The sequence below is a fragment of the Anopheles bellator genome, chromosome 1, assembly GCF_943735745.2.
Source record: "Anopheles bellator chromosome 1, idAnoBellAS_SP24_06.2, whole genome shotgun sequence".
NCBI lineage: Eukaryota > Metazoa > Arthropoda > Insecta > Diptera > Culicidae > Anopheles > Anopheles bellator.
In genome coordinates, this window is record NC_071285.1 from 49,940,689 (window position 1) to 49,998,537 (window position 57,849).

At 51.3% G+C, this 57,849-nt stretch overlaps 1 protein-coding gene across 1 annotated transcript; it reads right to left on the reverse strand.

Moving 5' to 3' along the window:
• Positions 1-14,669: 14,669 nt before the first annotated feature.
• On the reverse strand, positions 14,670-32,697 carry LOC131215785 (T-box transcription factor TBX6-like). The gene is made up of 5 exons (XM_058210182.1): positions 32,616-32,697; positions 28,047-28,209; positions 16,931-17,198; positions 16,701-16,838; positions 14,670-15,530 (listed from the first exon to the last, which is right to left on the reverse strand). The coding sequence occupies exons 1-5, from the start codon at positions 32,695-32,697 to the stop codon at positions 14,670-14,672; spliced, it is 1,512 nt and encodes a 503-aa protein (XP_058066165.1).
• Positions 32,698-57,849: the final 25,152 nt, after the last annotated feature.

The following is a 57,849-nucleotide window of genomic DNA, read 5'->3' on the forward strand; positions in this document are numbered from 1 at the left end:
CACCGACCGATTTCGGTCGAGGACGGAAAAATACGGTGGCAATATTTACCGAGCGATAACCTTGGCCCAACTTTCCAGCCCGCAAAAGTAGGTTATTCGGGAACCGCTTGCGCTAGATAACGGAAGGATGGAAATTTTCCCGCTGTCAATAGCAACGATATCTTCCACCGAAGAAGGCGATCGCTTTGCGCGTCATTAGCGAGACGTGACGAAATCATTCCACTGCCCACGGTACCGGTGCCTGCTCGAATGATGCCTCAGTTCTGGGGAATTGCAGTTCTTCCCAGGAAAACACATACGACGGGGGCACGCCCCAAGGGTACCAGAAATGTAAACAATTCGACAACGAAACAAATTGCACAAATTCAGTGAATGCTCACTCGGAAAGTGAAACCTCTTTCACGAGCACAGAATTTTAATCGCCTCACCGATCGCCATGTTGTCGCTGCCTCACAAATCCTCGCACGTACCGGAGCAGTACCGGAGAAAAACGTGAAAAATTCCGTCTACTCTGCAGAACCGTTGACGTTGGGACGGGTTTCGAGCCACCTGAAGGTGCGCTGAATTCGATTTTACGCGAATCATTAATGCGAACCACGCCCGCCGGTTCGCGTTGGGGAAAAATTTCTCAGGAAATTCGTCTGGGGAATTCAACGTGGACCGCTTAATTGTGAGTCCGGTTCCCGGTCTGTGTCTCTGTGCGTTCTGCGAACTTTGCGAACACAAAACCCGAGGCTTCCGAGCAAGGATTCCGTTCACCGATCCGTGATCGACCAGGTACGCGCCAGGCTGCTGGTCAGAGCGGACTACTTGACAGGGCAGGCTCTTGACGTGGCCGCCCCTCTCGAGCGTACGCGCCGGTTTTCATCACTGCGGTTTGAAGCTGCCAACAACTCCAAACCCGGGCCAAACAGTGGAAGGTTTTGTTTTGGGGCGCGTGCAGTGTTTGTTGGTCCGCGATGGCCTCTTCAACGCTTCAAATCCATCATTAATCAATCCTCGACGCTTCAAAACTCAGCAACTACGTTACGCACTCAGCAGTCCGCTGAAGTGCCGGTTGCCCTGCCCGTCGGCAGCTCTTCCGCTCAGCACCGTTCGCTCTTGGCGCGCTCCGGTTGAAGAGCAAAACTTTCCTCTTCACACCACGAGGGGGTTGCGTGAACATACCTGGGCATGGAAAAAATGTAAAATAATAAATCCAAACACATACAAAAGCAAACCGGTGGCCCCCGGGGTGGCTTGCTTGGGCCGCGGAACGAATGCTTCCAAACGGATTGGTTCGATCCTGGGGCCGCGGACTAGTCAAACAGGAAGGTTAAATTTACCAATCGCCACACTGTTTGTCTATCGTATCCACGTCGGCAGGCAGGCAGGAACCCGACCAGATCATGAGCGATCTGTGTAGTGTGTTGACTTTAACAATAAACTTCACCACTCCACAAGCGACGCTAGGAAGGGCGGGTGAGCGGTGATAAAACCTTCCACCGGCACCGAACAAGAACTCCTGCTCGGCCAGAACTCCTTCGCAGGTCCGTCCCTCACCGGTCGGTGCGCTGTCTTTCGACATTCTCAAACAGTTCCTCCAATTTTGACACTCACCTTCGACTTCCTCGAGCCATGGCCGAACACCGAGGCTACCAGTTACCGGGGCCGGGAAAGGTGTCAAATTTCGTGCTTTTACTCCATTTCTCGGGGTACGAGGGGAGAGAAACTAAAGCGGGAGAACTGGAGGATCCATGTTGGAAGTCCCTTCGAAGGGCGCACGCATTCGGCCGCAGAACTTTGTGATGCTTTTTTCGGGCACTTAAATTTAGAGAATGATACAATTCGGTTGAAGTGAGTTAAGCACAGGAAAATTTTGTGGACTTCCTTCAGCAAATCCTAGAGTAGTTTCGCACTTTCCGGGAACGAAGAGAGGAACTTTCCCTCGAAGCTGGAATGCCACTTCGAAGCAACCGGTTGAATGGCCAAAGTTAAACAGAAACCCATTAGTTTCTATCGAGATGGCAAACAGTAGTGCGCCAAGGCAATTGTCCGCCCGGTCAATGCTGCGTAACGAGCCCCCGGTTGGTGGATAATTTTACACGTTACACACAGCAGTAACCCTTTCCCAGAACCGAACCGATTGGAGTCCGCTGCCCGGCGCCGGCTGACAATGTGTCGACCAACATGGTGATCCTTTTTCTTGGCTCAACCATCGACCCAAATGGACCGAAGCATCTCTCCAAATTGGTCGGCTCGCGTGTAAATGATACGATCTCTGCGCTCTGGTCGTTGGGCGCCACCAGGCACAAGGCTATACCCCGGGCAAAATGGTAACGAGTTCCCGTGCCTTAGCACACGCGACACCAGCATGGCCTTTCAACTTTGTTGCGGTCAAACCGGTGTGCCAGGCGATGGCAGCTGGTGGCCGCTCGGCGCAATTTCGGGCGCACAACAGTTGGAGCACGGCACCCCGGCGGCCACTCTAATACCGCGGCGAAGGATGAATCGATGGGACGCCGAGGGATCCTCCACCACAAAAGGGACACGCACACGCGTACGCACCGAAGGACCCGTTGGGTCCGTTGTGTTTGTTTTAGAAATTGGTCGATCGCCGATGGATGAGATGTGTTATTATTGTTGCGTTTGTCGATGGGCGCCGCCCTGGTGGCAGCAGGTGTCCGCAATCCCCTAATGGACGCCGATCCTTTTCCGCCAGGCCATTGGAACGGCGAGGTTCAGTGAAAATGGCGACTCATTTTCTTTTCCTTCATCGTGCGCGCGTTATCGATCGAGATCGATCGTCAGCGTGAGAACGATCGTGCTTGTTGGGATGGTGTGGCCCTGGAGAAGGATTATCCTGGGAGCGAGACTATTGAACGAAACATTCCATATTTTTTATGGAGCTAATTAGAGAGCTGTTCCGTCATTGGTAAAGAAATTTCTTCTGGCGAATTTATTATTCATTAGTCAAAGCATGAGTCCAAATAGTGACAATTATGTTACAAAAATCTTCGCAACGAATAATGAATGCGTTTGAGCCAAAAATAACTCCCTTCATAACTTAATTCTCGCTCTTGCTTCGATTCCAGCACCGGAGCTTCAGCATGTAGTGCTATTCACCGGATCCCAAGCCTCGCGTACAGCCCCTGCGGTGGTCCTGCGGCAGTGTCCGAAATGTGGTCATAAAATTCCTCGAGTGATCGAGTAATGAATATTAAATTGCAACGTGCATTTTATGCGGGCCAACCATTTGTCTCGCCGAGCTTGAGAAGTTGTGTTTTCCGTTTTTATTTCGTGTCCTTTTTTATCCTGCAAACTGCCCTTGGTTTTCGTTTCTTCGTTCGCTGATTCGGACCCTTGCGAACGGACCCTTCCGCGTGTCGGAGTCGCCATCGATTTCGGTCCATTTTGTCGGTGCTGGGTCGAACGGAGCGTGTGTGGCTCGAAGATAGCCAAACCGGACGCGATTTGTCCTTTAGGAGATTTAATTAACATTTCATTATAGACAGGGATGTCGAACCAACAAAAACAAAGCACAAATTGACAGAATAAAATAGGATTCATGTCTAAAGGGATTGGGTTTCGTCAAAACGTTCAGTACATAGTGCGATCGGTTAAGAACATTGTCTTAATATTGGCAATATCTGTTTCGAGTTATTTTATAATTCCCTGCCCAACGGCTCGTAATTTACACCGCGGTTCCCGGTAATGGCACCTTTCGTTCACTTGCCAGCGGCCTGCGCCAAATTAATGCACCGCACTGCGCGGCATGGGAACCTGTTACGAATTAATCAATTACACTGATCGATCGAACCCCCGTCGATCGATTTCGCTTTTCCCGGCTGCGATCCCACGGGCCGGTCCGCCATGGGACCGTCTCCGGTGCCAAATGATGATACGGCCACGGCCGATCGTGTCCGACATTGCTGCCGCGATAAGGATACTCAAAGGCAGCGAAAAAAAAACGCGAAACACACAAAGTAAAAAGTACTGGGACCGAGAGCGCCGCATCGGTACCTGCCGCATGGTGTCGTGGACCGGACACTTGCGGTGAAAGCCACGGGGAATTAAGCGTCGCGTTGGAACTCCGAAAGGTCCCACCGTTAAAATCAATTGACTCTGGATCTGGATCGACCTGGCGCTGCAGCCAGCGGAGACAAGTCGGACAACTGATGAGTGCCACCCGGTCCCAACTGGCGCAGAATGCAGGAGCAACGTGCGCGCGAAGAGTCCGCAACTCCCCAGAGAGACGCACGGGATCGCCGGTGGCTCGTAAACTATGCTGACCACCGTCTCTCGGGCGGTTCTCAAGTGCCTTTTATGACCTGCTCGTAAAAGTCTAAATACCGAAGCGTAAACAAATCTTCCTCCCCTCCTCCGAGGTGCCCTCCACGGCCCTGCGGGTGCACCGTGTCCTTGTTGGTGATAATGATAGGCGCAAGTGCTCCGCGGGCCCCGGTCGAACGGGTTTCGGTTTGTTTTTCGGCCCAGTTACCCTCAGGGGCCTCCGGTCACGATAGAGGACCTTTGGTTGGCCGGCAACAATTGATTGGTCCGGTTTGCCCCGGGACGAGCCTGGTGGGCTCGTCCTCCGGAACGCATGCGACCGGGACCTCCACCTAATCGTCTTAAATAATTTCATTAACCGGGCCGAGGAGGACCGAGGTCTTTCGGGAACCGGGACAGCTCCGGGAGTCCTGGCGGGTCCGCCAGGAGCCTGAAAGATGTCCTGTCGCTGGCGGCACCGGACAGGGCGGCGATAATCGGCGATGGCGGCAGACATATTATGCTAATTATTATATTACACTCTCCGGCTCCTGCCCTGGAAAGACGCTGCAGACGGTGAAGAGTGGAAACGCATCGGTCCGTCGGGCGACGTCTGCCAGCCTGCGCGAGAATTGGCAAACGACCGCCGGGAGGATCGAATCGGATTTGCTGGCGAATGTTTACCGAACCGATCGTCTTAGGACGCCGTGAGCGTGAGGGAATGAAGGCGGTGCCAGGCTAACGGATTACCGGAGCGGTCGTGTGGACGGGTGGAACCGCTTCTCGGCACCAACCAAGCACCAACTCGAAGGTCACCCAAAACAAGGGATCCCAACCCTTTCGACACCGAACATGTTTTCGCGTATGATTTATGGTCGGTGAGGCCATTTAAGTGTCGATTTTTTCGGACAACACAAGGCCCCGGACGGGATGTCCCGATGATTGTAAAAGTGTCCATCTCGTGCAGAAAGGGTTAACCATCGCCATCGAGTGGTAATAAAATTTGTGGCTGATGTGTGGTTTGTCGGGCGTTTCTACGGTTAATGATCGTCTGTGCCAATTTTCAATTAACAAAACCATGCGTCGCTGACAGTGAAAAGGGTTTCGCCGAAAACCTTTTGTTGCGAATGCGTCGCATTGGAACCAGTTCCGAATCTCAAGGCTCTTTGAAGTATATTGCCATTTCATTCGACGCGGATTAAACTATATAATAGCAACACGACTCATAACCGAAGCGGCTGTGGCTTTCTTTTATTCACTCTTATTAAGCATAGCGGGCAGCAGTAAACAAAAACCAAGTCCAAACACAGCGGACTCCAGGACAACAGCAGTTCTTTCCATTTAATGTATTCGCCCGTGAATCGTTTTAATTGATTATGATGTTGCCCGGGGCCCCATTCAGCCACGAGCCGGACAATTTGAACCAACGAAAAGAAAAAAAAATGAAAGCGAAACCCAAATCAGCCAACGGCCTTTTATTAAATGCCATCAGGTCCCCGGCCAGCCAACGTGCCTTAATGTGCCTCGTGACACCTGCGGGCCCGGCCATCGACGCGGACGACCGCGGCACATCGCGGCGATGATGTTGATAATGTTCAGGGTGAGTGTTAAAATTTTAGCACACAATAAAATCAGTTTAACTCGCTGCGTCGTCGTCGTCGGCGGGGCTGTTCATCGTTTTTGCAGTTGGCGAAGACAGCGCCAGCGAGAGTGATGATCTAACGCGTCAGCGCGGTCTGCGCGTACCACGCAAACGTCATAATCATCCCGTCGCAATCACACCCAGCCGGCGAGATTAAATGTTGGCCGGGGTGGAGATGAGCAAAAAAGTGCCCCATCATCATGCGCGCAGCTTCAAGTGGTTCACGCTGATCGGGACGACGGAAAACAGAACGGAAAACTGTAATGTGGCCATTAGGGCTTTTTCGAAGTATGAAGTTTTGCTCTAATTTATAAAAATAATCAGGTATCAACAGGTTATTCAAAACACTGCCAATCTCCTTTGCAGCATAACATTATGTATCACGATCGATCACTGAGAGAGTGTGCCTTCTACTGCTGATCGAAAGACAAAAGTTTGGTTTCTTCGCTTGCCTCCGAATGTTCTGTCTGATTAATTTTATCTTGCTGCTAATTAACGAGCTCAAAAATGGAAGAAATTGTTCGTTGTCAATCGCTGTAAATACCATACCGCAACCTGCCAGCGTGCAACCGGCCCAAACACGGACGTATGGCAATTTATTTCGCCAAACGAGAGACGCCAGCGAGAGACGTGCGATCGTCACGCCATCGCAGCGCAATGTAATTATCATTTACGAGCGCGGCCAGTGGACCGCGGGTCCTTTTACGATCGACCCTCGGGGCCCCCCAAATCTGGCGCACCATCGCACAATACCGCTAATATGGGCGCGATGATCGATTTTATGGGCCGCACCGCGCGCGCAGATAATTTACAATTCATTTATTGCCGACCCGAGGCCGTCGTGTTGTTCCGGGCCCCGGCATGCTTTCTATCGCCTCGGCCCGCGGGCAGGGTTTTTGTTATCCTTTTTTGCAAAAAAAGAAAAACGAAAACCCAACTGGCGTCGCCATAATTTGATTCAGGGTTGAGGAGAGTGTAAAAAACCGGGGGTTCGTCGCTTGCTCCAGCGAGCAACGTCTCCGAATCGAGCCGACGAACGTGCGGATCGTGGGAAAAATTTGTCACCGAACCCCGAGGCAAACCCGACCGTTTGCGCTAGCTTTTCCCGCTGCTTAGCAATTAGACAAACTTGGGCAAACTATCTGCGACGAGTTTGCGAGCCACCCAACGTGACGCGACGAGATTAGCGATTCCGCTAATTGGTGGCCATATTACTATCGCTTCCTCGTAGCTCGGCTTGCGCGGCACGGCAAACCGCGCGAGCGTGCCATGCGTTGCCTAGCAACATTGCCGATCGGTGAAAATTGCAACAAAGCGCATCCGTTGCCAAGGTAGTGGTGTCGAGCGGATCGATCGATCCCGATCTTGCGGACGTAGGCCGATTGATGCTGGCAGGCGGAAATTTCGGTCGATAAACGATCGCCCGGCGACGGATTAACGAGACGACGGGGCGGCCGACTTCAAAGGCGGCGAGTGCGGCGTGTTAAATTATTCAATCACCTTTTTATATCTTCACCTATAGCGGGGGCCGCCGAAGATCGGCGAGAAGAACAAGCAACGGGGACGCCTTGGTGAGTGTGTCTTTGTCAAGTTTTTCTACTTCACTCACGGTCCTCTCGGTCCTCGGCAACGGTGGTGTTTTATCTCTCTTTGGGACGCGCTTTTTTCCCTCAACATCCCAACCATCCCGTTGGCTGGCTCTGAAGGACTCGGCGGATTGCCGGCACTGGCATCCAGCCTAGGCCGCCAGAGTGTGCTGTGGCATTGTGATACTTTTATTTACATGCTGCAAGACGCTTTCATATAGTTCAATTAAGGAACTGAATACTTTCAGAAATTAAACAAATATTATGATAACAAATCTCACAAATAAAATCAATTTATTGTGTAGAGCTTAAAGCTACATACATTCGAGTACCCGACACCGATGAAACAGTCGACAGTTTCACTTGAAAACCCGCTTTTCATTAACATAATCTGGAGTGAAAAAAGAAAAAAAACTTTGTTAAATACTTTCGGAGACTGGATTCCCCACGTTCCGCCGAAGATGGATCGTTGTTACCGATTCCTTCGAATATTCGTCAATTCCTTCACCCTCGAATCGTTGATGCGTGAAAAAGCCCTTCACGGACCGGCAGAGGTGACCGGTATCGACACAACGCGGCCAAACAGATGATCCGGAATGCCGCACCCGCGGGCCCGACAGAAGCCCGTAGCGCTCGGAAGGCGAACCCTCGACGGACAGCCCGCCGAGTGGCACGGTGACTTCGAGACACGGCACGCTCGGTAGCTTCAAACCGTTTTTGCCGCAATATCAAACGAATTTCCGCGGCCGCCAGAGAGAAAAGCCGGACCGCCACCGAGTGGAACGATCCGTACTGGCCGGGGGTGGTGGCAGTGGCCACCACCTTGCCCCGGCTTCTCGCCACTCGAGCGTAAGTGAAAACGGGCGGCAGATTACCGACGCCCGGCGGCTCTTATGTGAGGTGAGATACTTCAGCCGAAAGCCGGACCGTTTGTCGGTCCGCCTGGGACACTCACGGACGGTCGTCGTCCCTCGGGGGGTACGGTTTGCGGATTATCCTCGTCACGGGGATATGCGCGAAGCACGATCGGAAACCGTTCGAGATCGGTTCGAGACCAGTTCGCGGCGCTGGCCGCAGCTGTTTTTTTTCGGTTGGCTTCAGCCAAACGAGTCACCACTATCGTTTCGCTTTCTCTGTGATAAAGGAATCTATGATTGTTAGTGCACGACTTGCTATCAACCTTTTTATTGCTACGCTACTATTGGTCAGTAAATTCACGGTGCTCTTTTCGGGTGAATCGAACGTAAAATGTTTTTAGGATACTGACCCATTATAGAGGCCATGATGAGGTCGACTTTGTAGGCTTTGTAGTCGACAGTCTGACTGTTACTCAAGGATGCTTAAAAATGTTGGAAAATGAAATCATATGATCGAAAAATACTCAATGCTACTCAACAGTCATTGTTGTGAGAGATCTAGCATAATTGTTAACCATTTAATATAAATCTTGTCATAAGGTTTTAGTCGATGGTTTGAAAATACGATGCCCCGCTTCTAGTTGGGTTAGTCTGGCTTCACCAAAACTACCTTTTCGATGTAGCTTTTGACCAAAAATTCATTTAACTGTTATCTTTTTCCCAAATTTAAGTTGCCATTTAGGGATCACGTTTCTTGTCGATTGATGACATAAAAAGAAAAACCGCCAGAGGCGCTTTAATCGATTCCGACCTCTGGCTATGGAAATTGCGTAGATGATTTAGTTCATCATTAATATATTATGTCCGAAGAAATTTACTTTAGAAGAAACAAAATACATTTTGATGACTCCAACTTGTGGGTTGTTTGGTTTGTGATTCCGTATACCCCTATAAAATAATGTACTTCTAGTACATTAAGTTACGTAGCAGCGTATAGTTTTTAAACATTTTTTAAAAATTGCTAGACTGACGGCCAACTTTACTATATCAATAATGAATCGTTTATTATAGGTTTTAGGCACGAGCACAAAATTAATGCAACACAAATCCACACGGCCTGTCCGCCCATTTTTCGGCTCGATAGGCTCATTTTGATCCGATCTGGGCACAGGGTGGTGTAAGGCTTCCTGCGGCCAGCCATTGGCAGGATCGTCGAAAACTCAAGCCGCGCAGAAAACATAACAACGACAGCGGCGACAATGAGGTCCAAATCCGCCATTCCGCTAGCGAGCGGCCGCACCCCCCAGTCGCTACCCCCCGCGAGATTAGCTTATTTATTTATGTATGCCCCCGTACGAGATCATAAAATCGACCCCACGTTGGGTGCCGGCGTCGCCCGGGCCCGGACCAATCGAAACTGGTCCAGTCCTTCGGCGAAGCTCTCGCGCGGCCCCGCAATGTCGCCGCCGCCAGCGAGAGGCCGCGGGTTCGCGGTCCCCGGGTTGGGACGCCGGAGCAATAAAATCGTCATCCGGGCGCGCGTGCTTTCGCGCGCCGGCGCCGCCGCCAGGAGGATCGGGTGGGCTGGCCGTCTCATTTCCGGCCGCCGGCTACGATCTACTACGCCACACTACGCCGTTCGCGGTGTTCAATTAAAGCAACCAACATCACATTCCGGCGGGGCCGATCGATCGTGTAGGACCCTTGGCGGATGGAGGTTTCGGTTCGGGAAAGGGATAATGGGGGACCGGGACGAGCGGAACAGTTTCGGCTTTTTTACCGGTCAAACTCGTTACGGAACGATGATTAGCCGAAAAAACACGAATCCCGAAGCCACGGCCCGCCTGAACCGCTATTCATTTATTATCAGCATAAATGATGAGCGCGCACGGTGTTGATGGACCACCGTGATGTCTTCCTGGCCGATGGCCGATGGCGAGTCACCGTATTGTTTTGGGGCAGGTTTTCCAAAGGAACTGCTTCATCCGTCTTGCTGTTCCTCTGCCGTTTTTATGATCATAGTATTTTTTTTAGGGTACTGAAAGAATAGGCATCAAAGGGCTCATTAATAGAACTGTCTAAGAAGTAGATCCGTATTTACATAATACGAGTCAGTTTTAAAACAATAATTTATAAACAGCTTATGGTGGCTTTAATCTACGAAAATCATTTTATTCAACGTTGTTCTCCTCAGTTTTGAAATGCACCAGTCTTCAGAAAAGTATTCCTCGCTAATCTAATCTATTCGTAGTTCAAACGATTCTCATAATATTTTTATTTGTTTTTCGACTACTTTTTGATTCGGGGATTGATTCCTTGTTTAGTGTCTTCTCTTTACAGTTTTATTATGTTCGGTTTTCTTCAGCTTTTGTTTCGCTGTTTGTTTTTGTTTTGTAGCGAAATGAACTCACCTGCTGCAAGTGGAGTAAACAGTTCCGTTATCTATTTGAAACTAATATCTTTTTTGTTAGCTTTCATCATTTATACTTTTTACTACACCTTTTTACTAGTTCAAAAATACGCCATTGCCGTACGTGTGAACCAAACGATTAAATGAACAAAATGACATAGAAGGAACAATTTTCAACGGACTTTTTAACATTTTCTAGTTATGTTTTCAAGGCCTCGAATGATAACAATTTTAAACGGTCGACTTGTAGTTCAGATAGCTGTACAGTTCTTATCGCATCTCTTCAATTTTAAAGTTTCAAATTATTTCCCCTGGCCCGGGGGAAAAATCACATGTTCTTGCGGTCAAATGATGATTTGCCTAAAAATGCTGCGAGCCGAACAAGAACCAACAAAGTGCCAGCCTTCCGGCTGCTGCTGTACAATCTAAGCTCGGATCTCCGTTTACCGTAATCTTCCTCATCTCGGATCCTAGCCACACTACAAACTGCGTACAAATCGGCGATCGGATCGGAATGGGTCGAAGCATTTTCCTAGATTCCGCTTCACGCCCTCACGCGGTACATTCCGGGCGCAGGAAACAATTACCAGCACTCAAGCGGCGGCGGGCGCGATAGAGCGCCCGACGCCGCCGATAGAGCCATTCTCGCCTTCAAATCGGTCCGAAATGCAAACTAGCGACGGGGCGACTAGGTTGGCCGGGGCCGGGGCCGCGGCGCAAGGGTCGTTTTTCCGCCTCGTTGCCTTTCAACGAAAACTGTTACGTGGCCGCGAGTCGCTAATGTTGGGGCCGCCCGCGAGACTTAGTAATTTCATCGCGCGCCATAGGGTCGGCTCGCCCTCCTTCTCCTAGAATGAGGTGGCCCGGCCAGAAATGGGGCCGCCGATGCGCGGCCGTAATTGTAGTACTTTGCGAGGTTCTCGAGCAGTGCGAAGATAGTGATCATAGCATAAGCCACACCTATTAGTGCGATGCGAACAAAACCAAAAAAAGCACAAGAACGCAAGCGTTTTTGTTGGTCGCGACCGAAGCGTGCCCGCACAGGCTTGCTTGGGTCCCTTCGGCCGCGGGTGGTGCTGGGGCACAAATTGACCACTTCCGCTGTTCGCCGATCGCCAGTTAACGAGCTTTCAATCGTCTCTCTGTCTCTCGATCGATCCGCGAAACAAGTGTCCGCACGCGAATCTTCGAAAGCCGACCGACCGGTGATGAGTTTCTGAAGCTACGATGAGGTGGGGGGCACGGACGCTGGGCCCTGTCTGTGTTTGTTGGGCCCTCATTTGGACCGGAAATGGCAAATGACAAAACTCGGCGCCCATTCCGATCCCACCGGCATCGTCCCCGATAACGTGATAAACTAATTATGATGCGAATGAAGCCCGAAACGTCGATGCGCTGATGCCGGGGAACAGATTGGTGGCCTTGCTGGGAGGGACATCATCACCGTCCCGGGCCCCCACCGGGCCCGGGGGGTGGTGACCGGTTTCGGACTCATCCGTAATTTCCGGCCCCCCTGGTAAAGTCGTTTTCGTTTCGGTGCCGGTGCTCAAATTTACGTTGACTCATCACTAATCGTTCGCGGCGCTCGACACGGTCCCGGAATATGAATATTAATTACAGTTGTATGTGTGTTTCGTGGTGAGCCATTTATTTTATATCATTTTTTCCCCCATTCTCCATTTTTATATCCGTCTCTCTCTTGTTCAAGTAGAAATAACGAATCTGATTTTTTGTATCCCAGCGCAAGCCTTTGGAGGTCCAAAAACCGGCTAATCGCGTCCATTTGACGAGGCCTTTTTAAGTCGCAATGGGGACCCCGGGGAAGGGGGGGGAGAGCACTCCAGAACCCCCGGGGCCGGGGACGCGAATCGGTTGTAAAGTAAAGAATCAAATCAAATCCGCTCGAAAATGGACCACTCTGGGTCTGTCGCCAGATCGGTTTCTATCGATTAGCGGGTCCGATCTATCGGGCTGGCGGGCATTCACGGACAGCGGACACGGACACCGGACCGAAGGGAGTCACACTCCGGCACCGCGCACCTTAATCGCCTATCGCCCCGCTGCTCAATAAAAATCAGTGAATAATGTGTGAAGGTGCCTTTTGACACCTCGTTTCCTCGGACGGGACGCCGCGATCCGGGCGATCCCTGGGGCCGGTTCGCCGGATAGTGTTTCCTTTTTTTCCCACGAACCGGCTGGCCGACAAAACGAAGGGGCGGCGCGACGAGTTCGGGGATATTTGAGACCCCTTCGCTCGCTCGCTCGCTCGCGGGAACCCTCCAGTCGCTACCGTTAATGCCGGTGACACGATTGCGCGCGCGGCTTGTCCGTGTTTTTGTCGTTTTATTTATTTCACCGACCGTCCGGTGTACTTGGCGGCGCGGTTCTGAAACCGATACCGATCTGACGGGCCGGATGACGATAAAACGGTGTGTTACGGTGTGCGGCGCGAAGGCGTGAAGTTCGGAATCGAATTCGTTCAGGTTCACTCGCGCCGCAGGACGACCGGGAACTTTCAGGAACAGCTGGGAAGGGAGTCGATAAAAAGGTGTTGATGGTGACGAAACAGACAGTAAAATGTGGCATGTCCAGCAGAAGGTCCCGAATGATAAAAGATCGAAGAGAGGATTTTATGAACCGGCAGCGGCACATCACAAACCAGTCCCGAAGGCGAGGCTAGTTTCTTTTAAATCAAAACGATTCATACTGACCACCTGTATGTCCTCTTTGAGAAAAGCATCTTTGGCCGTCTCTTGATATAGTGATTTTGTGTTTATTTTTTAAATCTCATTTTCTCCGTGCGCCCTCAGGACACACAGTAGCAAAAACGTCGTCCAGAAAACAAAACGTTCCTTGGCAGCGTGGCACTTAAGACCTGCATCGTCTTAGGCCGAGCATTATGGGCCGTGATCCGTGGCATGGTGCCCGAGCCAGAGAGACAGAAAGCTGCCCGAAGAATGGACCACAATCAAAAGGGTAGCACGGTGGCCCTTTCACAACACAAACGCCGCCGAAAGTAAAGCCCACCGAAGCCAGGCCCTAGTCTGCATTAAACAGGATTAAGGTTTCGAATTAACATAATAATGGTATCTGGCTCCGGTTTCGAGTGGATTTCATTATTTCGAAACAAAACGGGGCCGCATACGCACTTGAACTCGTGGCAGGATCGTGGCAGGATCAACCGTGGCCCCGGGTGCCCCCGGGTTTGCTAATCGGCTCCGTCGGCTGGCGGTGCCTGGGCCCGGTGCCACACGCAAGCCGATTAAGCTGACCGGTCCCGGGAGATGACAATTAGACGACAAATTCTAAGTCCCATTAGGCCTAAGTGGCCTACCGGGATCTGGTCATCGGCACTGGCACAGGGTCCATAGAGCATAGTGTCCTCAAGTGGTCGCGCTTTGTCGTGCGGGGCAAATATTTGTCCCGGCCTCTTCGTTTGGCCTCCGTCTTGCGTCTTTCTTTCGGTGATTTGGCGAAGAAAAGCGCTACCGTTGCTCGAGGGCGCAGGATTCGGGTGAGCCCCGAAAGAAAAGACTCACCTGGGCCACCGTGCGCCACGCCGCCCGAAGAAGAAAGGTTCTCGAGTGCCCGGCATTATGCTTGCGGTGCCTAAAAGGATACTCACCGAAGAGGGCTCATCGTTCGGCTGATTCGGATCGTTTGCGGCCAAAGCCAAAGACAAAGCAAAGCGGACGGCATGGGCTCATCCCATCTGGAGTGTTCCGGGGTATTGATCGTTCTACAGGTTTATTTAGTTATTTCGATAGCTTTCGCGTGCCGTCTGCAGGACCTCTGTCTCATGGGGCTGTCCTTGCAGCTGCAGCACGCACTACCTAAGGCACAGGCTATTTCTCTCGTACCGCTCCGACTCCCGGAGACTCCTAGACTAGACTAGAGGCGGGCGCCCGCCCGCCCCCCTTTCGCTAGAGCAACAGAATGGAGGCGATACTGAAGTTGATCTTCCGATCCGCGTCACCGGTCCCATCGGCGGCCGCTTCCACTTCGCCCGGTTCCACGGCCGGACCCGGCAAGGAACCGGGGCTCGCTTCCAGCGGCGAGGCCGGTGGCCTGATGGCCGCCGGTCGGTGTATGGTGGGCCGCGGAGATCCGGCAGGACTCGTCGGAGGCCGTTCACCCGTGGCCGACTCCTGATCGCTGCCCGGCCCGGCCGGCCCGGCACTGAACGCTGATGATCGCCCGTCCACCGATTCCGGATTGGAGTGGGCCGGTGACACCACGGGAGGGATGGCGGTCGGGTGGCTGCCCGGATGGTGGCCAAACGGATGAAACGGTGACCCGGCCATCCCGGGCGGATGCTGATGGTGGTGCGGATGTTGGTGATGGTGCGAATGATGGTGATGACTCTGCGGCGGGTGCTGCGGGTGGCCGTGTGGCAGGTAGGGCGGTTGGCGGGCAAAGTACGGCAGCATGAGGTCCATCCAGCCCGGGTTGAACATCTGGTTGTAGTGGCGCATGAGCAGCATCTCCGGGCCGGTCGGTGGCAGGTGTCGCATCGGTTGCTGCCGTAAAGGATCCGGCGATCCACCGTCGGATCGGGGCCGCTTGCCGAGCTGCTCGTGCTCGTGGCGATCCTCATCGTCCGTCAGCTGTCCACCACCGTCGGCACCACCGCCACCACCGGTGCCGTCTCCGCCGCCCGACGAGGACGAGGATGACGTTGATGCATTGCAGCCCATCTTGCGCTTGCAGCGCGACTGGCCCGTCTCGCGGAATCCCTTGGCGAACGGGTTGTTATCGATCTTCAGCTTCGTGATGCGATCGTTCTGAGGGCCACGAGAGGGAAAGAGAGTGAGAGAGAGAGAGCGAGAGGGAGAACAGAAAAGATGTCAGAAAATGTCCATTGGGGCCATTGGGGACTCCCGTCCGGCGCAATGGCCGCGTCGATAAGCCGAAATGGGATTATGCATCAAAGCGAAGGTGCGTTGGTCACGAGGGGGTTTGGGGGAAAGGTGCCGGCGCGGCACGGACGTCTCATAATTAAGATCTTTAGTGAGCATTAGCGGCGGGCGTACAGCATGCCCACCGCTAAGCCCACCGATAGCCACCAATCAGTCATCGCGGTGAGCCGCCCGAAGATCGATGTCAATCCTGTTTTCTGGCTCCGCGCGACACCAGGACCCCGCGACATGACGGATCACGGCGGCCAATATCATGTTTTTCGATCCACGACGCATTCCCCCCACCTTGGGCTTTCCGGTTTGTCAACCCGACGCCGCCGGCGAGATCGATCAAAGGAAGCGGAGTGGCACGGGGTGGTTTCGATGGTCAAAAGACGGTGCCGCCATCACCGGATCGGGTGGGACCGGGAACGGAGTTAGGTGAAAGGCTGGGGACAGGATTGGGGGCTGAGCTATGTTTTGGTCTGGAGTTTCGGGCAACGAAATGGCGGCCGCTGAACCGATTTACGACTACATTCGGCCAGCCCACCGATGGTTTTACAATTACTACGGTGGCCAAAGGAGTTTGGTAATTCGCGCGAATTACTTTGAAAATTCATTTTTAATTCTTCTAAATCTATGTCGTTTCTTTTAAAGTAAGTTTATGCAATAAATCTCTTTTTTGGGTTGGTTCCAATTTTCGAAACGGTCAGAAAAGTTCTGTTGATAAGTAGCCTTGAACACATTCTTCGTTTCGGCTACTACCTTAACTGAAAAAGGTGTCCACGGAGCGGTATAGCCTTTTGAGTTTAGCGAATAGCCAGAAGTCACATGGGTCAGAAGTCAGGCGATGGTCGAAATGGGTGGAGTTTGCGGCGAAATGATCACGAAATGTTCACAAAAATATCACGAGGAAGTTGAACCAAGATTAAGCAATTCTGGTCCTTTTAAAAGGGTTCGTGATTTACCACACGATAACGTTTCAAATTAATTATCTGTTCAATCTGTGATAATACCCCCACAAGTCTTCGAACCACCCACCCCCAAACAACTAACCTGATAGGCCGTTACGGCGACGAACTCGGTTTCCGGAAAGACGAACGCTTGCTGGGCGGCCCAGGGAATCTGCGATGGGTCCGAGGTGCGGATGATGTGGATCCGTGGCTGGTACTTGTGCATGCTGGTGAGTACGACCTGTGTAAATCGAAACCGAAACCGTGGACGTCATTTAAAACCCGATTGGTTGGCCCCAGGGCTCCATGGGAATGTCCTTTCGTATCACTTACGTGGCCATTATTGTCGAGCGTGTTGTTCGTGAGCTTCACCTTGTTGAAGACGATCGGCTGGGAGGCCCAGTGGGTACCGAGGGCCGGACTGTCCGGGTGCAGGCAGAAGCGCTGGGGGCTCTGGGGTTCGGCCCCGCCCGCCGGTACCCACTGCGAGCCACTGAACTTGAACCGACAGTCGCTAATGGGCATCATCTCGAGCAGCACGCAGTAATTTGTGTCCGCATCCAGCCCGTCCACCGTTAGGCGCATCGACGGAAACATTCGGCTACAGAGAGAGAAAGAGAGTGAGAGGGAGAGGGAGAGAATGAGAGAGAGTTGGAATAAAGATGTTTGAGAAATTTTCCTTCACGCCCAAAGCGCCCTTCGCGGGCGGAAGTCGGAAGCGTATGTGGGTATGGCGTAATCGACGGTGATCTTCGAGCTATCATTATGCCCAGGAGCATTGATGTCGTGATTCGGGCGGTCAATGTTTGGAACCCGCAAGTGTGGTAGTCACTAAGAGGGAGGGATGAATCTTGTATCGATTCATTGCCCAATATTGAAATGGATTCAGCCGACCATCAATTCTTCCTAGGCGATATTGTTCGGTTGGGGAAACAGAAATTTAAGATGTTTCCGATGATCCGATTTGCGTCAAATATGCACCGTTTCGATGTAAAATGTGTTGCCATTTTAAAGCTATCTTCATAATACCTGCCTCATAGCAGTTTTGGTCTTTACTGGCGAAAAACTCTAGTGATCTCCTTGATCCCAATTTCTTATCATTCAGGAAATTTCGCAATACAAAAATGCATTTTCAGGTCCGGAATATATGCTGGACGCATTCAAACTTCTCATACAAGCTCTAGGAGTTTCAGGCAAGTCATTACATATCTCTTCATTTGCCCCTAGTATTTAAGTCCTTAGTACGTAAGCTGAATTTGTTAAGCCATTGGCGAACATTTTTAATAATTAAATAATTAAATAATAATTAAATATCTTCCGTTGTCCTGACGGAACACCTTTTTGTATGGCCAATTATGGCCGTTTCTGATCAATCGCTTTCTTCAAGCGGTCGACTTGCTAACAGTAGAGACTTGAATTTAGTGTTTGGCCATACGGCAGGGACTAATAATAAATGAGTCCTTTGAATCCCCATCAAATAAAGAGTAGAATCTCCCTGGCCGTGAGCCCTGCTTTGACCCCAGTTTGAGCTGCTTCGCCACGCTGTGATATGAACTATTTCTCATTCCGTTTGATCAAAGCCTCGCAGATGGAAATTCGATCCATCATAGTTTTTGGTAGTAGTTGGTGTGGCTCCTAAACATCGAGCTTCTGTTTGAAACAAACCCTGCGTAAATCGTTTAAAACTGTTTTGTGGTCGATTTTTAGCTCCTGGGCGTTATTACGACTACTATCATGCCAATCAACTTCATTTATACTAAGCCGAAACTAAGCTATGTTGTGTATGGTTAGTACTTCAATGGGAATTGCTTGTTATTGTCAGACTCTGGCCACGTTACGTCGACGCACACTCATCTCGGCCTACGGTGTGTAACATCGATTACGATTCCCGTTTCCCAGCCGGACCCGGGCAAAACGACCGAAAAAACAGAAAATCCAAAACAAACCTCGTTCTGTCCCGACGTCGACATCAAGACGTCAACAGGTGATCTTTTAAATTTACGCCACCGCGGGCCCCGCGGAGTGTCGTTGCGAGATTTACGGCCCCTCGCGGCCGTACCCCCTAAAAACCGGCAGCGGCCTGGCGGTGGCCTGGTCGCGAGGCACGAGGGCACGATAATGCTTCGCCCCGAGGGCCACCGGGCGGGCTCCAATTTTAGCCACCCAAACAAAAGGAGAGAGAAAAACGGAACCATGAGCCTGCGTGTGGTGTGGCCAATGCTGCTGGAAAGAAAAAAACAGAAACGAAGAAGCAAAAACCACACAACGTGCGTCATCTCGACGTCGAGGATGCCGTCGAGAAAAACCAACAGCAACAAAAACCCGCGGCTGGAAAGGCATAATGCTAACGAGGGCTTATTGGTGGCGAGCTGTGAGGCCGTTTTTCTCGCTCCTCGTGCATGTGTGCGTTTGCGGTGTCCTCTCTCGCGCCCAGCTCATTGTCTTTCGCGCGAGACGCGCCCCATCCTTGTGCGAGGAGCCCTGGGTTTTGGGGAGCCCTCGCTAGCCGTATAATTTCAGGCTCTCTGCTAAATTATTATTTCATCGCTACAAATCAATTTTAATGATACGTTTTCACAAATTTTCCCCCAGCACGGCCGGCCGCGACGGGGCTAACCAGAAGCCCTTCGACGGGCCTCTCGTCTGGTCTCGCACGGTGACCGGACCAAGACGATACCGGTCCCGCGGATCGACGCTGCGGCCCACCAGCTGGTCGCGGATCAACCACAAGGGAAGCCTTGACGGTGCGCGCCCGCGCGAAAGGAAGACATTCCGCCAAATTGGCCGGCACTGGGCCGGCGAAGGGCGCGCGGCGCATTTGGAGGCAACGTTTTGTTTACCTTTGCGCTGCCCAAAGCGGTTGCATTTACATACAGCCGACTGCGCGGATGGCGCGATACTCGGTAGCCGGACGCAGCGGAACGATGCACCAATCGGGGAGCCTCCGAGGGCCCGCATCGCCCCCCCGCCGAGACGAAATTTCTCCGTGGCGCCAAGACGGGCGCCGGACGGCAAAATGGAAAACGCGGCCGGCCCGGAGCTGCGCGATGGCATAAATCAAACCGCAGAACGAGGCTCGAGGCTTGCGGTGGGTTGTAACGAACCGATTCGAGCCAAGTCCCGGGGGATCATATAATACAGCGTAACAAATAGGTTTGTTAGTTTTATGTCGGTCCGTCGCCTGCGCCCACCGGTTTGGGCCTCCCACAGAGGGGTGTAGTTTTTCACCGGCTCCCGTGCCAGTCGGTTTGCATGTAAAAAATTAAATTTACTTAAAGGGGTGTTGTTGAATGAAATTAAATCAATCCTCCGAATAAACTTCCTTCTAGTTAAATGTATAGAGTGGTTCAGATCTAATTTTTGGATTCCGAAGATGGAGCGCAAACTATTGATTGTGGCTGTCGCTGTGTCGCTGTGTAGTGTCCTCCTGTTGAAACCAAATGTCGTCCAAGTTTTCAGCTTCAATTCCGCCAAAGAACATATTCTTCGGTTCACATCATATCTGCTTATTAACATAATCACCGAGGAGGAAATTAACTTAAATGAGACGAGGTTTTACAATTTCGTAAGGTTTGAGTTGAAGACTAACGACTTTGGAAAAAGTCCTAAATATTTCCCAACGTTCTGTAACTTCGTTTTTGTCAAAGTTTTTGCTAAAAGCTTACAATTTCCAGAAAAAAAGTTTGACACTTTAAAAGTAAAGCAATTGGTAGTTTAAAATCCAAACACTAGGTGGATCACCCTGTAGGATAAAATTTTTAATAACTCACACAAAGGACGCACCTCGGAAGCACCGCTTCAGGTGGAACTAACAAAGTTGCGTCAACGGTCTTTAGCCGCAGCGACATTCGATACCCGGCAACGGGAGCGACTCGTCCCAGGTCCCCGATGCTGATAAGCGTAATTTTAAGTTGTTTAAAACGTAACGCGATCCACACTCGCTAACCACACACCCGGCACGGCACCGACGGAGCGTGACGCGATCGTTTGGTAGCGCATGTAGCGCCTTCCGTTGGAGCGCTTCCGAGGGCGCTTTGTCACGACCGTTGAGGGACACGGAATGGGATCCAAGTAATCGGTGGCTGATCGGTCTCGATGGGCGAACGATCGTGCAAAAAAGGCAGCCGCAGCGCATGCTCGTTCAGCATCCCTCTGGAGAAGGTGTCTGGTGACCAATGCCACTCGCGCGGCCCCATGTTTCATTTATGAATGGCTGGGTAGTGGAAAAACGGACCACAGAGTGGGCCATCAAAGAACCGCTGGCTGACTGGCGGACAAGGTGTCAAGAAAGTGTCGCATCAAGTGAGACGAGCTCGTTTGCCTCGGCGAGCACAGAGAGATTCACGAAAATCCACAAACCGTACGATTTGCTGGCTGTGAAATTAATGTTTCGATCCAACATCGAGCCAAAGTCTCCTCTCAATAAGAGAACGGTTCGGTACGAGTAACGCGGCTGCCCGAGTGCGCCAAGTGGCAAGTTAATATGTCAGCCAAGTGATGGCTCGTCGCCAGCTTGCCTGGCGCGCGCCCATGAATAATGCATTTTTCGGGGTGTATGTACTGCAAATTGGCTCGATCGCGATATCAAACCAATCAGTAGATGGTGGTTTGCTGTTTATTTTTTTGCAACGATCGGGTGAGTTCGGGTCCGAAGCAGACGCCATGTCAGCGCCTTTTAAAGCGAGCCCCAACTGGCAGGCCCAGGAATGTGTATGTACTAATTGGGAGCGACCGCTTCAGCGGTGGCAGATGTGCGAGACCACGTGACAGATGAACCGTTGGACGCCCCGAACGGATGCCTTCAGGTGGCCGCCCATCAGCTGGGTGGCCAGCACTTGTTTGTTTTACAATAAATATGCAATAATTTTCCTATCAATCATGCAACGTGATCCCGATCATGTTCCTCCGATCATCTGCTGCTCGGGGTGAGCGATGGTCCCCCCGAATTGTTCCTAGGCTAGACGATCGCCAAAACGCTGTTCGATGCCAGCCGGGACGGGCCAGTCCACGCCAAGCAATCGGCAGAGCTCAACAAACAATCATTCGACAACGGGCAAATGAGCACCTTTTCAAGTGTCCATTTATTTTATGATTACTTTTTTCGACCAAGCGCCGGGCAAACGATTTCCCGCGCGGCCCATCGCCCGCGAGAGTTCCCCCGGGAGGGACCCCGGGAACTCGGGTGGTTATTGTTTTGCTTTTTTTTTCGGTTCGTTTCCCCATTATTTCGACGCAATAATTGCTTCCCAATTAGCGAAGTGTGGAAAATTACATACAATCAACACATTCGAATTACAATTACCGGGGATGATTTGGTTAGAAGTAAATAATTGTCTGTTTACATTTTGGGGCTCCCGCACCCGCGCACCCAGACACACCCGCGGAACCACGCGCTTTTCCGGTCGCGCTCCGTTCCCGTGGTGTCCGGGACAGGCCACCGGTTGCCACGGTTCTGCACACCGTTCTTTGGGCCCACCTTTTTGAGGTGTTGATTTGTGTTCGGTTCGGTTGCACTGGTGAGATCCCAGACATCAATCGCGCAGGATTTGAGGTCCAGCCTTGGCCTGCCTTGGCCGGAAAAATTGTCCGTCCCCGCTGGTACGGCTGCACAAGAACAATCAATTCAATCAACCGAAACTCGCGAGGCCCGAGCCCGCCGAGGTGGGTATTAAGTGTAACGACGTGGCGTCGAGTTGATTGAGCAGTTGTGTGAGAAGAATGGAGCATCTTCTCACCTTCGCCACCCACCCCGCCGTTACCATCCAGTGGTCCAGCCACCCACAACGCAACGCAACGCGAAAGTGAAGAGCAAAAACCCCGAGCTCGAGCGGAACCCGAAAATCACCCTTTAACAACCCATGATCGAGGCAAATCAGGCGAAATTATTGGATATTTTGTTTGTTTGTTTGTTATTTCTTGTTTCTGCCTTCGGGTTCCGTTTCTTCTTCTTCTTCGTCTGCCAAGGTGTGACGGCGTAGGAAATTTTCTCGATCACTAACAAGCTCGGTTGCCGGTTCGGTTCGGAGGCCCCACATTGGAGGTTCCACAGTTTTCCACCGTGATTAGCGTGTGAGGGGCTCATCACCCACCACGCATGGGGCTGATGTCGCGGCCTTCAACCACCCGCGCATCACCCGCTCCTCACTCGCCTATTGACAATCAACTATTATTTTTGGGGCGGATAATTATCTGCGCGCCTCGCGGCTCGTTCTCGGGCCACGGGTTCTCGGCTTGATTGGCGGCGCTGCCTGTGTCTGTGTGCTGGTGGCTCCAGACACCGCGCGCGGCCACCACCTCACACCGCCCGCGCCAGCGCCAGCGGCCGGAGCGCGAAAGGCCACGAAACGAAACGAAAGACTCGAGCGCCGAAACAAGCGACGAACGGCCACGAAGCAGGTAATTCTGAAAATTGAAAAATTAAAAACACATTCCACCAGTGCTCCGGGCAAACTCCGGTCTCTGGCGGGGGAAGGGGATTCCTTCACGGGGGGGCGGGGACACGGCGGCGGCGGTGAAGCGCCACGCGGTGCGTCCCGGGAGGCTCGCCCGGGAGGCGCCAACATGGTAATAACATTTTATTTCCCCTTTTTCGTTTCGTTCACTCTCCATTGATATTTATCGTGGATCTCCCTTGGCCGCCCCGTCCGGCACCACGGCGACGCCCGGTTCATTCACGAGCTCCGTGGCTCCAACGTGGAGACCCCCAATCCGGGCGGGCCGCCGTTATGGGGTGCAACAGGTTATGTTTTATGCTCCGTACGGCGGGCGGGCCCGCCTGACGCGCGCCTGTGTTTGTGTGTGTTTTCCCCGCACGTTTGCCACCAGCTCATTAGTAGCCACCGGCCTCCAGTCCCGGTCAGGTGGGGTCCACTCCCCGATGGCCATGGCTCCCCAGAGAGGGCGCTTTCGGTGAGCGCCCGAAATGGATACACATAAATCAAATCTAGTCGCGGTCCGACCAGCGGCCGGTATTCCAATTCTGTCCACTGCCGGAGCACCGTGCTGGGGCTGGGAACCGATCCGATCCGAACTGAGAACCGCGGGCATCCCAATCGCGGGCCTTTAACGGTTTCCGGTAGGATCCCGGGAACGATCGGGAACGAATTTATGGCCCCGGCCCCGGAATCGATCGGATGAATCCGTCTCCCACACTCTGCACCTTCGACACAGGCGAGCTGCAGGTTGATGGCGAAGCCGAACGGGAGGGGCAGAGAATTTCCGAAGAGTGCGTATAATTTTATTACGTGAAAAATGCTCTGCGCCACATTTATCACGCGCGTATTTGCGTTTACTGTTGGCTTTGATTATAGGTATTAACAAAAAAGGAAAGAAACGGGCGACGCCGGAGAGTCCCTGGGCCGGGGACCCCCGATTGACGCCCCCTTTCGCTGGGAAGAGAAATGATTTTCACGGGTCGCTTTTTGTGTTCCTTTGTGGGCTTTGTCTTATGCTGCTGCTGCTGCCGTTGGGGTGCTTGCGGGTGCCATGCCGTGCTCGCCTAGGCTCATTATTAACGTCTAGGTTTCTTCCCGTCTTGCGCACCGCGACTCGTTAGAGGCCTGGGACTGACGGGCTAATGCTAGGGGTTGCACGGAGCGAGAAGTATTAAATCAGTACTAATGGGCCGTGAGGCCGTGGGTCCTCGTGGACGGGAATTGTTTTGCCCCGTTTCCTTTCGCGCTCCGATTGGTTATTAATTACAGCGCGATCCATCCACACACTGTTTATCCCTTTTGCAGCACCGGCCAATTGAAGCATGGCAGCGGGCTTCTTCCTCTATTTTGGGCCCCTTGGGAGCCAGAACGGGGCCTGATTGATTGGTTTTGCAATGTGCCGAATTGACACGCACGGTGGTGTGACTGACGCGACACGAGTGGCCGATTGTCAACGGGGCCAGAACACGCCACAGGCATCTTGAAAACGTACTCGTGTAAGTGTTATGACGACAGTGCACGCAGCTGCGAGCGATTAATCAAAAATTGCATTTAAATTAAGTGTACGGTAAGGTTTCGTCAATTAAACGAAGGACCATGCGAAACCAAGGAGAAACTTTAAAGTAAGATGTTTCGATGATGAGCTTATAAAGAAGATTAATTACAAACATTGGGCCATGTACAACCTAATTGCACTTTTTTGTCATTCGATAGCATAGATGGTCTCATTTATGGCAATATTGTCTTGATCTTGGCAGATAAAAATATGAACATACATCTGATCACCACTTGTTTCGCTATCGGCAGAACCCTGTTAAACGCTGGTATTAAATTTAAATGAAATGCTATGGCTTCAAAAACTGCGACAATACTTTGCTCACGGCTTGCTGGAATAGATCAACGACAAATCGATCTGTAAACTTTACGGTTTCCCTTTTTTCTAGCCCGAATTTACGATCGCAACACAATCTGCTCCAGCAGTGGTGCCGTCAGTCAAGTGTCACAGCCGAAACCCATGTCGGCGCGCGAAGGATGTTGTGGCCGTTGGGACGGGTACATTATTTATTACGAAACGGTTTGTCGCGCACCGACCGCACCGACAGATTGCTCTAGTTCATGCGCCCCTTCCTCCGGACACGATAAAAAAGATCGTGTCAGAAGATGACACCATCCGTCGTGAGCGCCCTTGACACAAGGCAACGGAGAAGGTCCCGGTTTAGGAAATTTTTGGCGACACGTTTTATGGACTAAACTCTTTGACACTTGCGGGGCTGGCGAACCACTTGTGCTTCGATTTATCACGTCACGGCGTGATCCTGCCAAGCGCAGGACAGGTTGCGCCAGTCGAGGCCTGAGCATCGCCACGGTGCACTCGACATCCCTTTATTATACAAACATTTGTGGCTTGCCACGGTTCCTCGTCCATCATGCCGCAGTTGGCATGTTTCAGTCAACATTTGGACCCTGGGAGAAGAAGAAAAAACAACGAGCCGAGCCTTCGAGCCGCTAGGGTCTTCGGTGGGTCCGAATTGTTTCGCTTGTGTTCCGTTCCTTCGCTAGCGTGGCCTGTTTTTGTTTTTTCCCTGTTCCCTGGCCGCGCCTTGGGCCGCCTGCATAAAATATTTTTGGGCGCCAGGACCACATGCTGATTCCTAGACACGAAGCCCGCTCGGTGGACGGGTTGCTAGCGTCGTCGTCGTTTCCCAGGCACCGTGGAGTCCTCCAAAAATCTAAATCTCGCCCTCATTCTGACGGCGCCCTGGCGTCAAGTGCTTCCCGGTTCCCGGCCGACCCACGGGTTACGGGCCGTTGTTTGCTTAAAACGCAACCCGCAACCCGTCCCACCCGGCCCCGGTCACCATCGCCCCGTGGATCGCTTTCACGAACCACTCACGCAGCAAATGTGTGATAAACTTTACACTTGCCTTTCACGGTTCGGACCACGTGAACGAGCCGCGACGGAGGGGTTCCAAGCGCAACCCCCGGGAACGACGGTGGGCGCGTTTATTAGCGGTCCCCTGGCCGTGTCTGCCGCCATTGCATGGGGAGAAAACAAATGGGATCCGTGGTTGTATCGGGCCTGGACTATCACAATATTTAATGTAGCGCATTATGAATGGAAATATTTCTTCCGGCTAATTATGGGGTTCCAGGACATAAATAATCTCATCACACATCGCCTCCTTTGTCCCGGAGGGACGAAAGGAATCTTAAGTAGGAACACCCCCCGGTGCGGATTTCGGTGGTGGGTTTTGATTAGTGGCTTATTTGGGGTAGGACTGTCCGTTGCCACGTCAGGTACGGCCATCGAGAGTTCCGACTCCCGAAGGATCAGATAACTGGGGACGGTTATCGGCGGCGGCCGGTAGTGATTGGGATGATGGATGGATGAATGTGTGCGGCGTGTCGGGACAATTGGAACCATCCGTGCATTTGGACGTGCGGGTCCATTTGAGCTTTCAGTTTTTGAGATGCTGATCAAATGCATTTCATCGACTGATATAAATGAGGCAACCGTTTCTGCAAATCATTACTATACATTTTTAGTTTCAACATTCCCGACTAGCTTGGCTATTCCGCTTAGTGCCACTGTCCTATATTTAATCATCTTTTTATCTTCAGTTTGATTCACCTATTTATCAGCCTCAGGGTTGCATGTTGCTGTAAGAGTTACCCTTTGACCAGAAATACCATATCTGATAGCCAAGGAACTGGGCATCAAATATCTAGCTGTTCTAGATCTAGCTCTGGCTGATTTAAGATGATTTTGTAGTTCTTTGTGCGTTTGTTTCTGAAGCTACTGAAATTTGGGTCATCAAAACTGAATTGAAATGAATCAAAAGCGAGAATCGATCAGAAAACTTATCCAGCTCATAGTGCATATAGTATTTGGGTTTTGGATTATGATCTCCAAAAAACTTAAAATTGTAGGAATGGTTCTATTGGTCCAAAAACTCTTCTCCTTAAGCTGGAATTGATTGGATATTGACCATTAGTCCTTACTTACTGATTACAAACTCCATATGACCCACTTTACGATGCCATGACGGCTTTTAACAACAGTTTATGGTCCCAGCAACGCCCAGCAGAACAAATGTACCAAAATAACATTCAAACTTAAATTTTATCAATGTAAAATAAGAGTTATCCACCGAAGAAACGGCAAGTAGCTTCATAATTGACTGTCCCTGTAAATAAAGAGTGTCACACACATCCTAAAGGACGCGCCATTGTGCACATACATCAAGCCAGTTTCTCTCGAGTTCTCGAGTGGCACCGTTGTAGTGCAGACAATAATATTTATACAGACAAACTTGAGACAATCGTTTGACTTTTCCCGGTTAACATGGCCACTAAACAGGACCTCTTGATGGTTCCAAAATTCCCATCGGACTTGGTACGGGTAAACAAAAACAATGCCCGAAGAAATGTGGCGTGTCCTTCGCAAACAAACTTCCGCCACAGAGCGGGGGCCATCGCGGGAACGTCCGTTTGCATACCACGCCATCGGGACAACTGTGGGACCGAATCGCGAAGCCCCGAAACACAAAATAAACCACAACCAGTCGGTGTTCGTGGTGTGGACCCGGAACAAACAAACAATGCGAGGCGCCATTTTACTTCCAACGGACCCGAGTGTGTCCTGGCGCGGTTATAGGGCCGCAGTTTGCCAAAAAACAACAAACCGTTTCGGGAGACGATGAAAGCATGGGCACCGTTTGTCGCCAGAACCAAACACAGATGGCGCCAGGACACTTCCGCCCCTCTGGTGAATGGTGCTTAGCCTTTTTTTGCCAGCGAACGGAGTGCAACAGGTGGAAGGTGTCGTTTGGTGCTTTGTTTTGAGCATTCTTCGGAGTTGTATTATTATTTTCTATGGCTTAGGCCAAGGTAGGGAAGAAATGCTGAATTATCAACCAGGAATGGGACAACGAACGATCTTCAATAAATCGAAGGAGTGATCCTCACATTCCCGTACCGTGACGGAGTGCTGCCCAAACTCCCATCTTACTTACCGTCCACTCTTGGTGATGATCATCTCGGTGCCGATCTTGTGAAACTCTCGCCACAGTTCCTTGTTCTGGAGCTTCAGCTCCACGCCCGGCAGCGAGTAACGCGGTGGTAGAGCCATCGCATGCATCGATGGCACCGGAACCGGCAGCATCGTTGGGAACGGATCTGAAAAGCACACAGAGAGAGACAGAGAGAGAGAGAGAGTCAATAAGCCTCCAAGCCCGGAAACGCAACGCGCCCAACTAAGTGGTTGTCAGCAGTTTTCCTTTCCGCCCGCCAAACCTAACGTGACTGAAAGTGGTGCTGGTGGTGATTTTCCTCCCATTTTCCCGTTAGGCTTTCCCGACAGCCAACGGCAGGGCACGAAAAAGGGGGGGCCCAAGAATCGATCCGCAGCATCTCAGCGGTCCACGGGCGGTGATTAGAAAATTAAATAAAGATAATTAGCCCAATTCGATTAGGTCTAGGGTCTTTTGGTGAGCGCGACGATGACGACGGTGGATCGATCCGAAGCTGGAAGCTGTTCCGTTCGACGGTCCCGGCGTTTGCCTTTTCCGTCGGACCTTCGTTCTGAACGGAACCGGGCACCGCGAGAGGAAAGAAATGTATTAAGAAAAAGGTGGCCGTCCACCCAAACTCTGTGTGACCGGGGCGGGCAGGGTGCCGGGTAGGGAAAAATGAGAAGCTCAACCAGTTTGTCAGTGGCCTGTCAGAGCCGCGATGAGGTTCGTTAGATGTTTATTTCTTGTGTTGTCTTTCTTTTGTTTCTCCTTTTCATGTAGTCTGTGTCTTTGTTTCTTCCATCTCTCTTCTGCTCCTCATGTCGGGGGCCTCTGGCGGCCCTTCCTTCACCCCGCGCAGAACGGAGAAGGAAGGAAGAAAAAAAAACCGGAGGCCCAGGCCCGGGTCGCCTGTCTCGGAAGGGATTATGAGCCGTGAAAATGGAAATTTCATAGTCATTTATTTCGAGAGGGCCCACGAGGGAGATGATTTCGTCTCACGGGGTTCGCCACGAGACGGGGCGAAAAGGAGTGAGGCGGTGGCGGATCGGATCAGGGCGTGAGTGGAGAAGAGAGAGAGAGAAAAAATTATATCATTAATTCGTGCTTGTTACACGTCGTGCGGCTTTGGCGCCGGCGATTTTCCAGACAGACATTCATATCCACATTCCACCGGGCCGGCCCCGGCTTGGGTCGGACCGGGTGTGTGGACATCATCTTCCTGGCGTGGCGTGGCCGATCGTGCGCCGAAGGCCGCGGTATCAAAGCCCAACCGGGTTGACCATCCGTCCCCAGGTAGTGAGCGTGTGCGTCACGGCGAAGAAAGCATAACCAGGAATAAAACGGAGAATCATCCGCGACAACGACGACGAGTCGCCCCCAGTCCTGTGGGGCCCTTTCCTGTCTCGCTCTTTCTCGGCCGTAGAATGGGGAAGAACACACGTACCGACATATCGCTCGATCGTTTACACGATCGCCGAAGGACGTAGCGATTGCGAAATGCGCAGAAACTGCAAGGCGCCATTCGACTCAATCCGGCCGAACTTTCATGGGTGGCGCTTGGATTAAGCATGATAAAGAGATCGAGGGGCAGTAGGAATGAGCGAGACAGCTCGGAAGAATGGCCAAAAGGCCGGGACGAGGAACGAAATAATACACACAACAAGAAGGATGCACGATTGAAATCGATTTGATTTCGGTGGGCTTTCGGCATCAAGATCAGATCAGTTTGGTGCTGCAGTCGAGGGAAGTAGATTGAAAACGGATTTTCGTGGACTGGATATGTGATTGAGAAAATAGGAAAAAAGAAACAGGATTCATTTCAATCAACGAACGGTCCAAATGATGTCGTTATGTGCAGCGAAAAGGCGACACTTCCTGAGGGCAAAGTCAGAGCGCACGAGACGAGACATTTATGTTACACGGCCATCGTCCCTCTGTATGGTTCCAACGCTTCAAATGTGCTGGTGTCACGACTTGCGTGACACGATCCACTCGTCGGGCGCGCTATTGGCGCCCTGGCTGATTGACGGAATTACTTCCTCCATATTGTCGCCGGACGATAAAAGTTAACCTCTACGAAGGTGCTGCCTGCGGAGGTGCTGAAATTGATTTACGATTGCTTCCCCGCCATGAGAACACCCTCAGCCCGGCGCGGCGCAACAGATGACATTGATTCGTCCGGCCGGCCGCATGCCGCCAACGCGGCGCGACTATCATCAAATTTGCTAGGACGTGTAATGCAAAGCCCATTAAACGCTGCTTACAAAGTGTGGCAATGGAAAACACGTTCCCGTACGAAACTGGCGCACGGAATTGGCGCGATCGTGCGACACAAAGCGTGGCTGGCGTGGAACCCCGCAAAGGTCCCGCTCCAGGCTCCGTGCGGTAGGTAAGCCCCCTCCCGAACCTATGCGCGGTGCAGTTATGAGTGATGACGATGTTGGGAACGATTAAACGTGCTGATGATGGGCTGGAGTGAAGTTGTTAATTTACGACCGACCGTCCCAGCGCGCAATGGGTCGCATTTGCTTTCCCCTAGATTAGAGCCGAAAGGTCTCGACTTTCGTGCGTGAGGACGACGCGCGGTGCCGTTGCGTGCCTCCTTGCTTATCGCACCGGCGCAAGGGGGTAATTATTTTGCATCGCCGACCACCCAGCCGGCCGACCGAAGCGAAGGCGATGGCGGGCTGGCTCTCCGGCCGCCGGGTGTGACTCGTTTTATTTCGCACATTTATCGTCGATCGGCGGAGACTTAAGATGATGATGGCGACCAGACACACCAGATGGTTTGGAGTGAAGGAAACCATTTTCTAAGCACGTTTGGTAAGCTAATTGAAGCGTAATTCAAATTGAATTGCGAATTAAACCGTATCATACACAGCTTTACGTGCTTACGGTAGAATAGTGGCATTTAAAGCTTGATTTTTTAAAAGAACAATTTAAATCAGATATTTATGAAGAAATGTTTATACAGAAAGCTTGTAAAATTAATTATTTGCCTCCAAAAGAACTAATTTGTTTTATAAGATTTATGTGGATTTAACAAGCTTAAGAGGTGGTTCGTCCGTAGATCACTGGTCTTACTGAGCCAATCAATGGCTTTCTATGCGAAAGACGTTAGTTCGAACCCTAACAATTGCGTTAAATTGAGTGAGAAACTGTAAGTTAGTGCGTAACTGTGCTCTGTTCGTTCTAACAATGATAAATAAATATATAAAATAAACAAGCTTAAGAGCATAAGAAACAATGCAGAAGGTTTTGTTCCGTTAATGGAATGGTGTTAAGTGCTGAGCCCAATGAGCCGTGCCCTTATAGTGTTTATATTCGTCCGTTCCGAGTGCGCTTTCTCAGCTCATCAACCGTTTTCTGTCGATGAAACATTCCAAGATAAAACACGAAACTCGGACAAACACCACACATCTCTCCTGTCAGCCGTAGCGATTCGTAAAACAAACCCGATGTCCCGATAAACGATCTCGACACTTTCACCCGGTGAAAATGCTCATCCCTTATCAACTGCCCAACATCGTCCCGATCGCGTCCGCATTCTACAGCCCGATCTTTTTTTATGATTTATGAGTGCAAACCAAAGCATGGAAAGCACACAGGGCACACACAGTTCCACATTCCACAACACCCGCATGGCGCCGCTTCCAAGCTTTCGACCCTCGACCGAAGTCCTTCCCGCGCAACAGTGACGTCAACGGTGACGTCTAGATCGATCGCTCCGAGTGCAGCCGGATTTGACGGATTGTCTTGGGGCGCTGCGTGGAATTAATTATACATTTCCCATCACCGGAGCATCCTCGTGGCCACTCTCGGGGTGATCATCGAACTCGGGGCAAGATCGTACAGGTATCGTACCGCGTGTGCAACATGTGCGGACATGGGTCCCTGAACGGACGCGATACTATTAATCATTTTCGAGATGTTTGCTCGGGAAAACGGCGCGCCGGGACCTTCGTAGCCTCGGGTCGATCGATCGAGAGGATCCTCGCCAGGATCGCCGGGCACAGCAACAGATGAACGATTGGGGTTCAGGTTCGGGTTCTGGTATTCGATGGGACTAATTTTCCCTCGAAAAACAAACACACAGCCGGCGTCGACGGGGGTCGCATTAACCGACCACATCCGTTCAGATAAGGGTACAAATTTTCACAAATGTTTTCGTCGATTCTTCACGTTGCCCCTCGCCGGATCCGCGGTGCTGACCGCACCGCTGACACCGGTGGGCTGAGATCGGGCTCCGGTTCCGGTTCGGAAGGATAATGATGCTCTGTGGGCAGGGCGGACGGAGGGCGCGACACGTCCTTACCGCAGCAGGAGCAGCAGCAGGGGAGGCGTCCATCATTTGTCAGTCGAACGCATCTGTCAAACGGCCGTCCGGGTCCGTTTCGCTGAATCCGACGTCCTCATGCTGCTGCCGTTGCTGATAGTTTGTTGGTTTTTGGCCCATAATTACTCGGTCGCCGCTCATCTCTCGTTCGCTGCCTCTCGGGTCCGTATTTCCAATCAGAACCCCGTCCAATTTGGGACGCAACATTGGCCTGGACGGCTCTGGGCGCTTACCTGGTATTCGTTGCAACATTTGCTGTCGGTAGAGTTCGTGTGCGATGTGCTGATGCATCCGCAAATCGATGAGATCGGTCATGGTGCCGGCCGCCGATGGGGCAGGGAGCTGGCCGAGGTGGGCTTTGATGGTGCGTTCGATGGGCACACCACCGTTTTTCAATGCTCGATTTTTGCAACAATTCACAAACCCTTGGCTGTCGGCTGCTGGGGGCAAATTTCACCAATTATTTCCTTTTCGCAACTTTGCAGTGAACACGGAAAAAAACGAAATCACTTTTCACCGCGCCGGGGACTGAAACTGAATCCTCTCAATCGGCCCGCTTCGACCGGGGATTGTAACACTTTTCACGGCCACGGGATTTCGTGCGTAAATGAGTGCGGAACGTTCACAACCACCTAGTATTTTGGGGTGCACTACCCGCAACGGCCATTTTGTTCACTGCCGTCACTTCCAGCATCGGCCACCGGTTTTCCGGTGGAAATGTCGTCTTCGTTTTCCTACTGTCGCATCACAACGCGCCCGCGTCCAGCCGTGTTCACGTCCAGTCACGGAACAATTCGCTTCTCAACTGCCGCCCTTTCGTCGTGGGCCGCGAAGTCCGCGCGGCTCGGCCACTTGGCACGCGGGGACCTCCGCCACCGCCACCTCCTCTCGCAGAAAGTTGCTACGCTTTTTCGGGACTTTCCTTCCTCTCTCGCACGAACACGAACACGATCGAACCGCGGACGAGTATGCGAAACGCACTTTGTCGAACTCGCGGTTCGCCAATGCTTTCAACCCTGTTCCGTCCAGCCCCGGTTGCCCCACCAAACCGGCCACTGGCTCGTAGTGTGTGCGTGTTTGATGGTGTGTGGGATTTGGACTGGTGTTGGTGTTGGCCATCTCTTGTGCAAAGTGTAGGACGCAAACCAACGCACACAGCCACACGAGCACAAAGAAAAACCGAAGAAAAGCGCACCGATTGGTCCGGCCGTGGGAACGCCCCCTTTGGTGTGCGCCTTAGCAACCCCACACACACACTCTCACGTTTATGCTTCTTATGCTCGTTCGAAGGATTTTTTGTCCATCTTCTAGCGAGTTGGAAGGTTTTGCAATGGCGTGAAAATGTTTCGGGCGCACGCGTCCCGCACGGACCACGGGACGGACTCCATTAGCCGGCAGCGGTTTCTTCGGAGGACTTGCGCTTGCCTTTTGCGTCCGCTGGCGGTTTTGCGTTGGGGAAGAGTTTCAAAATATGGCCGCCGTCGATTTGGCGGTTTGACAGGGAGACCTTATCAGGCTGTTCAATAAGTTTGGCGCTTCGATATCTTATGGTTTGAAATACACTTTACTATTCAGTATGGTTTCCCTGAACATCAATTTGTTCCAACGAGATTCCAATTTATGAATTCAATCCCTGAAGTGAGAATCTAGAAGGGCTGCAAAGTGTGATTCCACAGCTATTATGACTTCATCATTTGGTTTCCACGTATGAATTATTTTTGGGTCTGAAAAAAGAAGTAAGCCGCTAGAGCTCAAATCTGGGTTATATGAATGCTCTAACAATTCGAACTTGAATTCATGGATGATTGGCATTGTCAAAATGCTCTTGTGGCACGGTGCATTATCCTGGATTTTCTTCTTCTGCAAAATGGGTCTATTTTTACGAATTTTCTCCTTCACCTAGTCTAAAAAGTTACAGTAAAATTCAGAATTGATTGTTTTACTAGTTTACTAATAATACACAAACAAAGTTCTTTACGCATCCCAAAAAATTAATGCTAACACCTTCTTGACCGATTTCTGGCCAATTTTGGAACCAAAGAAACAGGTTCCCACCACTTTTTAGCCTCTTATTATAATAAGTCACAAATATCCACTTTATCATTAAGTAAGAGAGAGAGAGAGTTTATCATTCTTCATTAAGAGTAAGTTACATTCGAATTTGAGCTCTAATCCAGTCGAAAACAGATTAATATCTCACGATCTTTGTATTGCACAAATTCCAACGTTTCGCTTTATTCGATTCGTTCGAATATAAGAAAGGATCGACATGAAGTTCGAATGCTCCAATCCTTTTAAAACAAATACCCTGTGTGCGGATGTGACACGGAGATGATTGAAATAACGCAATTGATAGAGACAGAAATCCAAAACGAAGGCATTCAGTTGAAAATTATGATTTATGTGATTCCATTAAGGCGACTGGCGACGTCACTAATACCCGACGCCGGCGTCAATATCCTGCGCTGGCCGTTTCAAATGAATTAACGTGTCAGACGTAACATTAGCCACATTTTTATTGCGCCACATTAGTGCCGCTGCGATCGATTGGCGCGCTGCGTACCATTAATTGATTAAAACCGTGCTGCCTGGGTCGGGTTCCTCAGGCAAATTGCGCAAAAAGGCCCGAAAGCCGTGCGACACATTGAGTGAGGCCTCGCCGTCGCGTGATTTATGGTGTCAATTATGGGTTTTTAATTAAAATCCTACCGGCGTCCTAGCGTTCTGCCTCGTGGCCGCGTCCCCAACGTGCGATCAGCGTCAGCGCGTCCCGGCGAATTGGCTTCCAATTGCGCGCAATTTGTAGACTCGCTCCCACCGTGGATGCCAGCGGGCGGAAAATTAGTTTCCCGCGAGTCGGCGATTGCGAAACAGACGATGGTGAAAGAGCTCGAATCGCTTCGTGGTTCAAAATTAGATTCGATGATGGGCGCGCCATCTTCCATTACCGTCGGGGCCGAGTTCTGGACCCGCGTAGTGTCAAAAAAAGGTGCCGTCTCTCTCGCGGCGAAGCAATTTTCCCATTTTTCCGCCTCGGCTAACGCGGCTCGGTGCGCGGTGCACCCAACCCGGCAGCGCCACGCGATCCGTTTGATTTAAAAAGCTAATTTTACTTATCAACACATTCGGGCGTCGTTAGTGACGAGCGTTCGCTTTCACAGTTACGGTCGGCGGGCACGCCACGGTCGTCCCTCAACGCCTGGCCGAGCACGCGCCGCACTCTCGGAAGCTCACCGAACCGAAACCGACGGTGGCGGCGGCGCAGGTTGTACCGTCCCCAACGCGGCGAAGAGGACTTTCCACCGAGGGCCGCGCGGATGGTACGAAAATAAAACCCGCGGCCGCGGTTGGGGTGCCCGGGTTCGGGCCCGTGCCGTTGATAAAATGGCGCCGACACCCTTCTCTCGGGGCGGTTTTTAGTTGGAGATATGATATGCGTTTATGGAGTGCGCCGGGAACGAGGAAACAAGTGTAACGATGTTTCGGGGCGCGTGCTGGTAACGCGATAAAGGGATTTGAGTAGCTTTCGAGTTGCGCCTTAAACGAGTGTTCCCGAAACAGTTGTAATATTAGACGTTGGCTCGAATTGTTTGATCCACCATTTAAAAAAAAGAATGTTTCTATATTACAACTGTTATTTATTTATTTCGAATTAATTCAACAAGTCAATGTTAGGAATAACAATAGTAAAAACTTAAAACTACGATACTAAGACTTTACAATAAGATAGGGAGCAGAGCGTAGAATGAGTGTGAAAATTTGAATACAAAAATAAGTAAAGTTCGGTACTGACAAAGCGTGAAGACTAGAGGACGATTGACTAAAGTAACCATCCAACTCCTGCATAGGAGCTTCGAACTCTGCTTCGAATAGGACCTTGTCCCGCTCAGCTGTGGACAAGTGAATATTGAATAGCAAGAAGCTAATAGTTTCACTATGAAAATGGCATGAAATATTAAACGTCCATCTAAAAGCGGGCGAATGTTAAGCAAGGGGGTCTCGGGATGTCGACTCTCGTAAACCTTCTTTGTACAGCCTAGAACGGGTTATTGAGACAGCGGCATTGAGACAGAGGATGCCATACTACATAAGGATTTAGGAAAATTGGACGGACTAGAGAACATAAAATAATTTTCTGGCACATCATAATGGTCATTAAAATACGTCTAGAGCCTAACACAACGTCTTAGTTCTGAATCGCATCAGCTCTAGCGATAATTTAATCATGAAACTTAACGGACATACCATTGCAGTTACACCATCGATAAAAATATGTACAAATTGCTGAAGGTTCCCACAGTCGGAAAACTTATTAACACACACAGTTTCAGGTGATCAGCACACAATAGATGCCAGTCAGGGAACAACAATTGGTCGAGATTGCTACCCCGAGGTACAGCAGACACTAACAAGATAATTACGTACTACAAATTACGTCAAATTGTTTATCGTTTTAGCGATTGCAGCGAATGTTAGTTGACTTGCTTAGTCGACTTTATTCGATCAATTTTATCACTCGTCTTGACGAAACGTGTTTATGATCGTGCCTTCGAAGGATTCGCGGCCATGTTTTCGGTTCCCCTTCGACACCCGCCGGCCGGGGCTCCTGAGTCGTAAATAATATCCAACCGCGCACCACTGATTGGTGTCATAAATCTTTGAGCAGCTCGCTGAAGGTGAAGGAATCAGGCCCGAAGGATCCTCGGGCCGTGTCACTGCACCATAAACGTGCCACCGTAAAACTGTTCCACTGCTTGTAAGTTCTCAGCCCATGCTCCCGTTTCTTCGTACTGGAACTGGAACCCAGAATAGAAACAGTGGCAAAGCTGTCCTATCCTTTCGACGGCGCATCCTGTCGCATCCGCTGACAGGATTCCGGGAACCGTAGTCACCGGATCACCTGCCTTCGGGGCCACCCCCAAAGCGCCCCGAGGATCGCAGGGTAACATCCCGCTGGCAGTAGCTTCCGGCCCCGGGGTGGAATCCTTTCTCCGGTCCTGAGGTCCTGTTGCCTGAGTTTCAGGCTGTTGTCAGTTCTCTTTAATTGGCCACACAACAACCGTCGTTGGACGACGATGGTTCGTGTCGGGCTAATTCGGTCGTGTAAAGCCTAGTTTTGCTTTAATTTCGTTTTGTGGCCCGGTGACGCTTTTACCAGCACACGTGGCTCAGGTGTTTCCCTTGTTTGTCTCGCTGTAGCTACTGTTAGCTACGAAAAACCAACAGAGACCATCAGCGCTGCCCGATCGTCGACGGGGCAGCTGATAATCCCCGAAAAAAACAGGGCAGCACCATGCCGTGGCCAGCCTTAGTTACTGCGGTCGATTGCCTAACAACACCACTTTGCTCCGATGATTAATTTATCTTCCGCCGAAAATCTATGCTCCCTGGCTCGGGGCAAGGGGTCGCAAAAGGCGGCCACTGGAGGCGGAGGCGAGCGGGTTTCCAATCACGAGCCCCCGGGGCGTTCCAGGCGTTTGCAGCTGCCCCTGTCCCGGTCGGTTTTTCGTGGCAAAGAGGGCAAAGTTCCACCGGTTGGCTCTAGGCGCACTTGGAGTAGGCGCATCGCACAAATTGCGAGCATCGGAACCTGGCCGGTCGCTTCGCACTCAGTGAAGACGCCGCCGCGGTTTTCCTGTGGTTTCCTCAAGATAGAGAGCCGGGTTGCGATCAAGAGCCACACTTGAACCCGAAGCTGGGGGCAACCCGTCACTTTTCTGCATGTGTCCTCTAATCACGACACATGCACCGACCGGGCACTTAGAACCGATTTGTCGGACAGATTAGTAGCGCGGCGTGCCCTTTGGTGTCCGTGGGTCGTGGGTTTTATGATTCCCTTTCGGGTGCCTCAAAATAGAAAGTACACTTCAGAGCGCAACCGCGCAACGCAATCGGCCCGCTCGGGTCCTTGCGCCGCCGCCGCCGGCTGCGCGAGCCATTTCTTTCTTTTATCGCGCCGATAATTAGATCGTTAGTCGCCGGTGGCCACTTGAGCTCTGTAGGCTCTCGGGCACCAGGCTGGCAGGGCAGGCAGGTGGTCCCCGCCCGGATTCGCGACGGGGGCAGATGCGACTCCGTGGCCACTCGAGGGCTCTGGCAATCGTTTCGCCGCGTGACAGCCGAAAGTATTGCGCGTTACAAATAACGATCAAAGGACACTCTCGAGCTCGGTAGCAGGAAGGCGGCCCCGGGCCACTGCTCCGCTTTCCGTTTGGTAAATTTATTACTCAATACTGATTATCTGGTCGTAAGGTTTCGGGGGGCCTTAGTTTTTTTATGGGCTGCTTCCATTTACGGGCGCGGCTCTAGGTTCCGGTTGACCGATAATTGATTATTCGTCATGTTCGCCGGCCGGCCCCGCCGCCATGTTTCGGAGCACCCCGACACCAACGCTGGCCACCGAGTGGCGGCCATTTTTGGAGTTTTCCACTTTCCGGCCACTTCTTCGCTTTGGGTGCGTATTCGCCTCAACATCGACACATTTATTAGGGACCGCTGGCTTAGGGATTATGACGATCCGGGACCGTCACCGACTCCTTCTAGAAGCGGCTGATTGCGTCGTCGTGAAAAAAGGCGCTTGGATGACGATTTACAACGATCGCTGTAAGCCGCGCGATCGGGAGCCCGTGCGCGGGGCCGGGCCCGGAAGGGAGCCAGGTGCCACCGCCATATTAGGGACGGTGCTCGGCGGTGGGTCCTAAGGTATCGTTTCACATTTGGTCGCTTTCATCCCGTCTAAAAAGGGTCTAAAGGCTGTGTGATGTGACGATGTTTGTCGTCGGGCGATAGACGACAACGGTAGCCTCCGACACCATGTTCGACGGTTCGACTACACAACCTGTTGGAACGGAAGGCGAGATGTGTTATGGCACCTCGTACTCGCAGGACAAAAGCTAACGGTTTAATTTAAATAAAAGTTTACATTATGAAGCATTAGGTAATACGTCCAACTTTGTTAATGTTGATCAATCAATTAACATCAATTAAATTCAATCAATTACAACTAAGAAGAGAGAGTAAAACCTATTGTTTAACAGTAACAGGCAATATTGCTGGGGAATGGAGCAATATTAGGCAATATTAGGGAATGGAAAATAGTCACAAGGTCGAGCGTCCTTTTGATCGTCTGTCAATGCATGCGATACAAAACGAGGCCAACTTTTCTTTTCTTTAAATAGTTACGTAAAATGTTCACGTAACAAATAGTAAACGTAAAATGTTCAGCACATAGTGTCTTCACTTGTACTCTTCAGCCAACATCCTTAAGATCAAATGAATGATTTTGGTTTTGTGGACGCCCAGGCCTTTCATCGACTTTCAAGTCCTCACGAGTCCTATCGAAATTATTTATACCACACAAATGCTCTTTTGCTCTACTGATACACTCATCGTCATAACCTTGTGGTAACAAATTGTAGGTCTCAGCTCAAGTTTAAAGTAAAATTTAACGTTGGCTCTCTGTTCCATGTTCAACACACGTCATAAATATAATGCGCATACAATCTACAATCCGATTTCTGTGCCATTCGATGGGTTTGAAAGAAGAAGAACCTACCTATAAAATTATGTCACTGAGTAATTTATATGACTGCATTTTATTATTTTTCAAAAAGAAAACTCGTTATTTAAATAACCTACGTTGCAAATTGGCCACAGGTTACGGATGCTTTTCGAGGCCGTTCAAGAGCGTTTTACTAGCCACAAGAATGCACACCAACAACAATGCGCTGTTGGACGGAGTGCAGTGTCAATCGCACACATACGCATATGTTTTTACCACCAGCGAATTCGCATGTTTTCGAAATCCAATTAAACGAAACCAGCCAAGGAAATTATACAACACCGGGACCAACCACATCGGAGTGATAATAAAATCTCATCGTTTCTCATCGTTCACAGTTGGGGCACTAAAAGTGACGAGCATCCGGCCTGGAAAACCGGGAACAAGGTCGTTAAGGCACTGTAAAAGAGCGAAAGTCGCTGCGCATCGTTATGCTGTCGGGCGCAACGCAATAAAAAGCTGACGAAAATCTCCCTACAATCGACTCAATTTTGGCCCGCAATGAGCCGTGCCCAAGAGCCGTGTTCTGCATGTGCGCATCCGTTTATGTGTTTAATGTTTCGCCTTTCGCGGCCACCCTTCGTGACTTACTGGCCAGAGGCCTTTGCCAGATCATACGCACTCAAGTAAGTTTCGCCATTCTCTCTCCAGCACTCGCTGGTTGATGTTGGCCGTTTCTGCTGTCTGTTTTGAGGTTCTCGGTTTTGTGAACTTCGCTTATGCTGCTCAAGAAGAACCAGCTAAAAAACGCCCTAATGGCAAGTCGTCGCCGTCGTCGTCGTCGCCGTCCCGTTTGCCGATGGGCCTCCAAATGCACCGGAACGAAACGAATGTGGCCAAGCGACGACGCGTTTAAAATGCAATCATTTAGGCGCCACCGAGCTCGTAATAAATTTCCTTTCCGGCAGACCCCGTTGGGCGCGCTCCAGACGAAGGCCGGTCCAAGTCCGAATGGTGGTGGGAATTGTGACCGGGTTTCGGCGATGGGTTTCGGTCGAATTCGTGTGCCAACTCCGGGCCAACAGGTTCTGGTGGCTCGGGTTCAGGACCCGCCCGGGAGGCTCACCGTACGTCGGGTGGCGTTCCGCTGGCACCGATCGAGCCCAAACCCAGATCCATCCCCGGGCGTCTCGGACTCGCACGCCCCTCAGACACAGGGAAGGATTAGCGCGAAAACAAAAAACGGAACGAAACATTCCCATTTACTGTAACCAGCCTGGGCGCTGGCCGGCCAAAGGATGCGAGAAGCGCCGAAGAAAACGATGATCATGAAATGATATATTCCTTTCCGTTGCTCCTCGGGGCCCGAAACGAGGTTGGGCTGGGTCCGCCCGGCCCGGCGGCATCGTGGCCGGCGACCGGGCGAAGGACAACCTTTCAACAACTTTATGAGCCTTATCTGATCGTATCAGCGACATCAACCTGTTTGTCGTTGGCCAAAAAAAAACCGAGGACCGAAAGCGAAGAGCCGAAGAAGAAGAGCGGCTCTTAAGGCAAACAAGTGCCGATTCGGATTCGGAGGTTTGATCTTGATCGGATGAGCTTCGGGATCCCGGGTTTGGTACCTGCGCTGGCGAGCATCTTCGATCAATCGAATCCACTTTCGCATCAAGCACACGCGGCAGATCGGCAATCGATATGGAGATTCAATTTTAGTTTGTTTTTTTATTTGCTGACAGAAAAGAGGCTCAATCGATCGATCGATCGGTCGATGGGCCAACTTTTTGACGCTGATCGATTGGGCGCGGGAAATGAAGAAGAACCTTCTTCCAAATTGATTTATACTCGGTCGCGATCGGCGGAATCGCCGTCGCGGCATCGGTAATCGGCGCCCAGCGACGGCCGAAGTCAATTATCCTTGCAGTTGCGGCTCGGACCACGCACCGGCGGACTTTGTACCAGTCCGTTTAATGTCAACCGCCCGGACCGATCGGACATTGCATCGAGGAAGATTCGGAAGATTCATTTTCGGAACTTGTTGACAGTTTGTTACAGATTAGGAGCGGCACCGCACCGTCACCCGTTGGACCTGCACAGCGTGGGACATCGGTCGGGACCCCGGTCCCATGCTGGGGCGGACGGCCCCGCGGCGGTTCCATCGGTCGGCGTGTCCTCGCAACATGACCGAAAGCGATCGCAATGTGTCGGTATCGTTTTATAGCGTTCATCCCATTCCGCTTCACCGGGCGGCTCCGGGTGATGTCACGGATCATGTTATCTGTTTCAGGAGTTACATTTTTTGGCCTTCACTCTCTGTGTTGTTCCGCCGCGGTGGACTCGGCCGGCGCTTGACACTTTCCCTGCTGCAGGCAGGTATCCTGCCAGGCAGGACCGTCAGAGTGTCCGTTCCGTTGCTCGGGATTGCTTCGGGATCTCTCGCCGATCCGAGGCACCCTCGAGGGACTGACCGCAGCATGAGGTGCGCCGCTGATTTATGGGCCACTGGAAGCGCCTGTTTTTGGTAAATCTTCACTCCTACGCCGCCATTGTGTCGGTTTGGCGTTCCCGAATCCCGAGAGCCGGCCCGAACGCAGCTTCCGAAAGGCGTGCACCGCACATAAATAAGGTGTGTAATGAAGCTATTGCGGACTGCCCCGTGGGTTTGCGGCTACTACCTTGGGAAAATTACCTCGGTTTCATAGAATTACGTTGGGAAACATTCTACCAAACGGCATTTCATGGGGCCCCGCTCGCAGGATCTGGGCCGGGGTTCTGAGAATTATTCTCCGCCTAACAATCAACTGCTGTTGTACATTTCGGGGATCCATTGAGACATCATAACAACAATAAATAATACCACAATATTAACCATAATAGTATCGCAACAATCTGGTCACAGCCTTTCGCCCAGGGAGCGAGGACTCTGGGAACCATGAGAGAAAACAGCCAAAAATTAGATCAACCGATCCTCAAAGGGTGGAGCTCTCGTGTGCTGTCATCATTATAGATCGTTTTGGGTGATGTTGGAGGAATATTTATTATACACTTCGGTATTGTTGTTTATGGGAGATTGTAGGGAGGAAACATCAATAAACGCAATGATCCTTCGCAACGATCCTAACCATCCGCTTCAAATCGCCTTTTTTATTGCAAAGTTCATGAACAACTCGTCGCTCCCATTTCTTTAATAACTTCATTTGACCCACTGACATCCATATCGGATGTCTGATGCAACGTTCTTTTGGCAAGGACACGGAAACGTGAGGCCACCACTTCTTGAGGCCTATAAACACCAGATAGAGCACTGTTTATCCTTCAAAATCAAGGACTGTTTGGAATCGTTTTGTGGCCTCAGTTATGTTTATCGATCTCCACGGGGTCGTAACTTTTCGCCAGCACCGTCAGCAACCTTAACATGTTTCAGAAAACATTTAAAAATTTCTGGTTTATTTATAAAAAAACCAGGGCACGTGGCCGGTTGGGTCGAGCCCTTCCGCATTGACCCTGGGAGCAGAATGAAAACACTTCCAGTTGGTAACCCAGCCTACCAAATGTGTCCGGCCGGGTCGTGAAAACCACCACAGGACCACACAGGACCTTCGCAGTCAGCCGTCGATACGCGAACCATTCGTTTGTGTCAATAAACGGCCAGCGGGTCCATTACTTTCCACGGCGCAGAGTGCAGGCTGGTTATGGGCTTAAATTTATTGCCGCGCCCTCTGGGATGATTCAAACCATATGCGCGCGTTATGCTGGCAATTTTGCATGCGCCGTTGCGTCGTTGCGCCACCGCGCACATGTGCGCTCATCTTGCGCACCGACAGCCGAGCTGAATGATTCCTGCTCTCCATGGCGACAACTGTTCCCCGGGGGCCTCGGCAGAAGAGTTCGTTTCGCGCGTCGGGATTAATTTCCAAAGCCAACCCGCCAAAGGCACGCAGCGGGTGGCGGCGATGCACAAGGACGCCGGTCCTCGCGCTGGCGCGCGCGCGCCCTCGAAGGAATTCACCGAAAGGCACCGAAAAGGAACGGGCCCGACAACAAGTTCGATCTCATGTTACAAGATTAATCATGGGCCGAGTGTGCGATTCTTGGCCGCCCGCGACCACCGATAGGGTTACCGCGGTGCGGTGCGGTTCTCGGCACTCGATCATCCTCGCCAGGGTTGGCGCCAGCCGCCCAGCGAGCCGAGAGGCTATGGATGGCTGGCCCGTGGAGTGGTTTTGCCGAGTTCCCTTCCGGTTGACATCGGACTCTCTCCGCGGACGGAGAAGATCTGACGCATTCCGACGAGCGGAAAGCAACGGCACGGTTCTCTATTAATCCTTTCGTCGGGTGGGCGACCCGAGGGAGTGTTAGGTCCTTTCAATGCGTCTGCGCCAGAGGGCCCTTAATTGGTGGGCTCAATTTTCACTCTCCTTTTAACAGTTTCAGTTCCGGTGAAATATGGTACAGGTTGCCGAGGGCTTTTATTTCGTAATCGTTATCCTTTCAAGATCCTTCACTTTCGCGTCGGTTAACTTTCTAATGCTGTAATTGGTAAGTTTACTAAACTGGGATTCTTTTTACCAGCGGGCTTAAAGTTATCTAAAAAATAATAGCTTTTTTATAAAAATGCAAAGTTTTATTTTAAATGGAGATTAATGGTTTTAGACAAATAGTTTGCTAGCCATTAAAAGGCAAAAATTAATATAAATACTTCAAAACACTGCCTTAACCAAGTTCATTTCATCAAATAGTTCAGAAAATGTTTCACAATCAGCAATTACAAAGAAACGACTCTACTTGATAAGTTGAAAAACATTATACGATAGTTATGCTTTTTCAATCTTAAAGAACTGCTTCTGCTTTTGCATTAACGCCCGTAAGTTTTTTTATATTACTCCAGAATTTACAGCTAAGACTTATTTTTTACCAGCTGGATTACCAGCCCTCAGAGAATGTTTCATAATTATGAAATAGGGGCTCCAAAATGGGCCACAAAATAATATTCAGAAGTGTCACGAACAGTAACTCCACGAAAGGGCTTGGACGTCATAATTGGGCATTCAGCATAGAATTTTATTGTCAGGATTTTGTCACATTCTATGTGTCACTCGCAACTCCCCCCAAATCGCTAATGCTATGGGTTCGCCAGAAGTTTCCCTTTGTGTGCGTGCTTTGGAGGCACTCCAAACAAATGGCCTCCACTCCAGCCGGGAGCTGGCGCCCCCGAAAAGATGGCGCTCGCGGTTCTGCCCCATCTCGCATGGATCGCATTTCGTTCCCGGCAATCGTTCTCGTTCGCTTCGGCCCCGTGGTCCACACGGTGGCCACGGTGGGCATCGATGCACCGGTCGCCAGTGTTGTCCACCGATCGGCCCCCAACCCCACCTCGGCCAGAAGCACTGGCTGGCGCACAACAGTATCCGGTTACAACATCCCGATGCTTGGCCGGACCGGACCGGGCGTGCGGCTGCTACTTCCGGGCCGTCGTCGTCGTCAGCCGAAAACAGTGCATTTCGGCGGTTTGGCGGCACACTACAAAGACCCCTCGGGGGCTCGGTGGCAGAAAACAACAGAAAGCGATAAAAAAGCACCGTGGCCAGAGCGCAAGAAAAAGGCAAAACGGAGAACGTTCGAAGCGGGGGAAAAAAAGAAGTGAACAGATTAAGCGAAAGGTTGAGGTTTTGCGCGACCGGCGCCTTTTGGGTAAGTGATATCCCCACGCAGCGGGAAGGGGTTTGCAGTGCAGGCCGCATGCAGCGGTAATGTTGCAGCATGATGTGTGCTAAGCCGGTGTGTGCGCACACACGAGAGGAACGGTTGTCGCTCTCAATTTGTGTCCAGCGGGGCAAGCCGTGGCTCTGTCACAGGGATAGACAGGGCTTTTGGACACATTTTTTTTTTGTTCGTGCATGTTGCATGCCTGTTTCGTTGCAATTCGATGCAATTCGTGGCACCGGGGACGGTGGAGCGTCCACCCCGAAAAGGCGGCAGGATGGGCCACGTCGCATTCCGTGATTAATCAGAAGTCATTAATTATGGTTCGGGCGGTTAGAAGCCGACGCTCTTTGATCAGCGGTCGCGCAAATCAACCCTACCATCATCGTACTTCATCGATTATATCACATTAGCGTAAAGCGTTTCCACTCGATCGGTTTTGTCCTCATCCTTGCGACGAGATAGAATTCTTGATCGATGACATTCCTGTGGGGGTCTCTACTTTAGGCTACAAGAAGCAGAATGAGAAGACCTGTTACTCTAGCCTCACTTTGCACCGGCGAGCTGTTAGTATCAGTGTCCGAGGAATGTACCTAACGCGCGAGGAAAAGATAGCGCCTTAAGAGCCTACACCAAACGGGCTAGATTCCGGCACAAATGTGCCCCAGGCTGATGACGATGATGGTACTCTTGAACCTCACGCTGGCACGCACGGGCGTATGTCAAAGTTTATCTCGTCCGGGACACTTGATGGCCCTCGATCGCGGGTCTCACCGGGAGTTTCACCTTCGTCGCGGGGGTCAGCTGCACTTCAACCTGAACGACCACCAACCACGATCAGCGACCGACTGGAGTCCGGTAGTCTTTTCGGGGGTCCAGAGTCCGGAAATGTAATTAATTTTGATAGGCTCTTAACGGCCGCCCTGGGTCTGGGTTTGGGTTTCGCGCCCGTCGGCCCCCAGCCGCAGCCGCGTACTTACAGCGGCAGCGAAATAAAACTTCATTAAACTACTGTAATTTCTTAACACATTTCCAACCCTTAGGCCCTCCACGGCCCCGGATAGCCCCGACAGGCCAGTGTACGACAAGTGGACGAACGTTTGGACGATATGTGACAAAAACAGAAAAACCACTCCAGTCACCGGGTTTGGGGTTCTCGTTTCGTGTTGGGCGCAGGAAGCCTCTGGCACAGTGCGTTGCAGCATCGGATACGAAATGCCTCATTTTGCTTATGTTTTAAATATCGAATTTATTTTTGATCATTTGCAGCTTCACATCTACTGATTTGCTGTTAATTTGTTTGTTTTCTACATTCGGTCTTTTTTCGTCATTTATCATCCTTACGTATTTTGACCGTAATTTCAACCTCTTTTTTGAACATGTTTTCTTATCGTTCACCAACATTCGTTCATTCGTTTCCATTCCATTAATTCTGTGTTAGTTGTTTTCGTATTTTATTACTCGGTTTTGTTGGTTACGCACTGTCCTGCTCCTCGTTTATTGTTTGGCTCTTCGCGGCCTCGTGACGCGGCACGTCTGCTCGAGGTGAGCTGGGGAGTGTATGGCGATCGTTTCCTCGTTACTACGCCCCCCTGGGGGGTCATTCGAAGCGTGTGTGGACCACGACTTCCTTGTCCTTCGTTCGTGGCTCTTCGGTGGCCACTTGACTGACAAGTCAATGGGGACCTTGTTTACGACGAACGGCGGCCGGGGCGCGGGGTAAGTACTCCATGGCCACCGCGGATTGTAAACGGAGTGGGTCACCGTGGAGCCATCGGCCGAGGCACGACCCACGAAGCCTCCTCACGGTCAAACAGACTGCTGACGCCACGGCGAGCAGACCGGACCTGCAATCTGCATCCGCGCTACGTCTCGGCGAAGGAAGCGGCCGACGGAGCGGCCTATCGGAAACGGTTCGGTCCCGGAGATAACTGCCCCGAGATCATGCGTGAGGTCCGAGCGATGAGCGGGCTCACAGGGGCCCCATTCTCTGCGGCCGCGTGACCATCGAGGAGCCACGGAAACACGGACCTGGGGACGTTGCGACAATAATGACACAACGGAGCGATCGGCAGCACCGAGTTCGTGGCGCCTCGTAGCGGTGCAATCTCTTTGAAGTGGCGGCCCGGTGGTCCAGGCCGTGGAGCCCGGTACGGCGCTTCCGCCAGAAGCTGGCGCACGTTTGGTTGGGGAAATCCACGGCACGAGCTGGAGGCTGGCCTTTTTCCGGTGAGGGCACAGGCTGCGATCTTCAAACACGGGTCCAACCGTTTGAACCGACAATCAGAGATGTCGAAAGATTTGTTTTAAATAACCAAATGGAGGAAATGGAGCGCTCATACAATAATGGAATGGATTTTGAGTATGTAAAGCTAAGAAAAAACCCATCCTTAGAGCTTGCGTCACTGCATTACTTTCTTTCCCAACTCCCGTGAGGTCCGTCGGCAGCGATCGTCGCACTAATTACACTTATCGTCGCTCGGTTCCGAGCTCATTTTCACAGCCCCACTTCGATCGTGCCGCCGGCCCGCCTGGTGGTGGCGGTGTGGAGTAGCGCACCACCTCCTCCACGGCCGATGTGGATCCCATTTATTACGACATTAATTTAAACCGCCCCGGCAACGGCGGCAACCAATGACACGATCCGGTCGTATCGGTCCTGCTGCTGCTCCCGTGTGTGAGGCTCGGAAGAAGCTTTGGCTGCGAAGGGGCCCCGAAGACACGGCACATAATGCTATCCGACCATAGTTAAGATAAGGCAACGAAATAAATGGACGAGGCTGGACCGAATGCGTGAAGGAGCCACCGTCGAGGGTTCGAAACTGTTGCACGCCGATTCATCTCCTCTTTGCAATGCCGAGCCAGGTAAGGGTGTAGTCTACTAGTTTAAATTGCTTAGTAAACATATTTAAATTTATTTTAAGCCAATTCAAATATAAAGCAGCAGAATTTACTATAAGATGAGTGACGCTGATGGACATCTCATAACAACTCATAGGTGACCCTAATGATGGACATCTCATAGAAATATTGCTTAATGACCCAGGCTTTAACAAATTTATGCAGTTGGAATTCACGCGTTCAGAAGTGCCTCGCGCAAACGCTCCATGAACAGGATATGACTGGTAGAGTACCGAATATCAGTAATTTGGTTATCGGAAATTGTTGAGAGAAATTAAGAACACAAAGACGGGTTAAGAGATCACGAAAAAGTCTTCAATTTGTCACACGCATTCACTTGTAAATTGTCTACCGATGTTTCGGCGCTAAGACGCATCACAACAAGGTTTCTCTCAAGAGATCTCCCGAAAAGCTATTATTTCGGCGGAGGTCTAACCAGAAACGCAACTCGAATGGTCGAACAACCGTCGTAGTCAACGGAAATTATCCTGGGTTGATTTAGCCTATTTTCTAAATAAAATTGTCACTGCTCACCAGAGGTGCCAGGGTCGATTCCGACCTCGTTCTCTACGTATGATTCATTGTTATGTTTATTACGATTTCGTTGAACAATGCACCCAAGTAGAAGCACCCCTGTGGGGCCAATCTTCACCAAATCCACCGATGACACCGTGCGACCTCCTAGAAGGCTCGGCTGGCGGCTCGTCGTTAGAAACCGTAGTGAATATTAATGATGCATACGTTGAGAAATATTGACCACATGTGCCGCGGCCGATATGGGGGAGAGCAAACGAACGGATAAAGATTGTCGGCCGGGGCAAATTGTCGCGGCGCGTTAAAACATATAAAGTACAATCTTAAGAGCATCCCGTTCGGGTTTCGATTTCTGTTTTCGCCCGCAAAGGTGTAGTTTTTGGAGCATTTTCGACGATCTCTGCCAGAGTGTCTCGGATGGCTAATGGAACCCTGGCAATCGCCGTGAAATAAATATTCCATCATCATCGAAATCCCCGAACCTCGTTCCTGGGACGGATTTATTTTTCTCACTTTTCCATCGATTAAAACTTGTCAAATCGTTAATGCCGTTCGCCCCGCGGGATGGACACTCTTCACGGACCGCTTCGTGCTTGATCGTGCGTCCTCGGTCGCAGGCGCAGGGATCAGATCGCTTCTCCCTCGGTCATAAAAGTTAACAACCCGCCGAGGTCCTTCCGCGTAACGCTTCGGAGGGAAGGTTTTTACGAAATGATGCGCTCGCCCCCGGTGTCCGCAGTCGTCAAAAGGCTCGAATCGAGGAGAAAGCAAACAAAAAAAAAGTATAACGGCCAAGAACCTGAGAACCCAACTGATAAAGAGGTAAAATCGGCACGGCATCGTAAAGTACCGAGGGTCCACCGGACGACCACTCCGGCGTGCGCTCCTGGGTCCGAAATCCGAGCTCGCCGTCGTCCTGGCCCCGCAGGCGACTTACATTTGGCCTCCTCCGGCGGCGATCGAGTCGCGGGGCACGGTTGCGACAATAATGGAATCCTTATCTAAAGCTTCTTGGCTACTGTTTAAGGTTTTCTCAGCTTCCATTTCACTTTGGAGATAACCGTTTTGCCGACGCGCTGATGACGCGCCGGTAAACCCTCGGACCCGCTGCTAGGATCGAAGCCCGGAGGCCACAGTACCCCTTTCCGTCCCCTACGCCGCCACCTGAAGGTGGGTAGGAAACTATCACGCGGCCGCGCGGCGTGTCTGGAGATGTTGCCCGTAAGACGACACGACTTTGGCGGCACCGCGCTTTGGTCCTGGGGACCATTCCCGAAGGGACCACCCCGTCACCCACGGTGATACACACTCATGCGCCTATCAGAGAGAAAGAGAGAGAAAGAGGCGGCCCCCGACCGCCAGAGACCGATCGTGCACCGGCGGGCCTAATTGAAGCTGCCGATCAGTCGGCTTGATTTACGTTTATAAAATGGACGGCTTATCTCCCGAAAGAAACTCCTTCCCTGCTCTCCCAGCGCAGGAAGCAATAGGAGTTAGAGGAATGCGCCTGGTGAGCTGGCGGACCGCTTCGCCTTTGAGCAGGAACCGCCATGCCAGGCCACAGTCGTCCCCGGTTGACTAATGGTGTCAATCCGTTTCGTCGTTTGTCGAATGTTTCGGCAGCCCCGCGAGAGGTGATAATTGACCCAAAAATCGGGAAGGAATTCTATTGTTTTTCGTGTTACGCTGTGTCGCGGCCCGCGCTCCTCCTGTCCGAACCGGTGGCACCGCGTCGGGTTATCGGAGTGACCCACAATTAAGTGGTTGGTGCTGCTTCCGTGGGTCCGTTTAATAAAATCGTCGGTTTCGGTTGCGCCGGCCGGTTCCGTTGTGATCGCTATCCGCCACGGGAAGTGACGAAGCCGTGAGTTATTCGAATGACCGGGTCGGATGGTTTATGGGACGGTTTGGGCGGTTGTTCTTCTTGGAAAAAGTGTGATTTACGTGTGGACGAATCGAGATCGGTGCTTCGGTTAGGAGACACTTGTAATAAGCGATGCGTTTCAAATAGTGAGTCGCATAGAGACATTCTCGATTTAGAACAAATTATTTGGAGAATGCTCAATGCCGGTTTTTAAGAGACCCTTTTGTTGTATGCGAAATTTGCGAAATTTTATTGCCCATCGATTCACAGACGACCTATCAACAGGATCGTCACAACAAACAATCTGCATACGACGATGCATCTCCCTAGGATCCCCTTTCTCAGCAGTTCGCATTGTTTAATTTGCATTGAGATAGCACCAAAATATGACGCCACACTTCCACTACCAAAAACAAACTGAATGGAAGCTATTTTAAAAGCCTTCATTCTCTTGTCACTTACCAATTAACCTTCGCAGCAAGTTCCACTGAGATCGTACTGAATATGTCAACGAATCGGACCCATGTCGTTGGGATCGTTTTCGAGCTAATGACGAAAGCATTACAACGTTACTCCGAACACACAAACCAGATGGCTGGCCCGGGCTTTCGGCTACCGGTATATCCTTGGCATGTTCTTGAAGCAAGCAATTACGGTGGAAGTCCTGTCGTTTGCAGTTGCTAATGAAGAAGCTCATGAAGCGCCATTCATTAGAAGCCATTAAATAATTAGGCATTTGAAGTTTCAGCTTCACCACTCTTCGTTAGCATATGTGTGTTGAAATTGTAATTGAAACTGTTCATTCAATTTATGTATAGTATTTTTATGTCGAATACATAATATATTTCCAAGAGAAACAAGGTTAACTATTAACCCGTTCGAAGTTCCCGAACAAACCCGAAAAAACACACGATAATTAAGGGCTGTTAACTGTTACACGTTACCAGTGTACCAATTCATTTGCGGGCATCACATTTCATTCATCACCAACCCATTTGCCAACACCGAGAAGGAGTCCTACCGAAAAAACCCAACAGGATCATTCGATGTCCACGGCTCGTAATTAATCAACGGCGCCTGCCGTTTAACAAGCTTGACAAACGTGAGCTTCGGCTTCTGCACCCGCCCAAGTTCAGGTTGGGGCACGGAACCGTGACCCATAGGTCACCGTGACGGCGGAAAAGGCCATTACTTTCCTTGTTGGTGTTACGACGTCATGCATCGTCGGTTCGCGTCGCCGGGGACACGACGCCGGTGCGTGCATCCGTGGCACGACTACTACTCCGTCACCAGTCGCCATGTGGTGGAATCCTTTTCCGACCTCCTTTTTTCCGTGATGCACCGATTTTTTTCTGCATCCTTACGGTCATCGTGACGCCGTAGGTCTGTAACATGAGCATCGGCCACAGCAACAAACTTGTCGTCGAGTCGACGGACCAACAAACCGAAGCGGGTGCAGACGGGTTCGGCCCTTGAGGTTACGGCTCATGTATGCAAATGTTTTACGGCCCTCCCGGGGACGGATGACGCCGTGCACGGACAGTCCCCGAGTTTCGAGGGCTTCCGGGGTGTCCGGTGACGAGACACGCGGGCACAACCCGGTCGTGTCCGTTGCCGCCACCCGGGGAGCGAGTGGCGCGCGATCGTGTCCTTGCCTCGATCACCAGCGGCGGCGGCCGTCTGCGACAAGTGTCTAGCCGACAAGTGTGCGCTCGTCTGCGGACTGTGCGGACCGCCATTAGTGGAGTGGCGCTGTGGTATTTTTCCGAAATTAAAGCGCTGCCCTGGGAACGGCTAGAACTGAGTTCTAGCTCCAGCTCAGCAAGCGGACGGGTCAGTCGGAGTGCTGCAATCCCCGGAAAATGCTGCCTCTAGCTTTGGATGAAGTGTCTTCGAAACCAAATGCATCGGGGAGGTCCTGATTTATAGCCCACAAATCAGCCAACGAAGCCATCGCTTCGGTTTCAGATACTTGAAACCCGGGGAAATTTTTAAGAAACCAATATTATGCTGTAAGACTGTCTGTCAAGATCATCCTTTCTCGAATCTGAAGTATTTGATCTGGACGTTGTGTGTCCTGCTGATCGGGTGTCACTATGAAGTGTCCAGCGCAATTATGCCACCCGCAATGCTTCTGCACTGCTCAGCTTTGAGACAGTTTTCCCCTATGATCTCCAGTACGCTATGATCTTCACTTCTATGCAGATTTTAATATTTAATGAAGACTCAAGAACTATAAGATAGATGGCGAACGATGATCCTAAATTTATGTCGGTAGTGGTCACAACTCTTTCGGTTTCCAACCAATTGATTCATATTTCACAAAAGCCCGAAACCACCGAATGGCAAATAGGCTTATCGGGTGCCTGGTGGCTGCAAATAAATAATTAGAATTAATCTCTTCCAAATAGGCCCCTTTGAATTGATTGAGCTCTATTAAGGCCTCCCCGTCTTCACGGCGTCCTCAAAGTTGGCCTCGCCCCCTTCCCACCGGGCTTTCCACGGGTTCTCGCCACTTTATTGAGACATTTCAATTCCCAAGGCCCGCACATCAACCGACCGAAAACCCGACGAACATCGCCGTTCGGCCCGGCCGAGCCGATCAAGCTCTATTGATTTATATTGCATCGGCCGCAGTTCCCTGCGGGAGTATGCTGCACACATTCCATCCGGCCACAACCCCGGGGCTGATCCCACGGAGTTCTCCGGTAGGTCCCTCTGTCACACGCCGCCCGTAACCGGGGGCCAATTAGCTAATCTCCGCCGTCCGCAGGAATCGGGCGACCTTAGAAACTTCTCCCACAGCGAGCCTTTTTCGGCAAAACAAACACCAAATTCCGGCATTATCCCTTTTCCCAGGCCGGTCGCCGCCAGGTTTCGTCTTCGGTGGGCTCGCACTCCGGCTGCGAGGTGCCAATCCGTGCGGTGATCGATGGAATCCCACCCAGGCGAGCGAACGGAAAATGAAACGTCTTGAGTATCGCGCGCGCCCGCTCGCGGCCACTCGCCGCCGTTCCCGGGTGCCGGGTGGGATTATTTGTATAAATTGAAAATTAATTCAATTCGTTTATCTACAACATTTTCTTCTCCTCCTCGCTTAAGTATCTTCGCCCCGAAAATAAAACAAACAACCGGACCGGGATCGTGACCGGGATGCTTCTGGCCATTTTCCGCGCACTCCGGTGAATCCGATAAACCTCCCAGCCAGCGAGCGAGCGAGAGGCAGGATCAAAGAAGCCAACAGAAGTCGTCGTTTGTCGTCATAAAATAACACTTAAGACTCTCGCCGAGGCCCGAGGGAGCGAACCGTTTGATGGTTGCCGCAACGAGCCGACGCGATCTTCGCGCCGCCCAAGAACCATCGAAAGCCCCGCTCGCCCACCCCAAAAAACGGCACCGAGAACTGGCACATCCGCCGTGGAAACCAAGGGTCCGGCCCGAGCGGGTGGGTTGTGAAATAGACACCGGCAGATTAGGAGGACCGCTTTATCTAAAAAACTTTTCAAAAATAATATATTTGTTATGCCGCCTTTCCACGGTCGGGGGAAGCTGTGATCGGAGCGGAACCTGCCGGAGAGCGACAGAGATGGAAGCAGCATCCCCCCAAAGCCTCGGTGAGATAAACTTCTGTTCGGTTCGGTCCGAGCGGGAAGGGGCTCCCCCGCGAACCATTAAATGGCCTCGAAGGTGCCGCCACCGAGTCGAGTAAGTCTTCTTGAAGTTCTCGGGACTTTGGCCCCATTTTGCCACCGGCACACGGTAGCGCCGAATGGAAGGAACCCTCCTTCCGGGCTCCTTCCGGGCACCGGGTGGGTGCCGGGGTGGGATTAATTTTCATATTTATTTCCCGCACTTCCGATAGCGCCGTAATCTCGAAAGCGTTAAAATACATTCTTTCTCAACGGCGGATTAATTTATCTTGCGCCGGCTCCGTTTGTTGTTGTTCCGCCGATGGGACCGTCCGGTCACACCGAAGGACCTCCGTCGAAGACGGTTCCCACTTCAATGCGCGGTCGGTCGGCCAAGCATCTTTGTTTTGTTTTCATTTTAATTTGCCTCGGCCAGTGAATGGGAACGGTTTTCGGTCGAGCTAATGGATCCGAACCACTGCTAGCGATCGGCACGTTTTAAGGACTCATAAAATGGAGTTCAATTTGCTGCTGCGCAATGCAGCGCAATGCAGCAGTGTGCTAATTTTGGGCCCACTAAATTGGGCCTCCTCGATGTTGCTCCTATCCTAGGCCGCCCTTAGCGGAATCTCAAACAAATGCCAGACGTCTCCCTACATTGTAGTTCGCCCAAAAAGCATCGCTCTAAACAGAGCAAAGACCCTATGCGATCAATTTGTAGACGAAAGATGTTATGCTACGATTTAAATAGAATTGTTAAGCCGAGCTATAAACGTAATTTAATCTAGTAGTCTGTTTTCTTCAAAACACACAGTGATTAACATAAAAAGCTCTGCATAGCTTCAGTACGCTTATCTACTACACTATGTTCATTTATTTTACCTTCAAGTCATAAAAAAACAAAGCATAATTAATAAGCGCTTACGGAACCCCCATTTTCCGGGCGCACACACAATTACATTAAATCACTGGCCAGTGTGTGCGGTGCCGCTGGTTCCTTCTGGCCTCCACCTTTCGCATTTTCCGCGTCGTAAACTTGGCGGTGTGGAGTCATCTGATGCTCTCGCGGCGTCCGATCGTTTCTTCGATCATGAAGACGCCGCCGTGACGCCAGCGCCACGGCAGGATCAGAGGGTGCACGAATGAATGAATGTGCGACCCGTTTGGCGGCCTGCGCCGTTGGGGCCGTGATGCACCGCCCGGTGCACCGCCCGGTGCATCCCGTCCCCGTCTCGGCGATGAAGGCGTTGCGCGTGGGCCCGATGCGCCGGAACGCCCGGCATCATAAAATGGAAGACCACACCGAAGCAAAAATTATACGAATGTGTTAACAAGACATTTTGAAGTTTATAAATTGCAAACCCGACCCGACGACGACGACGACGACGAGTGCCCTTTTTCTGCATCGTTCGCGCGCGCGCCTCATACGCGCTTGTGTTTGTGGCGAGGATCAGAGCACGATCGTTCGATTTAGTCGGCTGTTTCTTCCCTTTTTTTATTTGGCCGAACACTTTGGGGCCGACTTGTTACTTGTAGCCTTCCTTACTTTCAGCGCTTCTTTCTGCGGCGGTCTCCGCGTACCTTTAGCGCTGCTTGTTCGTTATCATTTTCTTTCGGTTCGGGCTTTCTACCCTGACGCCAGGGGAGCCATGGGGATCAGTCCGATTCAGCCTTGACTTATGCCCCGGTTCGCAGCGGATTAAACGGATTCGATCGGCCGATATGTCTGTTGTTCAGCTCTTCTCAGCTTCAATTCGAGCATCTTTGTGACTCTTTGTAACAATCTACTTACTATGACTATATTGTCTATTAAATTAGGAATCAATTTAACCCCGAATTCCACAACAACCCACCACCCAATGAAACGCTAGATTATGTGGGCCACATTTTACACCACAAACCACCAGTCGGTCGGTTGGTCGTTAAATTATTCAACTCTGTCGGTGTGTTGCGGCCAAGAATTGTCGTCGACAATTTTGCCGCCATCACATCAATCGGGCCGGGCAACATTACCGCCAGCATACTTGGGGCGGAATTCAGACAGCAAAAAATGTGCTCCTGGAATGCTCCCTCGACCGGTGGTTGCGATATGCTTCATTTCCATATCAGCCAGACTTGGCTTGCGGCTTGCCGAACCAAAATTCCTTGCTTTACGAGCCAGATCGACCACGTGGAGGGCGCAAACATAAAACCAGTAGCCATTTCTAGCTGGGCCGCGCTGTTTCGCTTTTCCGATCGTGGCAATGGTGGTCCAATGGGGCAATCTTGTCTAATTACGGTGACTGCTACTGGACGCTGGCAGAGCAGAGCGGCGCTGGGCCACCACCAAAGACGCGGACTGTCACTCCTTATCTGTCCATTTCAAAGCAACGAACCGCAGCCCGCGGCGAAAGCGAAACGGGGTCCCAAATCGGCAAACCAATTAGCACGGTCCGGCAATAAAGTGTCGTTCGTCGAAAACGCGATGTCGCCTCAAAACCTCTCAGAAGAAACAAAAAAAAATTTCAAGTGACGCACGTCTCTCAGTGGGGTCAGAGCATAGTGGGAACGGCTCGCCGGTGGGTTGAAGGATATTTTTTCTCCAAAGTCTATCTGTAAAAGCGAAATTAATAATGGACCTTTCGGCCACTTTCAGGATGCATAATTCTTTTCAAGTATGATCATGGATCGAAAACATTCAAGATCAAGGATTATGCAGAGATTCTTGACCCACCGTGCCGCGGACCAGCAGAACTCACTCAGTGCGGTTGATATCATCGATAACGAATTGTTGCCTTCGAGTCGCTAGCTTTCGTGCGGCAATTTCTTTCCGTGCCTTGTCTGGTGTACAATGCCATTGGCTAGGATACATCACCATCGCGGGCCGCCCAGAATCGAGCGAACCTCAATTAAGATATCAGCCAGAGTTAACCAATTAGAAAGATTACCGCCGATAGCGATTGGCAGCGTGCGACGCGGCTTCGCTTTTTCGCTTCTTGGGGCTTTCTTGGGCCTGCTGCCTGCAAAAAAACACCATCTGGCTTCTGGGCCGCCTGACCGATGGCCCGAGGGCTCGAATGGCGCAACAGTTCCTCAAACAAAGCGTCTCAGAACGTACGCCGTCCTGGAGAAAACGCAGTGAAGGAGCAGAAGGCCACACTGCAGTGCGAAACTGCTTCAGGACATTGGGTCGGGTTTTAGAAAATTGTCACACAGATAAGTTTCCCAAGGCCCTCGGAGCAGGGATTGGTGATCGGCAGCAAGTTTTGGCAATTTTGCGCTCGACTGCGTACGGGTGCCATCCCTAAGGCTCGTCGTTTGTCGCGCGATCCTTTTCTTCGTCCCGAAGCAATTTT

Excerpts from the sequence above, each read along its gene's own strand:
- LOC131215785 (XM_058210182.1), bottom strand. The coding sequence starts at position 32,697 with ATGACCGATCTCATCGATTTGCGGATGCATCAGCACATCGCACACGAA. Across the intron at positions 28,210-32,615 it reads AATGTTGCAACGAATACCAG|ATCCGTTCCCAACGATGCTG; the intron begins GTAAGCGCCCAG and ends TGTGCTTTTCAG. Across the intron at positions 16,839-16,930 it reads CGCTCGACAATAATGGCCAC|GTCGTACTCACCAGCATGCA; the intron begins GTAAGTGATACG and ends CGATTTACACAG.